We start from the raw sequence: 72089 nt of genomic DNA, 5'->3' as shown, positions 1-72089 counted from the left end.
CGATGTTAGTACATAAAGTGTACAATAAAACCTAGACAGTCCCCCCCCCCTCCTTCCGAAACATTGCACACTGATCAGTTCAGTACTATGATTATACGCGTACAGCTTGAAAATGTATGATGTTACCGGGGTGTTCCTTTTTTTATTTCACTCCTAACAATATTGTAAACCAGTGGTGCCCAACCTAAGGCCCAGGTGCCGTTTCCGGCCCGCGAAGCTGATCCGTGTTGCCCGTTGTTTTGTGAAAAGTTACAACTCAAAGAGCACGATTAATGACAATGCTACAAATTTTTAGCCAAATATTTAGAAATTGGTTTCTGAAAACACTATTGGGGAACACTGTTATACACAAATTATGAAACATACACTTTTTATTTAGATAGCTCAGTTTCACCATTTTACCAACTTAATAATATGCAGAAATCTCACAACAAAAACCAAAAAGTAACTTCAATAAATTAATAGCTTTTTATCATTACGTCTTGGAAAGAAATGTTTGAACAAAATTTTTAGATAATAATATGATAATAGTCATTTTCTTGAAATGGATCAACAATGTAATGACGTTCACTTAAAGTATTTACTACCATAATGGAATTATTTGTTACAAAAGCTTATAATTCGTTTGTGTCGGCGATAGTCTACAAAATAATGTTAATGCTTGGCTAACTATTTAAGCTTTAAATAAATCAGGAATAGTATATTTGAACTGATTATTTTCTCGCAGCGGATATTATTAACGCTTAATATTTTTGGTTTTTATTTTTAAGTTTTATATAAAGGTTCATCTTCTAATATTTCGTTGGTTTGGTCCGAAATATTGTTACAGTGCATTCCACTACAGTGTCCACACATAGACGTGCAATCGAACCTAGCTTTACGACAGATACTGTTTGAAACACATAATCTTTTCAATTGCAAGATACTAATTGGAGAAATTCACTTGAAGCAGAGGTAATCTTCATGAACTTAGGAATCAGTCTGTTGCAGGAAGTATAATGCCAACCCCACTTTTCTGGGGGAAGTTTAAAACCTAACCGAGTTTGAATCTGGTGTTGACCCTAAAAACTCTGGTGGAAACCTTAAAAAGATGTTGACGAGTGACGTCTGAAGTTGGTGGAAGTTTTGATAAATCAAAAGTGGACTTTAGAGACATTTTTGTGATTACTTGCTTTTCACAAACTTTTATTGAAATTTGGTTAGGTTTTAAACTTCCAGCAGAAGAATGGGTTTCAAAACATATTTCAAGCAACAGACTGATTCCTAAGATCATGACAATTACCTCTCTGCTCCAAATGAAATTATTTTACTAATATCTTGCAACTGTAAAAAAAATTGTGTTACAAACTGTTGCTGTCGTAAAACTGGGTTCGATTTTACGTCTATGTGTGGACACTGTAGTAGAATGCATTGTAACAATATTTTAGACCAAGCCAACAAACTGTTAAATGACCCCTTATAAAAGAAAAATTGTAGTTATAATAACTTGATGTTTTTTTTTTTTTTTTGTTGAATGCAACCTGTTTTTCAGAAACCAGTTGCTACATAGTCCTCGAATTGAACATTTCGCAAAACAACGGTTCACACTGATTAGTTTCATGGACCGGGTGTGACCCGTTGGACGTAGGTTGGGCACCACTGGTTTATAATATTGTAAGAAGTGAAATAAAAAAAGGAATACTCCGGTATCATCATTAGTTTTCGAGCAGTAAGCGTATAATCACAATACTGAAAACTGCAATGTTTCGGACGGGGAGGGGGGAAGCAATAGGGATAGGGACTTCTGTGTTTTTTTAGTGTATACTTAGTATACCAACATCTTGGAAAAAAAATCAACTTTCCACTATTTAATTGGGACACGAAAAGCGTATAATCATAGTACTGCTCTTGCAATGTTTCGGAAGGGGGGGGGGTGAGAAAGAGGGGTGCGGATCGGGACTTTGTCTTATTTTAGTGTATACTTTTTACATATGAAATATCCCAAAAGGATTTTGCAAGAAATTTTTTTTTTCTTCAATACAGCCTATTAATATTCTGAACAAAATCTGCCATTTTGGAGAAAACCGGCAAAACACTCCATTTGAAATGGACACTCTATTTCAAAAGTATTTAACCTATTTCAATAATTCTTTTTTCTAAAAATAAAAACGGACCCCCTCTAGACATCGTTTTTGAAACGATAGTTTTTGTAAAACCATATCCAAAGCTTTAGACATCGCTTCAATTGATAAAACATTTGAGTCCGTAAATGTTTTTTTTTAATTTATTTTTTTTAATGTAAAGTCTCTATAGATTAGAATTTCTGTTGTAATTTTTAACTTTTAGATAGTTCAGTTTTTAGTCGTGCTGAGTTTATTTTTAAATGTGCTGTAAATTGTTTATTAGTTTAAACCAATGTTTAGGATTTATTCTCGTGCAAGAAATGTAAAATTTGAGTTCGTGTTAGCGCAAAACCTCATTGTACATAGGTTCTCGCGTGGGTGCCTACCTAATCAGTGGCGGATACAAGGGGAGGGTCATAGGGGTCATGACGCTTCCTAAAACGTCGACAATATTATCCGTTCGCATTGTATTCAAACACTTTATGGATAAAATGTAAATGATTTCAGTTTTTGAATTATTTTTAAAAGTAAATACTTGAAATCCTACTTCTTTTAATTGTTTATAAAATTTATTCGTGAGTTTTTTGTCCTATTAGGTGCCATATTCCTGACCGATGTGGTATTTTTTAAACACCTAAGCAGTTTCAGAAATTTTTCATAGCAAAAACTATATATTTATTCATGAAGGAGGGGGAAGGGTCACTCTTTAGCATGAACCCCCTAAAATGTTAGTCTGTATCCGCCCCAGGGTAGACGATAAGTAACCTCCAATATTTAGTATTTTAGCGCATTTCTCTTTTCGCCGACTGTTCCACCACCACCAGGCAGTGAAAAAACTTTTCCCTATGAAACAAAAGTCGCCATCACTATCAAATACTTCGACACAACTTTTAACAATTCTGAATTTTTACAGTTATAATATTCACCGTAGTAATATATAGGATTCTCCTTTAGTTTAAGATTCGGAGCCTTAGAATCGACTGTAAGTTCTGGCAACAGACTACTAGTGTCGAGTTCTTCCCATAGCTTTGACCTCTTCCTCACCCTCCAGTTATCTTTTACCATCTTGTAGCGATCTTCCTAAAAATCATCCTTTACACAGAAAAATCGATCTTTTTAAATGTGCGCAAATAAATGAAATTTTTGGAGCAATTTCATAAGTAAACTTAATTACCTAGCGAGAAAATTGGAGAATTTTACTATAATTTTCAATTATAATACAAAAACATCAACATCGAAAAAACATCGAAACCAAAACATGGATGTTCCGAAAACATCGAAATTAAAACATCGACATCGATGTCGCACCACTACTTTGTGCCCCAACCCATCCCCTAAAGTCATCAAAGATAACTTCTTCAATTCCGTTTTTTGGGCTTAATTTTGAAAATAAACCGTGGCTGTCTCTTAAACCTTATCTAGTCCCCTAATATCTTCAAACGAGCCTTCAATTACGTTTTTTGAACTTAGACTTCGAAGAAATTCAGCAGGAGTACCTATTGTCCCCCTCCACAGAATTAAATCGGCTTAAAATTTCTTTTTTAGGACCTCAATTTCGAAACAACCGGACGACGAGTGCCAGAACTTTCCCCATTGTCAACGAAGCTAACTTACTATTGAACATCTTAATTGAGTCACTCATCCACTAATGTTGTTTCCCACCCAGTCAACTGATGAGTCTTTTAGCTTCTAGTCACCTCACCATTTTTTCTTAAGTTTAAGCAATTGTTTCCGTCATTAAGGACTACTTGTATCAACCTATTTTTTTCTATGCTTCTAGTATCCATAACTAACTACAACAGCAAAAAAAAAAGCATCCTGTTAAAAGCCCCTCATCGACTTTTTTAGGCTCAAAATGACGAAAACGGCACTTTTTCAACCATGATTTGACAACCGAAATTTCTAAACAGGCTGAACTTAAATCTTTTCTTTTTATGCACAAACAAAATTTCATTCTTTCACCTTTAAAATAAGACGTGTTTGATTTTCTAACTAATTTAAATAAATTTACTAAAGCTTTTTGAAAAAGGATCAAAAATGTCAAATTTTACCAAGGTTCATACTCTATTTGGATGAAAAAAATTCCATGACTTTTCCAAGACATTTTCATGACTTCATAAAATGTTTCATGACCTTGTTACAAGAAGGGAATAGTACTATTTAATATCAAATTTGCCAATTTTTTCATAAAAAAGCATTAGCAAAACTCCTACGTGAGTGCCACTACCTCATCGAAGCACTTGTAATTGCAAAATTATCAGTGTACACCTAAAAATCTATTCTTATTTGTCTTCATCACATAAATTTAAAATCTCAGAGCAAAGTAAAAATACAGTGAATGGAATGTAATGATTCTTAAATACTCTTCATTTTATTAACAGGCAGAATGATAATGAATGGGACAAATGTTGAATAAGTTATTACTGAGTTTCAATAGATTTGCTCAAAAGATGCCTTTTAATGTCAACTGCGCATTTAACCATAAACATAATCTGACAGTATTTTTGTTTTTTAAAGTAAAGCCACATTCTTTAGTGAATTCATGAAAAAAAAAAAAAAAAAAAGCTGTTAGTGGAGTGAATGGGTACTACTGTTTTAGAGTACTAGAATTCCCCTATTTCTGTATCCCAATGCCTGACTAAAGATCTTCATTTTCTAAAGCCTTTAACAATTTAAGATAAACTATGATAAGTTTAATGATAAAATTTTTACAAGTGATGGAAAACTCGGATGCAATTGATTGGTATTTTTTGAGTGAGCGAAATCAAAAATTTGAAAGCTTGGTTCTACAGAATATATAAGAAGTGCTGAAAATAATGGTAAATTAAAAATGAGTAATGGTCCAAGTAGAAAAATTGCATTGCAAAAAAAGACGAGTGGCTGCTACAGAAGTGGATGCAATGAGATTTCAAAATTCAGACTTGTTTTTGGGATCGTTCAATTTTCCAGTTTTAATAGCTTTTATGTGCAATGCTGTTAAATCACTCAAGATTTCCAATGCTCTTTTAGCTACCGTTACTTTCTCTTAGGTCAGGACATTTTTCCATGACATCAAATAAATTTCCATAATAAAAATTTCAATTTTCCATGACTTTCCAGGATTTCCATGACCCGTACGAACCCTGTTTTACTCATCTGCGGAGCAAAAAAATAGCTATATCTCAGGAATAAAATTTTTCCAGGAAAAAAAATAATAACAGTTCGGGGGTACAGAATATTGGTACAAATTACCTACCAAATTTCATCAAAATCAAAAATGGTGCGGCACGGCCCTTTTGTTGATTTAATATGGAATGACCCACCTACTAGTTACAGTAAAACCCCTCCTAAACGGACACCCCCTCTTATACGGACATTTTTTAATTCCCCGATTCCAATGCAAATAACATCATTAAGCCCCTATACTACGGACACCCCTCAATTGTGGACAAAAAAATTTGTTGCGTTAGTGTCCGCATTAGAGCGGTTTTAGTGTAAACATTTTTTTTTTTTTTGGATCAGATGGATTGTAGATAGAAGCACAAAATGACGCACATATAAAGAAGTAAGAAGAAGAAGTTTTTTTACCACTTTATCGTTGAGAAGGAAAGTAATAACAATAACATACTGAGAAATGAATGTAACATTAAACAAGAAGTTCCGTCTAGAACTAAACGAGACTACTTTCCCGTATACCCATACTACTATCTAGTACCTGATCAATATTCTCAAAAATAGCTAAAATCGCAAATTGTTTCAAACATATTTTTTAAATATTTTAAGCTGATTTCTAGAAATAAAATATTCCTTACTCATCTAAAAAAAAAAAACGAACAAATAAAATAGCAGCACCTTTTAAGCAAAGCAGCTAATACACTTTTTCCATTAAAAAAAATTCTTTAACAGCTTTTAAAACGAAAAACTAATAATTAAATTTAATAAGCTCATTAAATCATCATATCAAAAAAAAAAAAAAAAAAAAAAGCCAAAGATACGAAGTCAGAGAGTCGGAGTCCGATTAACTATCGGGCACATGAGTCGGAGTCAGGTGACTCTAAATTCTTGGAGTCGGAGTCTGGAACTTGGCGTCAAGAGCTATTTCCAACAAAATTTGTTTGAAATAAATCCGCCTTCAAGTACGGAATCTACATTGACTTTCAGTTTCCCCGTAGGCGCTAATGTTAAGGGACTTGAACTGTTCAAAATTGAACGGAAAATTGTTCAAATCAAAAAGATATTTCATATATACGTTTTTCATCAAAAGCTTTTTCCTACAAAGTTTGTTTGAAGCAAATTCGCCTCACTGTTCGGAATTGCCTTGAATTTCCCTTAGGCGCTAATGTTAAGTTTTTTTGAACTGTTCAAAATTGAACAAAAAATAGTTCAAATCAAAAAGTGAAATATGGGAATGAGGTGTCCTCGCCGAGATCTTTCGAACAAAAAAAAGTTTGTTCGAATTAGTGATGTGGATCGGGTAAATACCCAGCGGGTAGGTAAATATTTTTTGGGTATTTACCCAAGGCCTGGGTAAATACCCAAAAACTGGGTATTTTACAAAAAAATTGCAAAAAGTGAAAAGGATTTTTTTTAAAAAATCTAAATATAAAATAATTGGTAAAGCTGACACATACATATGTATTACACAGTTTATAATATTTTTTATTGAAAGACTTGATGAAATTATGAAAGAAACATGTTGTGAAACAAAGAATCTTTCTTTTCAATGTCATAATTGGAGAAGTATAAGCAATTCAATGATGAACTTCAGAATTTCAAAATCACAATCTAGGTTAGTCATATCCAAAATGAAAAAAAAAAGGGGGGGGGGGGAGCATGAGGGATGTTTGGAAGAATAAACTGAGAAATTATTAAGACACTGTGATGTTATTTATTTATTTTATTGCTGTTTAAGTGATAACGTGGCAAATATAGAAATAGTTTTCACATTAGTAAGCAAAAAAAAAAAAAAAAATCAAATTATCGTTTTCTGTTGCCTTGCTCATTTGCATTTGCTCCCCGGTACTTCATGATGAAGATTTATTCAAACTATTTTTAATACACGCAATTAGTGATGTAGGGCGGGAAGGTAACTATTTTTTTATGTATTCATCCGAAGGCAGGGTAAATCCCCTTGTAATTGCACATTTTGCAAAAAAATTTTGGGTGGTATCAAAAGGTGAGGATTTTCTTTTTAAAACATAAACCGAAAAATGAGAGATTAAAAATATAAAAATTTATGTATTATAATTTTTTTAATTAAAGGCTTCATGAAATCTTATCAAAAAAAAAAAAAAAAAACTGCCAGAATTTAGAATGAACTATTCTAAAACGTAAATGGGATGTTTTCTTTTTTTGTAACAAGTTAAGCTTTTTACTTATTTGTAGAATGACTTTTTATATCTAAAATTTGGCTATCAACATTGAGTAGGCATATCCAACACATATAATGTGAATATATATTAGATTGCTAAGTTTTTTCACACAATATTTCTTTAAATATGTGATCAAAATACAATTTTTGGGCAAAAGTTTATTGTTTTGTATATGGTTGGTTATATGCATAGTGGAATACATACAGAAAAGTATTTCAGTTGAATATAAATTTTTAAAATAAATACCCGGGTAAATACCCATTTTGGGTATTTACCCAGGTATATACCCTGGGTATTTACCCCTAAAAATAAATACCCGGGTATTTTACATCACTAGTTCGAATCGGACTATTCATTCAAAAGTTATTAGGGGGAGGGGGACAGACATTTCCCCCCATCTCAATACCCTACTTTCCAATTTTTAATTTTTCGATATTTATTTATTTATTTTTGACTTTTTTCTTTGTTTTTCGCGATATTTTTAAGATGCATTAAGCCTTTCATGCTTTTTTCTTCTTTTTCTGACTTTTAATGGGAAAGTAGGCTAAAAAATGGTTCTTTACATTTCGTATTACAATAGTATCGGTTGAATTAGATGAATAGTTGTAGTTTTAGTCAAAGAATTAGATGAATAGTTGTAGTTGTTCACTTTATTTCAACTATCATTCAACAGTATACAACAGCATTTTAACAAAACAACTGATCACATTATGTACAATACTTGAAAAATGCGATTGTTACACAACTTAATTTAAAAAATGTTTCATTTAAAAACTTCGGTGTGATAGCAACAAAAATTATGACAGTAATAATAATAATAAATCATTAATTCTAAAGCTTACAGCTATAATAAGTGACAAAACACGGAGAAAGAGAGAATAAACTTTGGTATTACTATGATAAGGTCCACGTTACCACGTTATTTCTTTTTACGAAAGGAAGTCACCTATTGTCAACTCAATTAACTTGTAGAAAAATACTTTTTGACAATTTCCTGCACACTTTGAGCATTGAATTAAATATATAAAACATGAAAAAGAGTAACATTAATTGTAGTAATGGGTCAAAACTTCGCGTGGTCAAAACTTGTGTGGTGCGTAAAATACTTTGCAAAGAAAAAACTTTGTGCGAACAAAAATTGTGCGGGTATTACTTCTCGCAAATAAATTAAAATTTATTGAAATTGAAATATTTTAATTTAGTGTTAAATTTTTTTAAAAAAATTATATTTATTTTTTAAATTTACAATTTCGATTAAAAAAAAAAAAAACTAAAACCTGTGGGGTGATTTGCCAGTAGTTGACCATTTAGAGTGGAAATTTCTACAAGTTCTATTTAATTTCACAGGAGAGAAAACTGGAAAAAAAATCGAAAATTTTTTTGTCTTGAAGCTTTATCTGTGACCAAAATTTTGAATGCAAAAAAATATGTAAAAACACTTCCCCGGAATGGAAACAGTCCAAATATGAGCAAAATAGACTATTGTAAAGAAAAAATTAAAGAAATAGAACTTCAGAAGCAAGAATTGTCTCACAGAAGAATTCATTCAAATTTGGCACCATGACGAGAAAATAAATTAATTGCCAAAAACCTATAAAAAGAATGCCAAGATGGATCGAATCTTTTTTTAAAAAATAAGAGGATGCCCCCTCAATATTAAATGTATCAACATTTTAAAAATAAAGTATTTTTTCTTTGATATAACAAGGATTGACTATGAATTTCACAAATATTCTAACAGTTTTCACACCTCTGTTGCACTATAGCTCTGTACTGGCAGGTGGTCAACCACTGGCGAATCACCCTATTTAAAAATTATTATAATAGCAAATTTTAAGTTATTTGCTCTCCTAACCAAAGAACATTTTTTAAAATGGGAGGAGGGGGGGGGGAGCAATTAGAATTAAGTTCAGCAGCAATTTTTTTAACTTTTGATTTTACGGTAGAAACATACGATTACTCTTAAGCTGAAAAACTATAACAAATATTCCTGATATTTAACAATTTAATGTAAGTAGCGAATTAAATAGGGTTAAAAGAGGAGTAGGAATAAATGATGAAAATAATATTATGAAAACATTTTTTTCGATATTTAAAATATCAAAATTGTTTAATCATCGAAAAATGTTCAATTTTAGTTGGATATTAGAACATTAAAATTATTATAAAAAACCCAATAAATTTCTCTGTTCTTCTATCTTTTTTCGAAAGTTAATCAATTAATTTTAATTTAGTCTTAAGTAAATTTATATCAATTTATTATTTATTCAAGTTAATATACTATAATTCATTAAAGAATAAATTTGCTTTCAAGTAATTCATTATTGAAAGTTAGTTGAGTGTGCCTAATACGATCCTTGGAATCAAACAATAACACCACTCCAATCCCCCCCCCCTCCCCCAACACTTTTTACTTGCTTGCTAAGTGCTAGGATCATGGGTGTGCACAGGGGGAGGGGAGAAAGGACACCTGTTGGCCCGGGCCTGAGCTGAAGGGGGCCCGAGATTTTCAAAACGAGGAGTGAAATATATGTGAGACTAGAATTTCCCGTACCCGGCATTGCTTGGGTAATGGAATTAGCAAAAAGGTTAACAGTGCTTGGTGCAACTAGTTTCCAAAATCCCCTATAACAATTACTTATTACCTATAATTTTTTCTAATTTTGGGAGGATCCCGGGGCCCCTGGACTCCTTAAATATATGCCCTTCTCCTTAATCGATCTTTAACTATTATTAACGATCTTTTTAAAGTATTGATTATCTTTGCAACTACAGGCCATCCACATTTTATTGTTATACCTATGTTTAAGCAAGAACTTCTTTGTATACCCAACAGTTTTAGTTTTTTTTCTGGTGCTAAAATTATTAAGCTGCTTTATGAACTGACTTTGGAGCAAGATACCTAAAATTGGCCGTGTTGAAAAAAAGTCTTCTCTTAAATTGATCCCTGCTACTTTTAATGTAACCGGGATCAATTTAAGCAATTCAACCTTGTGACTTATTAACGGTTATTGCAAAGGTTATTAACGGTTATTGTTTTTACAGGAAACTGCACTCTTCTAAATTCAAAAGTATAGTCCGCCTGTGATGATGTTCTTAAAAACTTCGTTTCTAGTTTTGAAAAAATGAAAGCAAAAGGCAGAAACATTATTATTTGACTTGAGAAAAGCCTCGAAAAATCAAGTGAGAAACATAAACAATATCAAATTTAAAATTCGCTATCGACCAAAAGTTGAGATGAAGTACTGAATAATGATTTGAATGGAGGAAAGCCTCTGAAAATAAGGGATTTAAATTTCAATGACAGGTTTTAATTTCACAGAAACTAAGGGGTTTTAATTAATTTCTCTCGAACTAATTGATGTTTTGAAAAATCCTTTCTTAGTGGATACTTTCGTAATCATGTGGACATGCCTGCCAAATTTCAAGTCTGAGGCTTTAGCCGTATTGGCTGTGCGTTGATATATATATATATATATATATATATATATATATATATATATATATATATATATATATATATATATATATGTGTGTGTGTGTGTGTTATCTCAGGACATTGATTTTTATATATTAAGATGTAGGGGTAAACAATATGGAGGAGGGCCCGTAAGTCATTTGTGACACACCCCAAAATTTCTGTGCAGGCTCTTGGTTAGGATGGCAAAGTTATGGACCAGAGAAGTCATGCACCTGCGAAGTTTTGTCCCCGCAAAGTCTTGGGAGTTTTGTCCTGGCAAAGTTTTTACCAAGCGAAGTTTCGTCCAGATGAAGTTTTGTCTGCGAAGGTTGGACGCCAAACCTTATATGACTATTTTTCTCCATTTTACTACTAATAATAAAAAAAGAAAATTTACACTACAGTAATCAGTAGAAAGACCCCCCCCCCCATATGATATTAAATGTAGATCATATTAAGTTAACATTGAACATAACATCATCGTAGTGTACAATATTAGACACATTACAAATAAAGGAATTATTTGAAACACAAAAAGCAGCCAAATTAATATTAAAATAAAATAAATGCTTCAAACAAATATGCACGTAATAGAATCACAGACAAAAGCATTATGCGTAAAATACACCGCCAGTTCAGTTATTCCATCCAAGGACTGCAGTTTCGTGCTTTTTAGCACTCATCAGCCTAGAATAGGTGTGTTGGAGGCGGAAAACCTCTTAAGGAAGCCAAGAGAGCCTGTTTAAGTTGACCACTAAAGTAGTGCACCGCAAGAGGTCAACTTACACAGGTTTCACTGTACTTGTCCAACTTTATTGAAAAAATTTAATAGTGAAAGTTACTGTTGTTGCACTCTATTGACAAAGTACTTTTTGCACTCGGAATGCAAAACTGAAGTTGTCAAGAGAAAATATAAATGTATCTTTGAATCGGGGACAGTAGAATTTTAATAGGATGCAAGTCCTATGGCTCTACTGCTGCGCACTATAGTTCTGCAGTTTGGATGTAGTTTCAGACACATGATTTAATAATTAAAGTTATTTAGAAGCATATTAGTCAATTTTTCATTTAAAAACAAAGGATGGGCAATTTATAATTCTAGGGCATGAGATTACAAAAAATAAAAGTAAAATAAAATAAATGAACATCTATAGCACACACAATATCACAATATATTTCACTGACCAAAATATTTTATAAAGATAAATCAGATATTTATTACGGTAAATTTATATTTTAAATGTTTTCATTTTTTTTTAAAGTAATCATTTGGTTTACTAGTAAAGCTCTAGACTAGAAATTCTGAATGGTAGCCTCTGGCTACCAGTCACAAAAAAATGATAGCCACTTTTTAAAAAAATATAATCAGCGCAAAAAACTAAGGGAATTTACTCTGAGTTACATTACCAAGGTGGAGTTGACTGATGCGCTAAACATCTCAGGACTGGAAGAATGTTGTCTTAGCATGATATGCGATTTGATTTTTAACAATTAAAGAAACATATAGTCGCCACTTTTGGTGACTAAGACTAGCCATTCGCAATGAAATGGTCGCCTGTTGCCGATCGCTAATCTAGAGCTTTATTTACAGGGGAAAATAAAATAGATGGCATAAATCCATTATGCTTCTAAAACATAGGAAAAACAGCAATTGCTCCTCTGGATTGCTAAATGATAGCAAGTCTTGCTCTTGTTTCATCTAAAAGATTATTATATATGAGACCAACCACTGTAGAAGGTGTACATAAATAGTTATCCTAAATTTGAAGGGATATTAAAAGAAAAAGAAATTATTTTCATTGGAAATTAAAATTAACACTTGAAAACGTTAGGCCAATTCTTTTACTGGGCCATTCCAAGGAAAACAGTAATTTTGTCCTGCACGTGACACTTCATACCTTTCATAAAAAATAATAATTTAAAGGGATGATGAACAAAATTTTGTTGCTTAAGAAATCACAAATGCATGTGTGACTTCTCAAGCAAAAACTTTCTTCAAAAATTATTTATTTTTTATGAAATATAGGAATTGTCACGTGCGGGACAAAATGACAATTTTCAATGGAATGGGCATATACATATTTTTTTTCAATGGTTTAAATAATTATTTCTAAACTAATGAGACATGTTTCCCTTACGTTGGAACCATAGCTTTCAAAATCTAAATTTGTTTTGTCATTGCTTTATTAATAGAGCAAAAATATGAGCTTATTCATAAGCAAGTTACTAGTGGTTGACTTTGGATGTCCCGCACGTGACGCATGTAAATAAATTTCATTCTAAATATCAAAATTGTTTCATAAAAATATAATTATGTCAGGAGTTTCTTTGTATCAAGTGTAAAGATTAAAAAAATTACTTACCCCTGTTTCATTAAAATATTAAGAGATATGACAAAATGTTAATGAAATTTAAGCGTATTTTTGTCCCGCACGTGACGGTGGAATACTATGAGAAGACTATTAATGGAGTTATAGATTTGGATGTTACCAGTTAGATTAAAAAAAAAAAATCTGGTAATTTAATTCTAAGGAAGATAGTTAAAAACTCACAGTTACATTAACGGGTTCTTAAATGATAAAAATGCTGCTTCCGTGGATTGATCACTGAACGCCCCAAGTCTTCATCAATGGCCTCCTTGTCCTTGTAGGTAATGCATGCAAAAAAAAGGGGGGGGGGAGTGTGGAATGAAATATCACAGACCCTTGTGTATGTATGGGACCTCTGTATGGGGGGGGGGGGGGGCGCTCATGGCACAAGGTGCACCATTTAAAATTTTAGTGGAGTTTACTTGGCCTCTTTTTAGGGTTGTCTTGTTCTTGGTGCTTTAGCATTTGAGGAGGGTGCCATTGCTCTAGAGGGGATGGACAGCGCTGAGTATAATTTTGTTTGAATATCAGCTCTGTTTTTGAAAAGGCACATATAAGACACTTATAACTATTTTGAATGTAAACATTATTTTCAATGAGCAGCAAAAGCACCTTTTCTTTTGAAAGTCCTGCAAACTTGGGATATTCATTTATGTACACTATGTATTTTAAAAGAAAAGCTAGACAATCCAAATGAATAGAACTTTCAGATCTGTGGAAGACCATCATGTCTGTACATTTCAAGACATCTTATAATGATTTGACAGACAATTTAGTATTTTGAAGAACTATCAATAGTTTTCAGTTTTTAACAAAACAATACTAATTTATTTTTAGTTCTTTAAACATTTGGGCTTAAGCCCAAAATGTATCGGTAATTCATATTACCTCAGTCAGTGGAAGCAGATTCAAGCAGTTGTTGCCTTTTATACCTACGAGCACATTTTGGGCAGAACTTGTTGGCATCCATACAAGTGGCATGATACACTGCAAGACATTTCTCACAATGGTACGTGGAATCGACGTCAAACGGATAAATGGGCTTAGGATTGTTACATACTTCACAAATAAAACCTTTCAAAAGGCACAACTGACATTTTGAGACATGATTCTTAGCAAAAACAATAATTTTCTGCAGAGTGTTAGCTAAAGTTCCATTAGGAATTTCTAAAAGATCATCAATAGCATATAAATGCACATGCTCAAACAGGTATTCTCGAGGCCACAACCTTGTTCTTAATTCCTCCACAATGGATTCTTTACAGGTGAAGATGTAAGAGCGCAAGAATGTCAACTGGGTCCTCAATAACTGCATCTGAGCCATTTCTTCAACAGCGTTATACAGACAAGGATTTATGATCTTTATGTCTAAGATAGGATCTTTGACCATTCTTAACAAAAAAGCATGAGACCTTTTTGATACAGGATACTGTTTAAAATCCCAACTGTGAACCATTCGAGCTGGAATGTAAAACTCGTCATTCTCATGGCAATCGTAACAATAATTGTAGCCATCGAAATTGCATACACGTGCTTTACCATAAATCATTCCAACTGGACGTCCACAGGCGCAACATTTGAAATTTTGACTGTCTAAGCCTTGCTCTGGGCAAATTTTATCAATAATGGAGAGCATTCTTTTGGTTTCTACATCAGCCCCTTCTGTTGTCAAGTACTTGGGAACAATTTCAAAATCAAAATCAGGAGACTTTGTACTTGAGGAAAAATCCTACAAAAAGAAAAAAGACAAAAAACATAAGACTACAACAGTGGTTCCGAACCTTTTCTGTAGATTCGGCCCACCAGTTTGGTAAAAGGAAAACTGGAGGCTCAGTAACTACCAAATAACTACTATACAAGTAATATAACTTCATAATGGAATGATACCAATGAAGTTGTTTAAAAAAGTGGTTTAAGAATTTATTTACGCAATATTTTAACTAACGAGTATTCGTCATTTGAAGTTAATTTCAATTTCTTATATAATTTTCTTCAAATGGAATCCAATTCAGTAGATTTCATCTTCAATTTATGTGATGTTCTCTTTGAAACGTATTCTTTATTGGCAAACAGCCATGGAGAGCTTTTGAGTAAAAACACACCTCAGTAGTGAATTGTCAGGAAAAAATATTAGACCCCAGGATTTATTTTGGCTTTTACAATCTAGACCGATGTCCACGGCCCAGTACTAAGCTACCCACGGCCCCAGAGTCGGGCTTAGGCCAAATGGGCCCTCTTTAGAGAGAGCCCAATAGTTTTTTTTATCTCTTTAGATAAAAAGGAAAAAAATCATGAAACTAAAAATGCTCAAACATAATAACACTACTGATGTTTGATCTGAGGTTGAGGAGCTACATTCCATATTTAATCCAGGGTCAAGCCACCTGTACCTCTTGGTCAGGTGAAATGAACTGGATTTCCAAACTTTTTCAATTTGTGGTACCCTTTGACTAATTAAGAGTTTCTCGCGGTATCCAAGACTATCTCTATGATCAACAAACTACCTAGTTGTACCATAGTCACTTTGCGCCATCTCTCGTCTCTTATTGCCCTGGGCCCAAGGCACATTGGTCAACTTCACAAAGTTCTGTTAAAAAATTAATGTAAGAAGAAGTTAACTCGACACTGTCAAAAAATCTGTGATGATGAAAAATATTTAGCAATACTTAAGACTGTAGAAAATTGAACTGATCATTAAATTTTTTGATGAAATAAAATACCAAGTAGAAAAGTAGACCAAAATGCCCCATCTCCCTCTACGGTATAATCTTGAATACCACTTACCCAAATTGTACTAATCTACCACCATCATTATTTTGGAGCAATTATGGATAAAAAACCCGTCAATCCCAGCATAATGTTAGAGCCCCCCCAAAGATAAATTTTGATAGAAATAAATTTGTCATCGGACCAACGCAAAAAGTTAAATTGTAGCTCTTGAATTTTGCAACTAAGATTAAATGTGTGCAGTTGTGAATTAATGTTTAGAAAGTGCCTGAGGGAGAAACCTTTAAGTCCCTTTCATCCCAGGGCTCCTTTTTGTCATTGACCAAAACCTGCCCCATCCCTCTCCTTGTGAAGAAGAGAAACTATTAAAATCATGATACAGCCCCACTTAGAACATTGCTATATTACAAGTTATCACTTTTTAGGTCTTCAATTTCTGGGAAAATAGGGACTGAGAAATAGGGTTTCAAAACAGCCATTCTTCCCCAAGTATCTTAATACATAACCTAAATTTAGTTTTAAAACTCAAGTGCTAAAAACTTCTTGGGAGAACCGTCACCAAACCCAGACCTTTCCCACAATTTGATTTAAGATAAGATGCGTTAGACTTTGATTTGAAAAAAAATTTCAGGGGGAGGGTCCTCAAACGCTCACTCTTATCATAACATTTGGAGCAAAGATGGCTGAAATATTGTCTGTAAATTTTCCACTTAAAAAAAATTCCGGCAAAGATTCCTAAAATCCCCTGCCCCTTAAATTGGCTTCTTCTACAAAATAGGTAAAGTGTCAATTATCAGTCCATTTTTGCCAAAAGCGGAGGACAACCTCTATTAAGTTCCTTTACCTGTCGCTGTCCATCTAGGTTGTGCCAGTTATGGTACTGTTTTCTTCCAAAAATATCAAAAACAGCAGTTCTAATAAGATTTTTTGAAATCCCAATTGCTGGCTCAGGGCCAACAAAAGGGGTATCAGAACCTTTCCAATCAAGGTAATCAGCTTTATCATTTCCCTTCATCCCAGTTGGTCCAGGTACCCTGCAAAGAGTCAGCTTTGCAAGAGTGCAGAGCAAATTACAGCAATAAATTTTGAACTTACTTCACTCTCGTCTTCGTCAGATTTTCCCATTATGGAAGAAAATGTTTCTGCCAGTTCCGGGGTGCCAATGACAACTTTGCTCAGATTTTTATTGTAACTCTGCAAGAGAGAATCATAGCTCTGATCAATATCGGCTTCTTTCTGCTCCCGGTCCTGCTCAAACTCTGATGACCAGCCACATTTCTCGTTGAGCTTGTTTCCCAGCGATCCAGTCCTTGTAGAGTGATCAGGAGAATCATCGCTTATTTCCCTGACAAAGTCTGGAACAGAATCGGAAGAGGAAATTTTTGAGCAAGTCTCGTCGTGCTGATGAACATTAGGCTGCATGGTTGGAAGTTTTGTGTAGTCCGAAACATTATTTGTTTCGTTGCTTTGAGTAAGTTCTGTCATGGGAGGGGTTGAGACAGCCCCATTTGGACTACTTATGTCATGAGGCTCTGCTAAAGTTTCTGTTATTTCATGATGTCTACCTGATTCAGATGTGTCTTTACTTTCAGAGGATGATGCTTCTCCTGTGGCATCTGATTGTGTTGCAACGGAGGACCTATCAGCCTTGTGCTTGAGTGCCTCAGTTTTGATGTACACTTCAGCTTGAGTTTTTTGCTCTGTGAAAAAGTCGATCACTTCAACTGCAGGCATTACAGGCTGTGGTGTGATTGGTGGAGTCCATAAATTTGCCAGAGTTAATGGCAAATTATTCCAAACGTTTAAAGAACTATTGTTACAAGAAAACTCAAAATGAAACACACTAGTTCCTTCTAAAAGTTGTTTCATGATGTCGGATTGCTCTTCGTCCAGCATATACGCTGAGGAACTGTAATACTTTTGCAGGCTGCCCTTATCATTCAACATTGTTCCTATGTAACTAACTATTAACCCATCGTTGAGAGCAACTCTCAACCAAGCCCGACAACGTCCAATGTCGGTAGTGATTTGATTGAAATTGTTCACTTCCAAAATCACATTTTTGTGACAATATTTTGCAACTACGCTCCAAAACTGTGGCTCAGGTATTTTCTCACTATTGGAACCAAATACAGAAGACACTTTTGCGGATATTTTATCCTTGAGGCCATGGATAAATACAGCCTCTAAAACGTAGCACAATGCGTTCGCTCTCTCGTCGCTATCAGGAATGTCAGGATTTTCTAAATTGCCCTCTTGTAAAGCACGGATCGAACGACGTAGTTCTGTTGTCAAATTTTTCTTTATAATAAGATCTTTAGCAAAGTCTTCAATACTAGGAAGAGCAGCCTTTTTCCATAATAAATCCATTTTTACTCTATAATCAAATACATAACTCTCATTCATAAACAAAGCGGAGATTGTTCTTGGTTGAAATGTGATCAATGCCAAAGTGTAAACAAACCATGGCCACTCTCGATTCCAAACGAACTTTCGATACAAATTGGTCTCGTAATATTCTCAAGAAATGCTATCTATGCTAATAGATACTTTTCTAAAAATCTTAACGATATCAAAGGGTGAATAAATGTAGTTTGATTACACAGAAAGGGTTCATGGATAATGCTAGTCAACAAGCCTTATCAGGATGAGGTCATACTCAACTCCAGCTGATTGGTTTTTCCAGTTTGACACCGGTATGTAAACAAACAAATCACAATGTGACCTGATATTTGGAAAGGCCAGATTTCTAGAAATTAGAATGAGTAAATTAGTTTTAAAACGTTTTCATCTAAAATTTGTAGGCACTACATCCAGAAAATTTTCATCCTGTGCTGCGCTGGTAAGAGATTGACTTCTTAGAACTTAATCGTTTTCTCTTTATTAATTTTTGCTTTGTTGGCGGCTCCTTTCGTTTGGGGGGGGGGGGGAGGAGGGGGTGTAAAATTACTGAACTAACATGTACGTATGCGTGTTTTTTTCTGTGTGAAATTTACATTGAATTTTTTCCCTTTGCTCCCACCCTTCCGTAATGGAGGGGAGTCTCGGGGGACCAAACTCGTCCCTATGCCGGTCCCAAGCTCGTGTAAATGGGGGAGGGTTTTGCGATGGTGTAGCATCCATGCATGTAGCCACTCTTTACTTACGTGTGAGAATATCTATATCTGTTCAGTGGCTAACTGAGTGAGACAGTGAGTAGGCAATGGATGCCACCGGGATCTGGTTTGTACCTGGGTCCATGGTGCCTAGAGTCATAAGTGGATTGGGCTGTTTCTGAAAGGCAAAAGGGGCCCGGGCTTAACACTGTACCACGAGAAACTCGAAAAAGGTCGCAAGGTTCCTCGTTGTGTACCCTTGCTCCCCCCCCCCCCAAAAAAAAATATTCGAAATGATACAGCTGTTTGTTGTTAAATGCCTATTTTAAATTTTCAGTATTTTTTAAATGCCAGTTGCGAAAGCCACAAAGATGTGAGCTACATAATAATTGAGACACCTATTTTTTTTTTTTTTTGCCTTTATAGGTTAAGTGATTGTATGTAAGCTGCCCGATTATTTGTTTACGTTTCGGGCCAAGGTCAATAAATAGTCGGGAGAGCGGGACGACTGACATCATGCCCAAAAACTAGAGGAGAAAATTTCTACTTTTGAAATTCTTTCTGCCAATATTTTGCTTTGTCCTTTGATTTTACATTCTAGTGAAAGTTCTAGTTTTTAATGATCAGGGGTAAGTTCGGAAAGATCAATCCTAGGGTTTTTCAAAAAAACTTTTTTTCAGCTACAGTCCAGGACACCCCCAATTTTTTTAGACTCACTAATAGCATTATGCTGTAAAAGTTTGAGCTTCTTACTCAAATTTTAAGAGGGTGCTCAATGCCCCTTAATTTAACATTAGCCGTAGCATACAAAATATCACAAATTTAGAAACATATAATTTCCTCAGCTGTTTTTTGTAAATAAATATTTTTTTCAACGTATATGCATATTACTCTTGTATATTATAATATGTAGCATTGTTTTTTCAGTTCTATGAACTGAGTAGAGATTATTATCTTTTAGTATGGCTTGATGTATATTTTTATTTATATTTTCATTTATTTATTTTTCATGTTTGCAGGCTGCTGTTAGCAAAGATGTTATTGAAAGTTTGGAAAGACTTGCCTTAGTAGATTTTAGCACAGAAGCTAGTATTGAAAGGCTTGAAAAGGCTATTAAGTTTGCGGATCAGTTGATGGAAGTAGATGTTTCAGGTGTTGAGCCAATTATTAGTACTGTTTATGAAAGGTAACTATCATAATACTGTTCATATCAATGGTGTCTAGTGACTTAATTTAGCGGGTGGGCCGGCTGTGTAAAGTATTCACAATAATATTTATACATATAAAATGAAGAGATTTATAGTTAGTAATGCTAAACAATAAAATATAGTCCTTTCGCAGTTTCTTTATTTTGAGTTTCTCTTCAAGCGTCAAAGTTGAAATTGGTAGTTTTAAAAAATAATCCACTTGATATTTTTCTAAATTTTAAGGTAAACAATCTAAATTTAAAGACACCCAACCCATGCAACTAGTAATACACAATGAGTGCAGCATTAATCAAACAATTATTACACTCTTGATACCAACATGATCAGTTGATCACGCAGGAGCATTAATTTCAACAGTGGCGTAGCAATATCAAAACTGAATGTGAGCAGCTGAATTTTGCGAGGCCCCTCATTATAACTAAAAATCACATTTGAAGCATATAAAAGCTTATGTTGCATTTACTGGTACAGTACCCGCCAGGGTTGGCAAGATTTTGGACACTACAATAAAAATCCTAGTTTTTACTGTCCTGTCCTAAACCTTTGTGTCCAAAACTGTCTGAAAGTGTCCAAAACTATTTTTTTTAGAGAAATTGTATTTTGTGAGAAAAGTTCAAGAACAAAATAAAATGTATCAAAATAATGCTTAATATTGAATATATTGAACAATTTGACACAAAATTATTCAATGTGAATTTTCAACTTTTTTATGCAAGTGATTTTAATCTAGTTACAAAGAGTTGAATTCTTGATTAAAATTTCTGTTTGTATGCATGAGTTTATTTATTTATTTATTTTTATTTTTGATAATGGTAATCAAATTTCCCTATATTTATGCATGTGTGCAGATGAAAGCAGGGCTGACAACGTTTTTTTACAGTCCTGTTCAAAATCCGTTTGTCCAAAACTGTGCATAAACTATTTTTTGAGAAAATATATTTTGTAAGAAAATATCAAAACAAAACAAAACGTGTCAATTTTTTTTTTTTTTTTTGCATATTTATTGAGTGTTAACAATGACATGAACACAAATGTTCATGTTCACAAATGTTAACAATGAATTCAAGTATAAATATATATGTAACTTATTTATACAGCTGATTTTAATCTAGTTATGTAGAAGTTCAATTCTTTGTTAACAATTTCAATTTGCATGCATAAGTTTTTTTTCCTTAATACAGTCAAACCTGTCTAGAACAATACTCTGGGGACTGTGAAAAAATATCATTATAGACAAATTATCGTTGTAGACAGTTTGAATAAAAAATTTCAAATTCAAAAAGTAGTTTTATTGCCTTAGATAGAGATTAAAATGAAAGTTTTGCGAAGTAAAAAGTATAAAACTGTATCAAAGATATTATGAACATCAGTTTATTTTGTAAGAAATTTACAGATTTTTTTTTTTCAAAAAAATGTGTTGATTAATTTTTTCGAACTTTTTAATGCAAATTACGTCAAAAACGAATTTTGCTTAAAACGTCGCCTTTCCAAATCACATGTGGAATCTGTCCTTTACAAATGAAAAATGGTTCGAAACTGAAGGGGAAACAAAACTCCCTCATTCCTAGTTGGGCGCCCTTTCCAAAAGATATAAAAAGCTGTACACACTTCAATAGTTGCGTCTTCCCCCTCCGTTTTACCTCTAAGCTACAAAATGGTAGGCTAACATAAGAAATAATCAGTTCTTTTCTTATCTCGCATTCCAGACATTATGTAGTCGTGTTTTGAGACAGAAGAAAAAAAAATCAGGTTCTTCAACCAGCTTATTAGAGAGAAAAAAATATTATTGTAGACAGGTTTTGTTAGAAAATAAATACAAATAATACAAATACAAATTTGACGACCAGCAACAGGTTTTGGGCCCAGCTAGGTTGGTCCTAGTCAATTAATTAGTCCTTAATGAAGATCAATGGCCCTCTTAAAGCTATCCACCCCCTTGCTCATTACCACCTCTTCTGGTAAGCTATTCCAAGTGCCCACGACCCTACTAAAGTAGTAGTTTTTCATAATTTCCAAGTTAGCCTGAGATTTAAATAGCTTAAAACAATGACCTCTCGTCCTGCTATCCCTTCTAAAATTTAATCCATTTACATCTTTCATTTTAATAAATTTAAATAACTGAATCATGTCCCCTCTGACTCTCCTTTGCTCCAGGCTATACATGTTAAGCCTATTAAGTTCGGTATCATAATCTAAATCTGAAAGTCCCCTTACTAATCTAGTTACCCTTCTTTGAACCCTTTCCAATACAAAAATATCTTTCTTCAGATAAGGCGACCAAAACTGAACAGCGTACTCCAAATGAGGTCTTACTAAACTCCTACATAAAGGCAGAAGAACTTCTTTAGATTTGTTTGAAATAGATCTATTGATAAACCAAAGCATTTTGTTGGCTTTGTTACTAGCAATACTGTACTGTTGACTAAACTTGAAGTCCTGATTTATTAAAATACCCAGATCCATAACATTTTCTGCTTGATTAATGACTGAACCCTTTAAATGATATCTCGTATGCTTATTTCCATGACCTAAGTGTAGCACTTGACATTTCCTTACATTATTAACTGCCGTACCCCATTTATCTGCCCACTTAGTAATATGATCTAAATCCTCTTGAAGCTGTTTTACTTGTTCTTCATTTTCGACAATCCCCATAACTTTTACATCATCAGCAAAACAATTCATGCTTTCAGAAATCTCTTCATTGACGTCATTCATAAAGATCATAAACAAAAGAGGCCCTAAAACTGATCCCTGAGAAATCCCGCTTAAAACATCACTCCATTTAAAATGACTTCCTCTCACAACTACTCTTTGCTTCCTACTAGTGAGCCAATTTCTAACCCAAAGTAAAGTTTTTCCTACTATTCCTATGTCAGCTAATTTGCTGAGAAGAGCAACATGTGGTACCTTGTCAAAAGCTTTTTGAAAATCAATATAAACAACATACACACATTTTTTGTTATCTAAAGCTGAGGTAACCTTGTCGTAGAAATGCAATAAATTAATAGCACAGGATTTAACTTTCCTGAAACCATACTGGGTCATGGATTTTGAGTTCTAAAACATATATACTTACCAAAATGATTGGGTACAAATTTTACCCATTTTAGCTGTTTTTCACGCTTTTATGCATTATAGCCCCAATTTTTAATGCTTATCCAAAACTGATTGCATCTGCTTCTATAAAACTCACTGGTTTTTGTTTACTATGTGATTCTATTGCTTGGACATTAACAATTCCCTTCTTTTACTTCATATTGTGTGGTTGAAAGGTTGCACACGCGTCATTTTGCCATGCCCACTCGAAACTTTGCATCCAATTTGATTCAAGCCAATATCACCTGTGAAAATTATTATTAAGTTTCACCAGTGTTTACTTTAAACTTATAATGATTTTTGAAAATAAAATTGGTCTAATTAGTTTAGGAAGTTTAAAATGGCGATAAAATATGAATACGTATCATGTAATTTTTTCTTTTTTCCCCTTTATGATTATTATGATTTTTTTTCGTCAAGATATGTTATGATTTAAGCAAATTTGAGATTTTTTAAAAATTATATTTATGTATCTTTCGTAATATTTTGGTGATCAGGTCTTGTAAGTTAATTACTGATTTTAGATCTAACTTTTTCAAATTACTGTTGAGATTTCAATCTTTTTACATCTTGCTCATGTTTCAATCATTTGAGAGGAAGGAAATTATTTTGATGTATGCAGGCTTAGGATGACAAAATGAGGAAGAAAATTATTTGTATAACTTGTTCTACTTTCATTTTCATTTCAGGAACAAAAATTTGCGTGATGATGTTGTTTTAGAAGCTTCAAATAGAGAAAAATTGATGAAAATAGCTCCAGTTAAAGAAGAATTTTATTATGTTGCACCACCAGGTAATACTAAAGAGTGTATTTCACAATTGAACATTTTGGTTGACTTTTCATTCTAACAATTTTTCTGTCTATTTCTCATGCTAACTTAGTAAGCCTAGATTCATGACAAAAAAAAAAAAAAAAATGTAGATTTTTTTTTCACGAAACTCCAAACTTGTAATTTAAATGCTCCTCTTTTTTTGCACAGTGCCCCGAAACGTTCTTATCCTCATATACAGTAGAATACCATTGTAATGCATCTCTTCGGACCAGAGGTTGTGCGTTAAACAGGTTTTTGCGTTAGATCATTTCACAGATTTTGAAAATGAAGAATATTTGCTCAGTAGAATAAGTTTTTACTGTAATGAGTATTAACCCGTTAGGGACTGCAGCTCGCCGAAGCCAGCGCTCCCTCAGGACAGCAACTGATACATGCAGACTGTGCGTACAGGCCGGGGCAATTTCTCCCGCTAAGCCTAATTCGCAGTTTCGGAAAGTACGCATTACATAACAATGAATACAATGTACACTTCGCCTAGAAACGAAACCGTTTTTTAATACATGACAAAATACGTATGTCATAATTTCAATCATAACAAAAAAGTTGAGTGAACTATAAAAAATACAAAATATATTGTTTTTTACTGTAACTAAGATTATTAAAATTAGACAATATATTTTGCACAAAACAGGAAAAATATTTGCGCTTAATTTTTGTAATTGAAGAATATTGTAACAATTCATATTTTAAAGCCTCATGAAAAATTTCAAAGCACTGAGCAATGTGCATTGCGCATTTTACACTCATAGGTAGTGTTTAGTCTTTTATTCTGCTTCGAGCAAACGACACATCTCCGTCTAAATTCTTTGCCTTTTTTTAGGGTATAATTTTAGAAAGTATCTACTGTATGAAGAACTAAAATAAAAATAATTCATAGTTGTTTCAATGTCGTCCGAAAGATCCATAGATGGATCAGCTATAAATTTAGATATTTCCTCCTCGTAAAGATGACGTGTTCACCATGGCTACACAAATGAATCTAAAAGTAAAACCCCTTTCTAGAATATCTCTCATGAAATCCCATTATAAATGGAATTGAAACTAGAAACATCCATTTCAAAATGAGTATGCGTTTCCCTTTTTATTTGCTAGCACATGCTCTATCAACCATTTTCGTAAGGGTTCCCAATCGTGACAGTCAGCACCTCTAAGATTCGAAGCCAAAACGTGTACAGGCTCTCACACCTGCGCGGGGTAGCTACATTCGATATTAATTTACGTCTGTTATTTTCATTTCACTGATCTGTAATTTTGATCATTTATTTGTAGCACTATGCACTATATGTGCAATAAATTTTATTCATTTCCAATGAGTCCTTCATGTTGTTTAAATTTTCACAAACATGAGTGTATTTAAATAGCTATTTCTTAGTTCTGTTAAATTCAATGTTTTTCTTGTTAAGTATCTGTTCAAAATAGCATCCAATAGTTTTGAATTTTTTCTACAGGTGCATTTTCAAGGAATCAAGATGAAAAGTAGAAACCTATGTTCTGTTCGTGTTTTTTTTTACCAGATAGTTATTTATAGTGTATCTTCCTTTTTAAATAAATATTTATAACTTTACAATTGTTACAAAACTTACAAGAAACATATTTATGTTTCCAGAATCTATTTCATATCTAATGCTAAAACAGTACAGTGAACTCTTTCTACCTATCTGAACACTCCCTAATGTGAATACCCCGATATTCTGACACATTTTGATAGTCCAGGTGAAACTCCAAAGACTTAACATAGGTTGGCCTCTCTGTATTCTGAACACCCTAAAATATGAACACCCCAGTATTATGAATGCTATTTTTAACCCCGTTCAATGATTACCTCTCTTTATACTGAACATATTCACAATCGGTACTCGAAAACTCCTATGAATCAAGATGTAAAACCTGAAATACCTTCTCAATTTTATCACAACGGGAGAAGAAATGTTTCCCTGTGTATTGCTGCATCACACAAAAGCATTCAGCTGAGCAATATGAGCCATGAAGCAATTTCAGTGTGGTAAATTTCTATTTAAGGAGGGGGGAGGGCATCCCCTTACGCAAGTATCTCTGCAATAGTGAACAGGCATCTGCCATCTGGATAAAAAAAAAAGAAGCATTTTATTCCAAAAAGACAAAAAGCAGTGTCGCCTACGGGGGAGGGGAGGTTAGAGGAGCGGGTGGTGCCATAGATCTTTAAAGGGATAGATGGGCCTTTCTCCTACAGCGCAATATATTTCGCCCGAAAAAGTGGGGTCATCATATTACTCTTCCGCGAATCACGTGATCATGGGACATCGACGAGACTCCCTTCTCCCGGGCAAGAATAATATGACAATGCAAAGCGTCGTTTAAATGCTAGTGTTGTCTGATGTCTGAAGATGTTCATACACTACTGTAAGTAATCTCCTACCTTTGGGAATCTGAGCTTTTCTAGGCCTTGTATTTGACTTTTCCCCATAGGCGGATTTAGGACTGAGTTCCTGGGGGGGCAGGATTTTTTTTCTTTATTAGCAACATTTTTATTGCACCCCACTCTCATGTTTTTGTCTGCTTCCTGTCATGCATAAGTCCATGCTTTACTTTTTTGTGTGTCGTTTTCATTAATGCGTGTTTTCATGCTGTCCTTTTTGAATTGACCGTAAGAGAGGGAGCTGGTATTAAGAGAGTGACGCAGGGCTCCAATTTTAGGGGGCCGGGGGTTTCTCCCCCAGAGGAAATTTTGTACAATGGATATAAAATTCTGCATTTTGAAGCCTTATAAAGGTTGATTGCATAGACATTGAAATTGATAACTAGATTATACAGTTGTACAGTATTGTCCAAACTTTGTAAGAAACAGCCATTTTAAGTTTGAAAGAAAAAATAAACTATAGATTTCTCATTACAACAACTTTTTTAAATTATAAGTAGTGCAGACAACGAAAAGGAATAGAGGTAGTGTATATATTTTTTTTCCTGGCTAAACAGATTAACAATATGCAGTAGAAGTAATTGAAGCCCACTTAGCTTAGGATTTTCAAAGAGTTATCTAATTATTTTCAAGGACTCTAGAATAAATAAAATTATTTAACGCACTTCATTTGTACTTTCCAGTCTCTGATATTTTAGTACTTGATTGTAAATTTTTACAGTCCTGTTCGAACTTTATGAGAAATAGCTATTTTAAATTTAAAAGAAACCATAGATTTCTCATGACAACAACTTTTCTTTAGTTTCAAGTGGGGCAGAAAACGAAAAAAATTAGAAGTAGTGTGTATTTTTTTCCATGCTAAACAGATAGACAATATGCAGAAGAAGTAAGATAAAAACAATCAATACAAAAGAATTTCTAAAATACTGAATTCGGGATTGAATAAAGAGCAAGATATGAAACATGTGAGTCACAAAAATTTATTTCAAATAATATGTTACAAACGTGAGAACCATGATTTTTACATTTTTAATACGGGATGTGGCAAGGAGCTGAATTTAACATATTTTGGCATTCCTCCCCTTCAACCATTTGTTAGAAATTTTAAACTTTAAGGTTTGTAGCCACACATTTCCAAATATTCAAGGTTTTCAAGCACTTAAAAATGAAATTAGTTTTTTCAAGCAATTTCCATTTTTTAAAGAACGAATCATGTTTTTTTTTTTTTTTTGGAGTTAGGGACCAACTTCAAAGCAGGGGCCCTAAGCAATAGTTTGTTTACCTTATAGGCAAATTCAGCCCTATTTGTAATTCACTCTTACCTGCAAATTTGTGCTTGATTTGTTTGTAATTTTTACAAAAATTCGTCAGTTTTTACTTTTAAAGGACTTTTACGATTTTACCAAGCTTTGTTAGGTTTTTATAGAATTTTATAAAATTTCAGCAAATTTTTCCGAAACTTTTGATGACTCAATTATTTAGTTTTCAATAATGACAAGGTCTGACTCACTTAGACTTAGATAATTATGACTTACCTTACTTTTTAAACAGTATTTATAAAGTAAGTAAAATTGTACTCTCCCTCTAAGTAAAAAAATTCATTTAATCAGAATGCTCAGATAACTGAAATTTATTCAGTTTGCGGTAGTATTTATTTTCTCTCTCTCTCTCTCTCTTAAAAAAAAGAAAAGAAAAAGAGAGAGAGAAGGGAAAAAAAACTATGTCTTTTGTTTTTTAGAATTTCTCAAATTGCCAATTAATATACTAAGAACATAAATATTTATTGTGCATAAATATACTTGAAATGTGGACACAAATCATAACGAGTAGATCGGTCTGTTAGCGCTAATGGGGGGGGGGGAGTTTTTTCCCTTTTGCTTCAGGTTCTAATTTGTTAAAATAATCGTCAATGATTATAAGTGTTGCAGCTTAATGTATGGCTTGTTTAGTTTATATTTTCATTCATATACTTGCCCAAATGGTTTTCAGTCCAAAATAGTGAATTTAGACACATTTTCAGCATCCCAGTGACAGTTGTACTATTCGTATTTAATGTTCGTCCCCCCCCCCCCCCTTTTTCTTTTCTCCCATCAGAAAAGGACATTCGCTTTTCTCTTCATTTTCATTGCACTATTCAAAAAAGAAAAAATCATGATTTTTTTGTTTTAAGATTTTGGAAGATGTGTAGTTACTACATAAAGTCGTCCTAAACCTGGGGGAGCACTGCCCCCTATAAATCTACCCATGCCCTTCTAAACTATTCAAAAAAGAAAAAAATAATAATATTTTTTTTTTTAATTTTTGGAAGATGTGTTGTTACTACATAATGTCCTCCCAAAACTGGGGGGGGGGGCATTGCCCCCTCTGACCCCCCATAAATCCGCCCATGCTTTTCCCCCCAAGATGGTGACTTGCTGTTCTGCCTATGGATTATGAAAAGAAAAAAAAAATTGAACGAAAATGGCAGTCTGACTCCTTTATGAGGTAGTTTCATAGCCTACTTTCTTGTACAAATGCCTACAGCTGGAGAAATCAAATGAAAAATTAAGGAAATTTTCAAAAATTAGTAATTTTTGAAGTGAGACAAAAAGCCCGTTTTTAAAAAATCTAACAATTTGCTCATCTGAACCCCTTTTAATGCTATTAGTAGATATTTGTTTTTGCTCAGAAGAAATTTTATAATTTTTCGAAAATGATCTTATTGCACATAACGTGCGTATAAAATGATGTTTTTTTCTAATAATTTCATTAATTGAAATTCTGATATGCTCATGCCTAGCGCCTCCTCTACACGTCTCGCCTCGTGTTGTCTCCATTTCTGGCGGTAAACTACACACGAGTCAAAGGAATGTCCTGCGCCATGATGGCGCCGCCATCTGTTCGCTCGCGGAATATTCTGTTTTGTTTTTAACTATGAAATGCTAGCGTTGTTTTATTTTAGTACATTTATATGAAATATTTAAGGTTGCAAAACTAAAAATATTAGAAATTCTTAATTGGGCTTTATAATTATTTATAAAACTTAATTCTCAGGTTTTATCTTAATTTCCCCTGTACTTTTAATAATTCACCTGCACTTGAAATAGCAGTATTAAAACAGGGTTGCCACGCCACAGGCAAACCTGAAGAAACAGGGAAAACACAGGGAATTCAAAAATCAACAAAAAAACAGGGAAAATCCAGGGAATTTCGAAAATTTCCTCAAAAACCTGGAAAATACAGGGAATTTTTTTTCCTTCTTAAATTAAAGTTACAAAAATCAATTCCCAAATATATAAACTACCAAAAATTAAATAAATAGTAATAATTATAATGAGAATATTAATAAAGTTCAGAAATAAAATAAAAAATGGTAATTTTGCTTGAAAGTTTTTTTTAAAGTAAATATTAAAATATTTATCATAAAAATAGAATCTTGAATTTCATGATACTTTAGAGTGTATGAAATTAGTCGTCAATAATCATTGTTCTGGGTCACTTATACACTTGTAGGTTCATGGGTATGAGAAGTTTTTTTTTGAATAAAAAGTTGAATATATTCAACCACCATGCTATTATTTCAGTTATTATGAATTCTTATTTATTTTCCCTTATTTATTTAGAAATTTGTGTTTCGTTTTTTTACCCTGTGGTGAAATTATTAAGATATTAATGTTCTTTTCCAAATAATCAGTGCTCGCTCGTTTGTAATGTTTTTTTTTTTTTCATACAGATAAAACACGTAATTTTTTTTCCAAAATTGGACTTTTTTTTTCCTTTAACTTTCAGACTCTCCTTTCATTTTTCAAAAAAAAAAAAAACGTACTACCAATTGGTTCGATTACATATGTATAAAGGCCTACTAATAAGAAAATAATTGTCATTGGCAACCAGCTGGCTTGATTGTTTATCGAACTTTTGGTATTAGCTATCTACGTTGTCCCTTAGTAATACCCACCCAAGGCCGTATCCAGAAATTTTTTTCGGGAGGGGCCCGGATTAGCACATTGCCATAACACACACACACATATAGTATATATAGACACATCAAACGCATAAAAATGTTAACATAGAAGACTTCTTGTCTCTATTTTTAATGATTCCACTGTTTGGACTGTTGTTATTTTAATTTCTTATTATTTTTCTTATTCACCTTATAGTGGTAAGGATAACAGGAGAGTGTCCCTTTAAGTCGGATGTAGAACATCCATAATTTCAGGGGATCCGGGGTTTTTTCCCCCCGAGAAATTTTCGAAAAAAAAAATCTGTATTTTGAGGTCTTATATTAGGTAATTGAGACTACAAAAATATGAAAAAAAAAAAAAAAAATAGGCAAGCAAAGTCTTTTAAAAGTTATACATTCTTTTGCAAATCAAGATCAAACAAAATAAAAATTGCTCGCTCGACAAATCATGGAACTTAATGGACAGAGAGGAAAACCAGAGAGGAGAAAAGAGAAGCACTTCGTCATCTGCTCATATCGACTTTTAGTGAAGTTCGTTTTTGATCACTCCCCTTACCCCCATTTTTTTTTTTTTTTTCATTAAATGCCCTATAGTATGAAAATTGTACAAAATAGTTTAAAAGAAATGGTGTAGACATTCAGAAAATAAGAACGGAAGAGTAATATTCTGGCCATTTGGACAATTCATACTTTATTTTCTTGATAAGATACAAAATTGAAGAAGTTTTCAAGGAATTTCAAAAACTTAAATAATTTTCAAAGACTCTCGAACAGTTGAAATTATTTGAAGCTCTATATTTACACTTTTCAGAAGTTGATTGCAGTCTTACAAAATGATTATAACTTTGTAAGACACACCCGTTTTAAGTTAAAAATAAATGCTTGAAAAGTAATCTACACTCACCACCTCAAAAAATAAATTAATATTCTTAAAGGCTTACTTTATTAAAATGTACAAAATTAAGCATGTAATCAAAAGTATGACAGGATTAAAATGATAGTTTTGATCATGTAAATATGTTACGTCTCTTGTTGAAGTGTATATCAAAAATGTTTTTAAAATGCTATCCGTAACAAGAGTCATTAGCAATCAGTAATGGACCAAGGTGTGAAAAAATGAGGACTTTTTGGATTTTTTTTTTTTTTTTAAATTTGTATAGTGGTGTGGAGGGAAGGGCGAAAAGAAGAGGAGGTCTGAATGAAAGAAGATTTGTATAACAAGGTCAAGTGATAGTGAAGGAGGAATCAAAGGAAGAGTTTTGATTAGATAGTTCTCGTTTCTTTATTTTTTGGAGATAACTTGAAATTTCGGGGGAGGATTTGTCCCGACGGTTCCTGCCCTGTCTACGGCCCTGGTATGCAGTAGAAGTAAGAAAAAAAAAACAAGCAATAACAAAAGAACTTCTATGATAATGAATTCGGCATTAAATGAATCAAGACAAGAAACATATCAGTTACAAAAATGATCTTGAAAATTATGCTACAAAAAGGCGAGAATCGTGATTTTTGCATTTTTTACTCAGGATGGATCAAGGAGCTGAATTTGGCACATCTTGATAACAAGATACTCGCCTAATCGGAAACTAGGGGCCCAGCCTTTGGGGAGTCCCCGGCTCGAAATCAGTACAGTGTAAGTTTTATAAGAGTTTTAGGGGGAGGAGGGCAGGGTCGTGCACAGAGGGGAGTAGGGACACCTGTTGGCCCGGGCCCGAGCTTAAATGGGGCCCAACATTTTTAAGCCTGGGGTTGAAAATATGGGTAAACAATATGGAGGGGGCCAAAAAAAAGCATTTGTGACAGCCCCAAAATTTCTGTGCACGCCCCTGGAGGAGGAAGTGCACAGAAGTCAGTTCGGTAGACTTGAAAAGTTTACGGAACTGACAAAGGGCCTGCCTTAACCCTGGACTGCCCTGAATTGAATTGGGAAAGAGAGCAGGAAGTTCTAATTAAAGGTCTAAATTTCAAGTGTGCCTTGCAGCTAATGAGAACTAGAACTGCTTTTTCTGTATTTCTTCAAAATACAGTGACCTCTCACTTATACGCGACCAAAGGGGACAACGAAATTTTCGCGCACAAGTGAGATTCGCGCATAAGTGAAAACCCCCCCAAAAAAGCTTAAATACAGTAAGTTATCAACAGTTATAGTAATACTAATAGTACACTACTGATACTTATGAATAAATACGCACATAATTTCCATTTATGCATTGTAATTCAATAAAAATGTAAAATTCGAAGTTGCACGTTTTGTCATTTTTTATACACTGTACAGTATGTAAGCGAATTCCACAAAACCTAAAAACTGTAGCGTGATTAGTATCATAGTCTGTGAGGATACAAAAGATCCTCGATAGGCTATGTCAATGCTTTCCGCTTCACCACAACTTTTAGGAAGGTCAACCTTTTCGCATGTAACCCGTTCTCCCCTCTCGATGTCAATCACAAGACTAACTGCACCCCCAATCGCACACTTGCGCGAAAAAAAAAAACGCTTTCTTGGAAACATTTTGTACATTGGAATAAAGGTGTGTGAAAGCATTCCAAGAGACATCAAGAAGGGTACAAATCTTCCGGTAAGCAAAGCGTGAATAGGCGATTTAACTAAAACTTGAAAAAATTTTATTGCGCATAAGTGAAAGGTGCATTTTAGGTTTCGCGTATAAATGAACAAGAGTTAACATTGTTTTTTCTATATCGCTGGCCGGGCCCGTGAGAAAAACGCGCATAAGTCAAAAACGCGTATAACAGAGGTCGCGTATAAGCGAGAGATCACTGTATTATAAATTTTGAATAGTAGCAAAACTAAGAATTAAAAAAAACTTTGTCATTTTCCTTTTCTGACATTAGGAATTTAAAAAAAAAAAAAAAAACCTTCTTCTATTTTACGGTACAAAACATTTCATGTTTCGGGGGGGGGGGGCCCGGACCCGTCAGGCCCCCCCTCTGGATACGGCCCTGTACCCACCAGATAGGTATGACCCCGGGTGGACTGCGGACCGCCCCTACTCAAAAAGGTTTTTCGACTTGGCAAAAAAAACCTCTCATTTTTTAATAGAAGGAAGTGTTTATATGCCGCACAAATTCCTAAAACAAACAGATGCCGTAACTTGCTTTGAAGCTTAATGAATTACAGTAATATTTTATCGTGTTTGTGGGAAACTTTCTTTTCTATTCCTCTGAAATTACATTACACCACAAACTCTCTGAAGCCTGGAATTTTCTCCAAAGAAAACACATGGAACGGAATGTTTTACCCTTTTCTTTAGTATTGTTAATCACCGCAAGGTAGCGTATTCGAGCTCTGGAGTTGCGAATACTGTCCATATCTGGACTAATAAATATGCGTATTGGAGAGTAGGGACTCTTTCTTCCAGTCTCTCATCTAAGTATTGCGCTTAGGCGTCGAAAAAACAAAAGTAAAGCGGCATTTCCAAATAGAATTGCATTTTCGAATTGTTGTTAGCGTTCTGTGGAGCAGTATAAAATGAGTTCTGAGTCGAAAACTTTTTTCAAAAATTTGAAGCAAGTAACCCGAAAAATTAGTAATGACGTGGGGGAAATTAAAGAAACTTTAGATTGCGTTGCGTCAGATAAACAGCCAGCTGCCAGAAAATTTCAGCAGCTACAAGATCGAGTGGAAAGCCTCAAGGTCAGATTATAAATTCTTATGAAGGTCTCTTTTCATTTAACTTCAAGCAACTTATGCATCTAAAACAAAAGCTGAAAATCTGTTTTGAGTAGGACCATACGAGGGAATTTTGGGTCACTCTTATTTCGGGGCAATAAATGTTCATCAACTTTTCACTGTTAACAACTGTTAATTGTTTCATAAAACAACTAAATAATGCTAAGGCATCCTCATGCATTCACTATTCCAATATCAAGGTCAAAAACATTTTGCTGTGGATGCAGGTGCTGCGTGCGTAGCGTTAACCTTGCGCACCTTTAAACATTTGCGTTCGGAAGTGGAGTAACATACGGTTGGCTGGTGTGGAGGTTTTCGGCATGGTTTCATTTTCTTTTGTAATTCAAGCCGGTAAGTCCCGTTTTTCTTTTTGTTATGACAATTGAGTATGCAAAATTCAGGCAAAAGAGAAGTTGAAAATGAGGATTCTGCAAATGGCAGAGAGAAAAAGATAAAAAAAGATAGCAATGTGTATGAACCAGCTATAAATATTGTAGAAAAGGCAGAAATTGCTTTCAAAAAGGCTGTGAGTATATTAAATCCATAACAGATATCCCTTAGCAAAGTTCTTAAACAATTACAAAAGTGTTCAATGAGCATTGATAGAATTATTTCCATAGAAGACACAAGTTACAACTGTGTAAACTTGGGTCTCAAAATAGAGACTGTAAAGGAAAAACAAAATGCTTCACATGTGGGTTCTGATAAATTTTACGTAACCTAATGACTTTAAATAACATATTAAGGTTATGTATCTACTTCACACAGTAAACTATGAACCATAAATGCTTCGTATGGGTCATGGAAATCCTGGAAAGTCATAGAAAGAAAAATAAGCAAATTTCAGACCTGGAAAAGTCATGGAAAATTGAAATTTTCATTCAAAGTCATGGAAATTTATTTAAAGTCATGGAAAAATATCCTGGGTAAAAGGAAAGTGACAGTAGCTAAAAGAGCATTAGAAATCTTGAGTGATTTAACAGTATTGCACATAACAGCTATTAAAACTGGAAAATTGAACTATCCCAAAAAGAAATCTGAATTTTCAATTCTCATTGCATCCACTTCTGTAGCAGCCACTCTTCTTTTTTTGCACTGCGATTTTACTGCGTGGACATCACTCATTTTGAATTTACTATTATTTTCAACACTTTTTATACTTTATATTCCGTAGTAGCGAACTTGCAGGTTCTTGATTTAGCAACACCCACCCAAAAAACGCAATTCAGTTGCATCAGAGTTCCTTTCCATCACTTGTATAAAATTTATTTTAATTTGTTGAAGGTTGAAAAAAATAACGATATGATTCAGGTGGTAGAGTACAGAAAAAGGGGAATTCTAATTCCTTGCAAAACTGATCCATTCGACCCACTGCTATGTTCAATGTCAAGAATCAATCACTATGTTCCACAATTTCTGAACCTAATAAATTTTTATGCATTTGAAAATGTGCAAATGAATAAACAAGTAGATTTGCATCAGAAGATTTATTCACTACTGAATAGGTTTTTTAAATAAATATCTGGTTTAGAAACATGAATTTAGTAAAGAATGTTTCTTTACTTTCAAGAGCCAAAGTACTGTCAAGTTATTTGGATGATTAAATGCACTGTTGACCAGCATTCGTTGATTTAAATCAAGTGATTTTTTTGAAAAAATCATTGATATAAATCAAGTGTATTTTTTCACAAAATCATCAATTAAAATCAGTTGATTTTATTTTTATAAATGAATATTGCATTTTTAGAATGTGTTGCTCTAAATTTAACTACGCTGCATTATCTTAACTTCAACAGGCAAAACTACAGTCGAACCTCCATATATCAAACTTCCACATATCAAAATTTTCTATATATCGAAATCCCAGCAAATTTCCATGTTCATTACATAGAAAAATTGTTTCTATATATCGAAATAATCTCTATTAATCGAAAAAATTTCGAGACATTTGTAGATTTTTTTCCACTTTAGACTGTTTGTCTCATGAAAAATGAAGGTAAGGGGAGAAATTTAAGTTCTCTAAAGGTTGCTATGAAACTAGGGGAATGAAACTAGGAATCTAGGGTTGAGGGGTGTGTAGATAGGTTGCTGTTCTGTTCTTAAAGTACCTCAAGTTTATTTCAAATCTTAGTTGTAACCAGTAACACTAAAATCAATTTCAAGTTATCTCTTTTGTCTGTTGATTAACATTCCTAGTCTTTTTAGCTTCAGTAAAAATCATTCAAGTTAAATAGATTGATTTTTTACTTTTCTCTGGCTTACATTGTCAAAACAGAAATCCCCTAATGTTGCGGATCAAGTTGAATTGAAGAAGAATGAAGATGTATGAAAGCGCAACAATTTATTTTCTGTTAATTTTTCAATTATTAACTTTCATTCAATGTGATACTGGTATAAATTAGAAATTGGGTTTCATGCACGAAAATTAGCTTCCATTTTAATGTTTTAGAAGATTCTTATGATAAAATAAGATTATTCCTATATATCGAAATATCTATGTATCGAATTTTTTTCTGGCAATTTGCTACTTCGATATATGGAGGTCCGACTGTACATAGATCCCTCTTTCTATGGTGTATAACTGATTTTCCCTCTTACACTATTGCTTTTACTTCAAAATTACAGTTCAAAACAAAATTTTTCTTATACACCATGACTAATATATAGTTTAGAAAAGTTCTACAACAAAATAATTTTCTTGAACAAAAGAAAATTTTCAACATGTTATTTTATGCTAAAAACGCACGTGACGATGGAAACCTTATCGTTAAGCAAAGCATAAAAACAAAATCACATCTTGTTTAAGCATTATAGCGTACTTAGAAATCTTTAAAATTTTATTGAATAATTAGAGAATTTTTCTTAATTTTAAAAGTAAGCTGAATGGATTCATCTATTGTATGAAATATACAATGTTTATAATCGTAAAGTAATTAATATCTACACATTTTTGAAGATTAAAAAAAAATCTGATTTAAATTTTAAAAAAAATCCGACTTTTTTTATTTTTATTATTCTTTTTAAATAAAAATAATCATGAACCCTGCCGTTGACATTAAAAGCCTTTTGAAGCAAATTTATTAAAATGTAGTAATACCTACTATTAAAAAAAAGCTGTACTGCTATGAAATGAAAATAGCTAGTTGCTTTTTCTTCTATTGTACGAAAAATATTGTGTTTATAAATGTAAAGTTATTAATATTTACACATTTTTGAAATTAAAAAAAAAATCTGAATTAAATTAAAAAAATCAATTCAATTTAGATTAATTTTTTTTTTTAATTTTAAAAAAAGTGAATAAAAATCACAAATTTTAGTTAAAGTACAATCATTATGTTTCTACTAAATGATTAATTTAAAAGAATTTCTTTTTCAATAAATTATGTAATCTAATAAAAAAATATTACATCAATCATAATAATTGTACATTAAATTATACGGAAAATCTGCATTTTCATTCCATTGCTCAATTCATCCACTTTATCCAATTTCTTCGGCCAACCCGAACTTTTTATATATAAAAAAAAACCCCTACAAAGTAGCGACCCTGATTTTAGTCTCCATATTTTATTTCCTGCCCCGGATATCTAACACTTATTTTCACTCAAAGTAATGTAGTACCTTGGTCAGATTTTTTTTATTTTTAATTCAGAAAAGAAAAGAATTATATAAATAAGCAAATTCATGTATTGCTCATCAAGACGAGCTATTGTTATACTCGACTAGCAATAAATTATGTCATATCTCTTGACATTGATCAATTCATTTATTTTGAACATGAGTGTAGATTAAAATATTATAGTGTTTCATTCCAATAGAGAAATTTTATTAATGCATTTTGTTTCTTTAGGAAGAGGCATGTGCTTTTAAAGAGGATATTGGACCAAAATTTTTTCAGATGAAAAACTTTGTTAATGATTATAAGGAACTCGCTTTAGAAATAGATTTTCTAGTTTCCAAGCAAGAAAATTACTTGAAGAAATTTGGATACGTGCCTCGTAAGTATGTTTTAGGTTTCGTGCTAATGTGCTACTTATTCTTAAACCATATGTTAGTGATAATATGGTCAGAATCTGCAGCGCCTGTAGTCAAGCCTGTTAGTAAACCTAAAACTTCACTTTCAAGCCTTATAATTTTTTTAAATCAAAATACTACAACTTACACATGGTAAAAATTTAGGACTCTCACTTCTACCAATTGCTTTTAAATTTTTATTTTATTTTTGCAAGCTTAACTTTTTGAACTCTTTATTCCGAAATGGGAACATCAAGTAAAAAATTATTTTTCAAAAAATGTTTTGCTTATGAAGATTTATACTTACAAACAGGGCCTGATTACCGCACAGGCCTGGGCCTGGGGCCCCCTCTTCTTAAGGATCCCCAAATTACTTCAAGAATTATGCATAGCATTATAACTATACGAGAAATGCACACGTTTTCAAAACAATAACTTGTTAATTGGAAAAAATCTTTCGTCAGTGAGAATTTTTATTCACTCTGCCAGTAAAAAATTTACCATGTCATAATTAGGAGAGGCCCCAAAGGAGATTCATAAATGCACATGATAAATGATTTAACATAATTCTGGGATAGGCGAAATGGCCTCCCAAAATGCATTTTGACGGACCCCCAAACCTGTAAATTAACCACTGCATTCCGTTATAGATTTCTGGGGAGATTATCAGGGGGCCTCCAAATTATTGTGGGCCTAAGGCCTCACTTTTGGTTAGTCGGGCCTTGCTTACAAATGAAGATATTTATTAGGCTGGTTCAAAAAAACTTTTTTTCAGCTTGAGTCCAGGACACCGCCTATTTTTTTAGACATATTAATAATACTATGCTGTAAAAGTTTTAGCTTTTTACTCAAATTTTAAGAGGGTGCTCAATGACCCCTTAATTTAACATTATCTGTAGCATAAAAAATGCCACAAATTTAGAATCATTTAATTTCCCATGCTGTTTCTTGGTAAAAAATTACTTTATTGCAATGTATATGCATATTACTAGCGTATATTATAATATGTAGCACCGATTTTTCAGTTTAATGTATTTTTTTATCCCCCTCCCCATACTTATGAAGTTTGGGGGAGGGGGTTGAGCACCTTCTTTCAATTGAAATAGGAATCTAAAATTCTTCCAGTAAATTACTATCCACAAGTCTAAAAATATTGAGGGGTGTCCTATTAACATCATTAACTCTCTTAAGAGTAATAACTTTTTTAAAGAATTCACTGATGTTAACAATTAAGGAAAAAATTTTTAACAAAAAGGAAAAAACCTTCGATTAATTTTCAAAATTTAATTTCTGTTGGATATTTTATTTAATGTTGTTTTCAATGAATGTGAAGTCGAAAGAGAACCATTTCAAGTCAAGTATCAAGGAAATAGTCAAACATCTTCTTCTCAGTACTTTAAAAGTTCGAATTAACTAATGCGTAATAAGTTGCGGAATGCTGAATAAAAAGTGTATACTTTCTATTCATAGATATTTTTGTGCAGTTGCTTATTAGGGATTTTAGATAAAGTGCTGTTTTTTCTCACCCCGATATTATGAGTAGGTATAAAAGCTTCGGTCCTGATGAATCCGTTAAATTGGGATCTGACTGTATAGTGGAAAAAAATGCTTTTTTTGATGACAGGAATACAGAAAAGCGTCAAAAAGCTGGGTTATTTCCAAAGTTTGTAATTTTTCAAAAGACCATTATCCATTACTTAATGCTTCTTAAGTTTGGCCTTTAAATTAATTTTTTTAATTTTTAAAAAATTAACGCTATACTTGCTGTTTATCATTATCGTTTTTGGCAATAGTTAAAAAGCTTGTGATGTTTCAAAAGCCCATTATCTATAATTCTATGCCTGCTTAAGTCCTTTTCTTGAACCTTATTTGTTAACTTAACTAACAAATTTAACTTCATAATAACTATTATTAATTTTTGTTTTCGGCAATAATTTTAAAACTTTGCCCACCCACTAAACTATGAAGAAGTATATTATATTAACAGGTTCGTATGCCCCTACACTCTAATACAGGGTTAGATTCTTCCTCAGGTAAAATAATTTTCTGGTTTTTACAATCAAAAGTAAAAAATGAAAGCTTTCATGACCGATGTCAATAAAATTAAAAGATATCAGGCTGTTGTTCTGGCACACATACGGACCACCGCACAGCAGCCCGGCATCTTAATTTTAATAAAAAGTGAAATTCAGAATTTTCCGAAATTTCATAAATGGATCATAATTGCTTCTAAATAAGCCCTAGGTGTATATTTTTGTACTTATATGTATTTGGATATTGTTTTCTCTTATAGAATTATTTTTTTTCCTTTTAGTTCAGGAAGAAATACCTGCTGTCAGTGAAGCAGTGCCTGAAAATGAAAATGAACATGTAAATGCAGAAAAGTATCCTTTATTTTAAGATTTTATTATGGCAAAGCGAATGTTATTGTTGTCATATCCCTTTACACTACTAGCTGTGGTAAAGTGTTCAAATTTTCATAAAAAATTAAAAATTGTTGTAAATTTCCTAAAATTTTGAACTTAATACCAAATTTCCTTTAATTTTCTTTATTTTATGCCATAATTTTCAGAAAAAGAGGAAGTTCTGGTTAAATCCGTTCAAATTTGTTCGATCATGATCTGTCTGTCAAGTCGCAAACTATGATGTCACTCCTGTGCACTGTTGGGTTTTTGATGTCTAACACCTGTTTTTAACATGACATGTCTAAAACCTGCCTTATGAATGATATTCCATTCAAATTTGGAAGAAAAAAAAATCTCCAAAGAAATGTAATTTCTAATAACTTGCTTAAGAAGTTGAGTTGACCTAAAAAAAGTATATAATACTCCAGTTAATTATAATTATGATTTTATTTTGTTTGTTTGTTCATTTATTTATATATTTTACATGTAAGATAGGTACTGGCTAGTTAAAAATATGAAAGGAAGTTTTTCATGAAAAATATTGTTCAATTACTTTTTAATTGTTTTGAGAACTTACTATTTTTGCATTAAAATACTGGTTTACATTTCCCTACTTTTTTGTAAAAGTGTCCCACTTTTCCTACTTTTTCTGCGAAAATATCCTACTTTTCCTACTTTTTGACCATCAAAATTCGCTATGACCCCTGTTTTTGTTATTTTCCTTAAAGTATGTTAAGAGAAAAAGGTCAAGAAGGAGATAGCCATCTAACTCCTGTCCTATCTGATTTTGGTTTAAGTTCTCCTAAGTCAAAACAAGTGAGGTAAGCTTTTTATCTATTAAGATTTTGCATTATTATAATTGGTTGAAGACCATCTTTCTCCAATCAACTTACTGTTATGAACTTGTGCTTAGTGAATTACTATATAAGATTATTTCTTCATATACAAGTTGCATGAAATTTGAAGAACAGACCAATCCAATTAAAATATTTCATTGAACTGCAATACTGTAGTTTTAGATATTTAAAAAAAAAAGTCTTAAAATGTTTGCTAGTCCTTTCTTACCTCCTTTTAAGGAGACTTAAATAGAACTAAGTAGAAATAAAGCACTTTAAAGGCTTTTAAATTAGATCTACATCAATTTTTTTTTTGGTTTTAACATTGTTAAAATTTTACACTATCAAATTTTGAATTTTTTCAACACCTTAGTTTTACACTTTTAACATTTAAAATAATTTAGCTAATGAAAATCAAAGAACACTGTATTACGTGTTGGATGTATTCCCCTCCCCCCCCCCAAAAAAAGGATTTTGTAATGACTAATTTATAATTTTCTTCTGTGCAATAGTTCTTCAACATTTGCAGTTTTTACGTTCAAGGTTGAATTAAGTACCTAGTATCATTTTATTTGAATCTTAATGTTAACATGAAAAGTAAATAAATTTATTGTAAAAGTATCTTGAATTAATTAGACAACATTTTCTTCTTCCTTTGTGTTGACCATTTTTCTTCTTCTTTGGAAAAAAAGCTTTTTATAGGTAATACTTTTAGCAATTTGTTCTTTATAGTTAAAGAAAAAAATAAATTAAGCTATCAATATTTAAGAAGAATTATTCTTTAACTAATAAATCTTGTTTTACTTTTTATACTTTTAAACACATATTAGGCTTCTTTATTCGTAAGTACATTATTTCTTATTTGATGTTTTTTTTTTGTTTTAATTAAGCTTGAATGGAAACTAATTACCAGCAGGAAGATAATCAAACTTAAATTGCTTAGTTTTTCAAGAATGCAACTTGCTTTACAAATGTCAAGGGATTTCTACGACTTTATTTTGTATTTGCTGTTTTGAGGGGAGAAAACCTATGTAATGCAAGCTAATTTACGATATAAATTTCTGAGCTAGCAAATCTTTGCTTGCATGAATGGAGATCTGTTGTTATGGAAGTACATTTTAGGTCCTGTGCTTCTCTCTGGATTTTGGGTTAGCCATTTTTTCCATTAGAAATAAAATGACTTCGCCATCTTCACATTTTGCTAAATTTTTTGAAAAATTTCTAAATTCTGATTTTAAGTAACTGCCAGGTAATGCAATTTGCATGCTTACTTGATTTTATTTGTGAATTTATCTTTTTTCCTTAAATTGCACCCCCAAATAATAAAAAGGAGGTCATAGTCGGGAGCAGGTCTTGTTTGAAACTATACAGTGTCACGGCATTAATGTATAAAACAAAACTGTTAAACATTTCCTTTTTAAATGCGTCGTTTTTGATTTCATTTAAATCTGTTTAGAGAGAAAGAGGAAGAGAGTCAACAAACTCCCGTTCTAAATCTCAGAACAAAAGCAAATATTGTGCATGGATTACCACTTAGGTAAGCTTTTTAAAAAAAATTATTTTTGATAATGCAATATTATAAGAGTGATTGCGGAAGTTTATACTTCTCATATCAGGGCCTGTGCTAGTGATTTTACACTGTTAGCCTGTAAATTAACCAAAGTTTTAAAATGTTTGTCAAGTTTCAAAACTTTTACCCAAAAACTATTTTCAACAAATCAGAGAACAAAGTATAATTTTATAAAGTACAGTGCTCAAGCATTTGCATTAATGTTTTAAAGATGCAGCATGCAATCACACATCTCAGATAAATAAGTCACTTGTTGTTTATTTTCTCAAGCGGGATTTTTAACGATCTTATGACATAATTTTAAGAATCAAGTTTTTTTTTTATATTTTCGGTGGTTGTAGAATTTCATTTTTTGCCAAATCAGTTTTTTTTTGCCGAATTTATGATTTTATTGATTCTGGTGCAGTTGCAAATGTTTAGCACAGACCCTGATGTATAATGGTATAATTTTTGATCTTCACAACAGTCACCCAACATACAAGAAAGTTAAAACAGCAATCAATGTATATTTATATTAATATATTGGAAAGGGTTCAAAGGCAGGCTACAAGGCTAATAAATGGACTTTCTCATTTAGACTATGATTCCAGGCTTAGAAAGCTAAAAATGTACAGTCTTGAGCGAAGGAGAGACCGAGGGGACGTGATTCAGTTGTTTAAATTTATTAAAATGAAACATGTTACGGGGCTGAAATTTAGCACTGAAAACAGGACAAGGGGTCATTGTTTTAAGCTATTTAAATCTCAGGCTAACATGGATATTAGGAAAAATTATTATTATAGCAGGGTAGTGGAACCTTGGAACAGCTTACCGGAAGAGGTGGTGATGAGCAAGGGAGTAAATAGTTTTAAGAGGACCATTGATCTTCATTGGGGATTGTAAATTGACTAGGACCAGTCTAGCTGGGCCCAGAGCCTGTTGCTGGTCGTCACATTTGTATTTGTATAATGGTAAAGTTATTTTATGACTGCTGGAAGTTTTTACTATAGCAAAAAATATCATCAAGACTAATTTGGAACTGGTATTGAAAATTAAGTAGTTCTGTATTGAACAGGTAGCTGATTTAGGGAGGGAGGTCATCCAATGATTGGCTGGGGCCCTCTTTAAAAGGGCATTTTGCAATCAAGTTGTCCAAATGTTAAGAATTCGCTAAATTTGTTTCAATATTTATATGATTTTCCCCATCAAGTCTGAGATAAAGCATTTGATACATTTTTGAACTTTGTTCTTTAATAAACTGAACTAATTTTTAAAAATCTGCATTTTTATTGTTTACATTATAAGCTATAAAATAGGCTAAGTAGCATCTAAGCATTTTGTTTTCATATTAAATATGTTTAGTATGCAATATTTATTACTATGTAATTTGTGCATCTTGTAACTAATACAGAAAAACCGTGTTTATCTGGATCAAATTTGTAGCCTTTAAAAAACTAAGTATGCATAGGTGATTTCAAATTATGATAGTAATAATGTAACTATATGTACATTAAAAATTCTGTTTTTTGTCTATTAAAGTTGGTTTGTTTTTATCTATTAAAGATAAAACATCTGCATTGCTGTGCTTTATTCAACCGTCACTTGTGATTGAACTAGAACATAGTGAACTGATTCTGTTTTTAAAGAAATGCTGTGAAAAATTATTTTAATATTTTTTATTTCCTTGAAGGGGTTTAGCTTGGAATCGGAGTAGTATAAATTTGGCAAGTTTTAGGGGTAGAGAGGGGCCCAGTGACCAAATTGACAAGGAGCCCTTCTTTGTTGTTTGCGGCTCTGAATATGTTGTTTTTTCATAATGAACAATAAGTCTTTAAGGATTTGCTTTGCCCTTATTACCCATACTATCCAGATTTTCAACTATCCAGATTGGCTTTCGTCCCAATTAGTCCACATCGATGGCTCTAGTACTTTAGCCGCCCTGGTTGATATTGACAAGTGCCGCCCCCCATTGAATAATAATAATAACTATGAGCCATTCCATTTCAGATCAGGCAGGGTCTGTCACATGACCATCACCGATTTTTTTGAAAAAATTACAATAGTTACAACTAAGGGACATATGAAATATCCCAAAAGGATTTTGCAAGAAAATTTTTTTTTTCTTCAGTTACAGCCTATTCGGTTTACCCGCCAATGTTCCAAAAATGGAACATCATATTTAACTGAAAAATTTCCCAAGAAATAACGTTAAAATTAACAAGTTTTTTGTAACACAGTTAAGCCTTATTTCAAAGTATTTTTTGATTTCCTGCTTGATTGTTTATATATTTTCAATTATTTATTGCGATTTTTCAAAGATGAGTGTTTTTTTAGCTTTTTGCAACTTTTTCTTATAAAATTTACCAAAAATTGGCTTTTTCAGAAAATGTGATGATATTTATTATAGTTGTGAAAAATACTTCAATGTATGATTTTAAAATGCTTGTAGAAATGTACAATGATATTTCCAAAAGGTGTAGCCCTTCAAAATAGCATGTTCCAATTTTGGAACATTGGCGCTTTTAGGGAGTCAAATTTCCAAGAAGTAAATAATTCGACTTCACAGGGGAAATTTCATTTTTCGTAATATGTTTCTTTTTTCTTCTCATTTTGAATGTACTCTGATGTAGACGTTGGCAAAACCAAGTAAGTTTATATTTTGAAATGATATGACGTTTCGCTAGCAAAGAAAATAATAACAGTCTACTGTTTGACGGACTATATGGCTCCGAATCCACACCTGCTCGGACAGCTGCATTGTCACGTGATAATAAAAAATAATATTAGTGAGCGTTTTATTCTTCTTATTTTAATTGCAGTTCAATAATTTGCTAGCTTTGTTTTCGAGCGAAACGAAATTCTGTTTGACGTATACCAACTGTTCATAAATGTTAAAAAATGTCTACAAGATTTCTTACTGTAGAACAAGCTGTCGCTTATTTAGAGACATTGTCAGATTCGGATTTGTCAGATGTAGATATATGCCAATTACCACCTGATGAACCAGGCAATATCACTGAGGAAGAAGACATTCTAGAAGACGAGTTACAACCTATTACACCAATTGATGTATGTGGACAGGTGGACTTTTTTCCCCCAACTCTCGTGAAAATTTAACAAAAAAATCGGAGAAAGAACAAAGTCTGAAATCATTAGATAATGAAAGTAAAAAACGAATGAAAACGGAAAAAAAGAAAAAGTTGGAATTATCAGGAAATAAAAGTAGAAAAAGAATGAAAATGGATTTAACTTGGAGAAGAAAGCTAATTTTCAGAAACTGATTTCGTCAGAAAGTATTGAACGCTTCGACACGCATTTCCGAATATAGTGGATTTATCTCCAATTGAATTACTTTTTAGAATTTTACATTTGCAGTATGTTGAACACTTAGCAAGTATGACGAACTTGTATGCATTGCAAAAAGGAGAATCAATAGATGTTGACCGAGATGAAATCCTACAATTGTTTGGTTTGCTGCTATTGAGTGGGTACTATTCCGTTCCTTCTGAAGATATGTATTGGAGCAGTGCAGAAGATACATCTGTGCCAATTGCACCAACAGTTATGCCTCGAAATCGTTTTCGAAAAATAAAAAACAACTTTCATTTGATGGACAACCATGAATTAAAACAAAATGACAAACTTTGAAAAGTATACCCTATTTACGAAGAATTGTGTAAAAACCTTCAACAATTTGGTGTATTTCATGAAAAATGGAGCATAGATGAATCTATGGTTCCCTACTACGGTCGGCATTCATGTAAAATGTTTATTAGAGGAAAACCAATAAGATTCGGCTTCAAAATTTGGATGCTGTGCTCTTCAAGTAGATACCCATATTCCATGGAGATTTATTCAGGCAAAAAAGAAGGATCCCCTGATGTGCAATTAGAATCCAGAGTTGTAAATGATCTATTATCAGTTTTGACTGACACGTCTAAGCATGAAGTATACCTTGATAACATTTTTACATCATATGACTTAATTTCTCAGCTATCAAAAAAAAGGTGTACGAGTAACAGGAACAATGTGAAAATCGAACTGGCCATTGTCCACTGAAATCTAAAAAAGCATCAAGGAAATTTTGACTATCGATCTGATGGATCAGTGTACATGTGCTTGTGCAGCTGGAATGATAATTCAGTGGTTACAGTAGCATCTAATTGTTATACACATGAGCCACTTGCATCTGTAAAACGTTACTCAAATGCGCAGAAATGCAAGATAGATGTGCCACAACCTCATCTTATCAAGAGATACAATAAAGGAATGGGGGGTGTGGACGTCTTGGATAAACTTTTAGGGAGCTACAGACCTCATCTGAGGAGTAAAAAATGGTGGTGGAATCTTTTTAGTAATGCTCTGAATATTTCAGTTGTAGCTAGTTAGTTACTTCATTGTGAGTTACACGAAGTCAAGATGAAGCATTTAGAGTTCCGAAGAGAAATAACAACTCACCTCATAAGAAGAAAAGTACGAGTGGAAAATCATCCAGTGCCTCGTTGTCATTTACATAAACAATCAAGATTGTCTAACGGACATTATATTGTATCTGCATCCCAAGGACGTTGTGCGGTGTGCAAAAAAAATACGACTAAGAAATGTTTCCATTGCGACAAACGAATTCACCAGCATTGCTTCCTTTCATATCATGGGCATTAGATATTTCTGCATTGAATTTTCAAAATTCTGGTATGTACATAAATGCAATTTAAAATATTATTTTTTCCGTAATAAAGTATGTTAAGATGAAAACCGCATTCAAAACCTGTTAGTTAAAAAAAAAAAAAAATTATCTGAAAAAAAAACTTCATGCAAAGCGCCAATGTTCCAAAAATGGAACACACTGAAAAACATAGTAAAAAATTTTTTCTGGAAATTTTATTTTATTTCTGTATTTACTAGACATAAATAGACATAATTTCAAAAAATTACTCAAATTTGATCTTCCGTCAATAGTTCGGCGGTTAAACGGTTTTAAAATTCTGCACAAAATCCGCCATTTTGGAAAAAAACCGGCAAAACACTCCATTTGAAATGGACACTAGTTCAAAAGTATTTAGCCTATTTGAATAATTTTTTTTCTAAAAATAAATAATGACCCATATATCCTCTAGACATCGTTTTTGAAAGTTTAGTTAGGTTTTTTGATAAAGAAAAAAATTCATTTTTGGCGCGAAAAAACTGCATTTTTACCGATTTTATGATTTTTTTTCTCCTCGAAAAAATGTTTTTTTTACTAAACGGAGATGGCAGTCTAAAGCCCTTATATGATAGTTTCATAACATATTTTATTATAATCCTTGGATGCATAAAACCTCGGAAATAAAATTTGAAATTTTGATAATTTTCAAAAATTAGCGATTTTTGAAGTGATTTTACTCAAAAAACCCATTTTTTAAAAATCTAAAAATTGGCTCATTTGAACCCCATATAATGCTTAACAAGTGGATAGACACCGCATCCCGTATTTTTTTCCATAAAATGTTTTATGATTTTTTGAAAGTGACCTTATCACCCATGGAATGCATGTAAAATAAAAATTTCTAATAATTTCAGTCACTGAAAATCTGATTATATTAATGCCTAATAGCTACAATAATGGTTCACTTTATCAGAAACAAGTAAAATTTTACTGACTTTTAATAAAATAGCAGTATCAAACCGCTTCTGATGACCCAGTCAATTCGTCTTTTTGTACTTCGTTATATAAATATATTTTTCTGCTGATCAGCGCCTAATTGTTATGGGAGCTGAGCTCCCATACTTCCTTATTTGTTTCACTCAAATTTTTGTCAGGCCACCTAAGCATTAAAATAAGTTCTGAAGACTATAGGGATCCTGCACTTCTTTTGTTAGAAATTGGATCCCTGGCTACCTTTGATGATATGTTTGATTACCTCAACTTACAACCATGTTCAATTGATTACTTCTCTCATAAAACAGGTGAGTTTTTTTAATTCTTAAACTACAAGTGAGTTTTGTGGTTTGAATTTAGTATACATATTCTTACGCATAAAAGTAATCATACGAGGTAGGATCCAAAAATTATGTGACAACATTCGCCAATGACAACCAAAGCACGAAATTAAAATTAATCATTTTAAATGCATTGTATTGTTCTTCCCTTTGATGGTTTCCCCTGTCGCGTAATTGAGTTCAAGAGAAAGAAAATTGAAAGAGAAAAAATATGATTCGTTGCTGCATATGAAAGTAACGATGAATGCATAGCTTTGCAGACAAAATAAACTAATATTTATATAAAAAAGGAAATATTTTAACTGTTAGTGATAAAGTACATCATTATCGTAGCTATTAGTCATTAATATAATCACCAAAGGCTCTTCTATCTAAAGACTACACACAGAGTCTTACAAAAAGACGAATTGACTGGGTCATCAAAAACGGTTTGTTAGTGATATATTATTAAAAGTCAGTAAGATTTTAGTTGTTCCTGATAAAGTGCACTGTTATTGTAGCTATTAGGCATTAATATAATCAGAATTTCAGTTACTGAAATTATTAGAAATTTTTATTTTTCATCCATGCCATGGACGATAAGGTCACTTTCAAAAAATCATAAAACATTTTATGGAAAAAAATACGGGATGCGGTGTCTATCCACTTGTTAAACATTATATGGGGTTCAAATGAGCCAATTTTTAGATTTTTAAAAAATGAGTTTTTTGAGTAAAATTACTTCAAAAATCGCTAATTTTTGAAAATTATCAAAATTTCAAATTTTATTTCCGAGACTGTATGCATCCAAGGATTATAATAAAATATGTTGTGAAACTATCATATAAGGGCTTTAGACTGCCATCTCCGTTTAGTAAAAAAAACTTTTTTTTCATGGAGAAAAAAAATCATAAAATCGGTAAAAATGCAGTTTTTTCGCGGCAAAAATGAATTTTTTTCTTTATCAAAAAACCTAACTAAACTTTCAAAAACGATGTCTAGAGGGTATATGGTTCCTTATTCATTTTTAGAAAAAAAATTATTCAAATAGGTTTAATACTTTTGAAATAGTGTCCATTTCAAATGGAGTGTTTTGCCGTTTTTTTCCAAAATGGCAGATTTTGTGCAGAATTTTAATAGGCTGTAACTGAAGAAAAAAATTTTTCTTGCAAAATCCTTTTGAGATATTTCATATGTCCCTTAGTTGTAACTACTGTATTTTTTTCAAAAAAATCGGTGATGGTCATATGACACTTTTCATACCTGCCTGCCTGATTTGAAATGGAATGACTCTTATATAAAATAATAATATATCAATAAAATAAAAATAATAGTAAAGTGCTTAAAATTAAAGTGACTTTTTAGTTAAATTCCAAACTGAGTTTTGCATATCCAAGCACTGGTAAAAACTCAAGCACTACTTTTTTTTTCTTTTCTTTTTTTAAAGCATTGAAGCAGTGAATCTTATGGTGCTGAAACAGAAATTCATACTTTTAAAGAATGTTTCAATTTCAAAATTCCCCCCCCTAAAATCTGTCGCCTAGGCGGCCGCCTAGTTTTCCTACCCCAGGAGCCGGGCCTTTTTGTCCATGTACCAGGTTGTACTGTACTATATCTTAGCGTTACTCAAATGTTCAATTTTAACTGGAATGTGTCGTTGCAGTGTGCATGATGTCATTATACATTATATAGTTAACCGTCAAATAACAATCTGAAAGATAGCAGACTCTGTGGTAGCTAAAGCAAAAATGCATGGCTTCGGGGAACTTCAAAAAATGAATAATAAAACTTTTACTTTTGATTAAAATTAATGATGTCTTTTCAGTAGGGGCCAAAGTTGGGGCCTGGGCTTGTGTAAATCGGTCCCTGGTACCAAGTACTTGGGACAAACCTAACCTGTCATAATGCTATGACTAGGATCTGCGTAGCCTTCACAATGCTTACAGGTTAGGTTTGCCTCTGCTATAGCATATCTATATTGTATTTTGCCAGTTTACTGAGTTATTAGCTTTTGCCAGAATTGACCTTATGGAGGAGGTATTGGTCACAGCAATCCTTACACAGGGGTTCCCTCCCTGAAAGTTGATAACACACCCTCTCAATTGCTATGTAGCACTCTTCAGAACAAAAGCTTCTCAAAATGAGATCAAACACCCTCTCTAACCACCCTACTAAATGTCTCGGTTGCACAGTCTGCAACTTTGAACCCCCTGCCCCGGTTAAAAAAACTATATATCTGAAATAAATATTATAAAGGTACTTTGAATTTTGAAAACTTAGAGTAAGCAATATTTTTTTTTGTTTTGCTTTCATGAAGTTTGAAACAAATTGACTAACCTCATTTCCAGATCAAGAGAGAGAAACATATAATTCCCACTGAACAATACAATAATCCCGTCTGTAACGTTGCACTACGTATCTTATAGTTGTACGTTTGATGATGGTGATGGCATAAGAAATTTTCATTTGTAATTGTAATCACTTAAATTGTAAAAGGAAATATACAGGACCATGGGGGGTGCAAGGATTATAAGCCCACTGATATGCTGCTGGTGCTGTAAGAACAATATGCGAAATCATACTATTCCATTGTGAACTTCATTGGAGTTGAATTCCCTTAGACAAACTAAAGTTGCGCAATAAAATTATTGGGATATTGCATTTAATTTTAGAAGCATGAAAGGGAGTCCAGAACCTTTGAAGGAGTACCCTATTGAAGAAATTCTCCTAATTGCCCATTTTTTCTTCTCAAACATACGGAGTCTTTCTGGAGGAGATATTCAAAGTAGTTTAAGTTTGGAATGGTCAGTTTTTATACCTCCAAGTCCCTGAAGATCCATGCAAAAACATCGCAAAAGCCTGTTGGTTGATTTTTGATTGTGTTGAATTTATTATTTTTTCCCCGTTCCACCGGGTATGCCTATCAACATTAATTTACGTTTCTGGTTCTCATGTACCGATCATGTCTTAATAGAATTTTTTCATTGATTCTTTCCAGTGGTGGCAAACCCAAGTCCCCTGTTGAGTGTCCAATTCATTCACAAATTTTACCTTTAATTTTTATATTGTTTGGCATTGAATGACAATCATAGTATTTCTGCTGACGCTCTCCTTGCAATATACCATCAAAGAGATCATTTTTAAATGTTTGCCATAAAGCAATAGGGTTTAAAACTTAGCATGAAAGTTAAAATAGTTGTAAACAATTATCTGAGTTTAGGAGCGAGTCAGAAAGTTATATGTATTCACAAGGTTAGTTTTCAAGGTATGTCGCCGTTTATAAGACAGAGTTTTTTTATACGCTGTTTGATAAGTTGGCAGGATCTTTAACTGTTAATCGACTTTGTAAATATGTAGGACCATGAAAATGCTCCAAGTGAATTCTAATGTGATCGAATTCAGATTAGCTATTGGAATGAATATTGCATGTTCTACTAACAGGTGAGTATTTTTCAATCCCAGGATGCCTTTTAACGTATTGTACTCGTTTTCTTCGAGAAACTTGTGTTTTTCATAAGCCTCTTTTTTTTTGCAATTTCCTTCTGATAGGATATTTGTGAGCTATATTAGTTTATTACATCTTTTTAAATGCTTAAATACCGTCATCATAAGGAATAGTTCCACAATAAGAATTTTATAAACTAAATGTGCTTAATTGAATGCATACGAAGTTATAACTTTCAGAAACACGAATTATTATCGTCTATTTACTCTACTTGAATTCAAAAATGAATTTTCCCGAAGCGATTCGCATTTACATTTCATTTAACTTGATTTTGAAGTGCAAACGTTATCTGACTCTATATGGTTTTCAATGTCCTAGCAGAAAGCTACATACCCTATCTTCTGCAGCCTAACATACATAAGAAATTGTTGGCGATTCTCCTGATGGCATCAAGATATTTTTATCCTTTACATGTGCCCATCCCTTGGCATTTAGTTCAAAAGAGAACCTTTATTCAATCTGTTATGGCAGATGTGGAGTAATCGCGGTTTGTTTTTACGCATATAGAAACAAACAGTATGAAACATAAACTGGTTGCGAAGAGAAGTTATTAGTTTTAAAAATAGCATTAATATGCATAATTTATAGCCTATATCACTCAGTAAGAGAACACCTTTCATGTAGTGAAAGAATTTTTCAAATAGGTGCAGTGGTTCGGGAGATTACCTTGAACATATAAACACACAAAAATCCGCCCTCTCTCTTTATAATATTAGTATAGATGTTGTTTAGAGAGAGGGGAGAGTATAGAAAGAATTTCCAAAGCCAATGTTATAATTTTGTATGCCATTTCTCTTAAAATATACACACATGGTAAAGTTAACTGTAGAGACATACCGAGTACTCGGTAACTACTCGGTACTCGGTCTACTCGGCCAATTTGCCGAGTACTCGGTACTCGGCCTACTCGGCCAATTTGCCGAGTACTCGGTACTCGGCCAAATTCTGATCAGATACTCGGCCAATACCGAGTAGTTGCAAAAAATTGAATATTGTCCAAGGCAGATACTAAAATTTATAGAAAAAAGAGCAAACATTATATTCTGTAAACATTTACAATTAAAATTTATAAGTCAAATTTCAAATTTTGAGAATAATGAAGTTTGTAATGCTTCAATGGAATAAATCTTTATTTTAATGTCCCCAAAGTTGATAAAAATTATTTATGTAAAATTATGCAAAAAAAAAGTATAAAAAATATGGAATTTTTATGTTAAAATGGATTTTTGTTACAAATAAAAATTAATTATAAAAAATTATGAAAATACCTTTGCTTAAAAAATAAAAGGAAATAAAACAACGTTAAAAGCACAGTGCAGGAACACTGCAGACATGTGTTTTGGCATTGCAAGGAATTCCTTTTTCAATGCACAACATGGGAGCTCGTGTATTTAAAGGCATCCGACAAAAGTCAGATTTTTTTGTCGAATGTCTTAACATTCTTTAGCTCACATGTTATGCACTGAAAAAGACGTTCCTTGTAACGGGGGGGGGGGGGCAGAAACACATGGTCTGCAGTGTTCCTGCACATTTGTTGTATTAAAATTATTTATGTTTTGTGGACTAAAATTATAATTGATTGGTATAAATTTCTTTTAATTCCAACTTGATTAATGATACTTTTTATTTATTTATTTTTAATTATAAAAATAATTTTTTTGTAAAATTTTTGACACAAACAAAATTGTTTATATAATGCGTAAGTTGAATTTTAGCAGGAATTTAGTTTTAAAAACTATTATATGGACAAGGAGTTCTATATTACTATTCCAATAAGTTCAAAATTCATCACATGTGTGTCAGTGGTTCTTCATAAAACATAATTGGTACTTGGTAACTCGGCCGAGTAGTGAAAGGTCGAGTACTCGGTAACTCGGTACTCGGCCGAGTAGTAAAAGGCCGAGTACTCGGTACTCGGCTATTCGGCGAAAGTGCTACTCGGTACGTCTCTAGTTAACTGCTTTTTAGTGAACTTTCGCATAAAAGTAAAGGAAAAAAGAAAGATATATAAAAAAAAGTTTAAACCATTTTCTAAATGCAGCCAATAAATAAATAAATAAATAAATATAAAAAAAATAAATAAAAATGTCTAAAAATAATGAAATTAATATTGAAAAAATTAACAATTGGAAAGGTTTTTTTTTTTTTTTTCTGGGAGAAGAAAAACTTCGTTTTCTTTCATAAATTTAGGCTTTTGGAGGGTCACATTTTCCAGAGGTAAGGAATACATTTTATGGCATGTTCATAGCATTTTGTTGTACCACATTGATTTTAAATATCCTAACAAAACATAATTTTAATAAAGTCATGTATTTTATAGTACTTCTACATTTGAAGATATGATTGATCCTGAGAAACACGCCATAAGTTCAAGAGACATTCCGCAGGAAGATGAAGTAAATGAAGGTAGGCTGCTGAATTCACTATGTTTATTATTCTGCATTATAAGAACATGTTGAGCATTTTGATACCTTTTAATGTTTTATACATTTTTGAAAATATTAAGAATCTAATATGCTATGTGAGTCGGTAAACAATAATCACTCTAGTAATATGCCTTGCAAATTTCGCAATCCTGAAGTGAATTGAGTGAGTTTCACCCTGCCCCTGGAAGGGATTCGTTCAAATATTTGCTGAATTGTTCAGAACATTACAGAACTTATCCTGTTCCCATTTAATGACATAATGCTATAATATGCTTGAATATAAAGTGCCCACTGTCCTGATTTAAGTAGGATTTTCCTGATTTTTTGAAGCTCATCCTGATTCTGTATGTCCTGATTTTCTCCCGAAATTAGAATTATCATCCTGATTTGTCCTGAACCATTGTAAAATTTTCAAATAATCAAATTAAACTGCTTTTGATGGGACATTTCATTGTCTGATTAAAAGCCACAGTTTATTGCAGCATCAATATATACAGGATGTTCTGGTTTAACCTGTAAGACCTTTATTTTCACAACCGTTAGTCCTAGATGCATTCTTCCAATTCCAAAAATGTTCAAAATCAGATGCGGGCTTAAGATATTGAAAGTTTGAAGCAAAAATAAAAATGAGTCAAAAAATACAAAATTTAACTTTTTATATAGGCCCTAGGTCCCCTAACTTATATTTAGGGAAATAATCTCCATTGGAATATAATTCTAACACAAAATTTTTACATTAGTACGATCAATATTCATAGAGATATGAAACTTGGCGTTTTTTGATTTACACCACTTTACACTCGCCATCAGTTACACCTTTTGGGGGAAAATATAGCGGTTAACAAGTGTTTTTAAAATTATATGTGTACATAGAGGGTGGTTTTTCAAATTGTTCAAAGTTTTGTAATGTGTTTTTGGGTATCATGGCAAAACATTTGCATTTACAGTGAAGCACCATTTATACGTTTTTGAAGGGACTGTATGAAAAAAGCGTACAAATGGAAAAAACGTATAATAGGTATAGGTTAATGTGTATTAGATTTTGCAGGGATCAATTTTGAAAACGTATAATTGATAAAAACGTATAAAAGAGAAATGTATAAACGATGCTTCACTATTTAAATGGAAATAAAAAAATATAAATACTTTTTTTTTACTTGGACAACCTGTCATTTTCTGAAAGGGCAATAAGTTCCAATCTCATCTTCTGTATCGTCCCTTAAAACTTTGAACTCGAATATCTCCTTGAGTTTTGGTCGCACAAAAATAAATTTTTTTTATGTTAGTAACACTTTTCGATGAGAATTATTTCTCTAAATATACGTTAGGGGATCTAGGGCCTGTATAAAAAGTTAAATTTTGTAATTTTTGATTCATATTTATTTTTGCTTCAAACTTCCAGTATCTTAACTCCACATCTGATTTTGAACATTTTTGCAATTGGAAGTATGCATCTAGGACTGACAGTTGCTGTAAATTCGATGGCTCGCAAAGGAATAAGCGTGGACTGTATATAACTTTAAGTAACTATTTTATTTTAAGTCAGCAGAAGACTATTAGCACTGTTAACATGAAAACAGAAGACACAGCTAAATTTCACATAACATAATGGTTGAATGACAAAACACATGGCTTGCAATGCTGAAAAAGTTCTTACAGTTTGTTGCCAATCAGTAATAAGAAAAACAATAAATAAATGCAAAGGCTTTGCACAACTATCGGGAGGAAAGTTGGATATTTCATTTAGATCATCAGCATCCCGGGCAGCCTTGAAATATTCAATTTCAAAACACATAAATTTTAATTTGAAGCAGTTATTTGAACATTATCTTGAATAGGAAGTATACAAATATTAGAAATTGATCTTTTAAATAAACCATTGCATGTACACACTATAACCACTCGTACCTTACCATCTTTTCCCGGTATAACATCAGTCACCCGGCCTGTTAACGATTTTAATGGAGGCAAATCAGGATCTTTCAAAAGTACCATCATTCCGACAGTTATGTTGGTTTTATTGAATAACCATTTAGATCGTTGTTGCATATGGCTTAGAAAATTATTTGACCAATTTTTCCAGATACTTTGCGTCATTTTCTGTAATTTTTCCCATTTTTTAAGCGAATTTTCATTCACATCAGTAAGCTGTGGTTCAGGAAGGGCAGTCAATGGCCTATCAATTAAAAAATGGGCTGGGGTTAATATTTCAAAATTTTCAGGATCGGAAGAAAGAGGTGATAGTGGGCTTGAATTTAAGATGGCTTCAATTTGTATAGTAACGGTTAAAAATTCTTCAAAGGTTAATTTAGATGTACCTATGGTTCGTTTCAAGTGGTACTTAAAACTCTGAACTCCTCTTTCCCACATTCCACCAAATGAGGGAGAACGTGGAGGAATGAATTCCCATCTAATTTCTTCACTTGTCAGAAAGTTAGTTAAGCATGGATTATTTTTTGCAAGTTTAATTAAATGTTTAATTTCCGAAGATGTACCCTTGAAATTTGTGGCATTGTCACTGAAAATGGCTGAGCTTTTTCCACGGCGAGAGAAAAAACCGCTTCAAAGTAGCCATAAGAGCATCAGCTGTCAAGTCTGTTACAATTTCAAAGTGAACCGCTTTAGTTACCAAACAGATGAATATTGCAACATGGATTTTTTGATAAGTTCCCTTTCTTTGCCCTTTAAATTTTATTTGAAAGGGGCCACAAAAATCAAGACCCACATTCGTAAATGGGGGACTAGGCTTTATTCTTTCACCTGGAAGTTCTCCCATGATTTGACTCACACTAGAGGGTTTTACTTTAAAGCATCTTACACATTCATGTACAATTTTTCGTGCAGTGTTACGTCCATTTAATGGCCAATAATGTTGTCTAACGGCATTTAGTAGACCCTGCGGACCAACATGTAAATTACATAAATGAAAGTGCAAAAATATGATCTTAGTAAAATTTTCATTTTTAGGCAAAATGAGAGGGTGTTTCTGATCATAGGCAAGATCAGAATTGGACAATCATCCTCCAACTCTTAATAAACCATTTTGGTCTAGAAAAGGGTTAAGAAACCTTAATGGACAATTTGGCTGTACTGGAAGTGATTTCTTTAAAGCTTTAATTTCTGCAGGAAAATTCTTACCTTGAAAATGTTTGATTAAAGCATATTTAGCATCTTTAAATTCTTTAGTAGACAGAGCTCCACTTAACTTACTTACATTTCTACAATTATTTACAAACCTAAAAATAAATGCTACAATACGAATTATTCTTACAAAATTATTGGACAAATTTACAATATTATCAAAGAAATCACATTCATTACTTGAAATTAAACTAGGAGAAGTGTTAACCTTAAACTCTTGTTTGAATGGTTTTTCAAAATTTTCATCGAAACTGATGTCATCATTTTTGAGCATTGATGAAACATCCGGACCATTAAACCACAGTTGACAGTCAAGTAAAGATGAAGCGTCTAAACCACGTGACAAAACATCAGCGGGATTAAGTTCAGATCGAATGAATTTCCACTTGCAGTTTGCAGATAGCTCTTGAATTTTACTTACTCTATTTGCAACAAAAGTTTTGAGCAAGTGCGGTGATGTCTTTATCCAGTTTAGAGCGATCATTGAATCCGACCAGAGATTTATTTCGGCTATTTGGATCTTGAAAGACTGGATTACTTTGCGCATAAGTTTCACTAAGAGCAGACAGGCGGATAATTCTAACCTAGGAATGGTTAGAGTTTTGATAGGAGCAACTCTCGATTTGCTACAAAGAAGTCGGCTGGAAATTTCACCGGTTTCTGAGTAAACTTGTGTGTATATCACTGCACCAAATCCTTTTTCAGATGCATCACAAAAACCATTGAGGGCAATTATTTTATAATTTGGAGTTGATACGAATCTTGGTATTTTCAAAAATCCAATAGTAGGGAGCTGTTCAATAAATGAGAGCCATTCTTGCAGAGCAAGAGTTGGCAAAGGATCCTGCCAGTCTAGCTGAAGGAACCAAAGCTTTTGCATAAAAAACTTGGCTTTGCTGATGAGGGGTCCCAATAATCCAAGTGGGTCGAAAAGACGAGGTATTTGTGAAAGAACATCACGCTTTGTAGGCTTTGTTTTTGTTGCTATAGAAACCTTGAAACAAAAGGCATCACTAGAATTGTTCCGTAACACTCCTAGAGTTTTCACTGTTGCTTCAGACTCCTTGTCGAATGAGAAAACTTCCAAGCCATAAGGTACGTTGGAGCTGCACCACTTATGAAGCGTCATGCCTCCCCGTTGAAGTAGCTCAACTAAATCATTTTGAAGTGTCCTAAGCTCTTGTTCGTTAGAAGCGCCAGACAAGCAGTCGTCCATGTAAAAGTCGTGCAAAAGGACGTCAGACGCAAGAGGAAATTCCTTTTGCTCGTCTAATGCTAATTGCTTTAGCATTCGTGTTGCTAAGAAGCTTGCAGGAGCAGTTCCATACGTAACAGTTTTTAAACTAAAAACTGATACAGGTTCACTAATATCTTGCTTCCAGAGTATTTTTTGAAAGTGAGTTTGATCAGGGTTGATTTCAATTTGACGAAATATTTTGTTAATATCAGCGGTAAATGCAAACCGGTGCTTCCGAAAGCGTAGCATTATAGCTAAGAGATCATCTTGAATAACACCTCCTTTATAAAGAACATCGTTCAAAGAGATATTTAAATTGCTTTTCTGACTTGCACTGAAGACTACGCGAAGTTTAGTTGAAACACTTTCAGGACGCAGTACCCCATGATGAGTAAGAAAATATTCTGAATCGTAGATATCCTGAGAATCAACAATTTTTTCCATGTGACCCAAAGTTTGATATTCGTCTAGAAATTCAGTATACATGGCTTTTAATTGAGGATCGCATTCGAGAGTTCGCCATAATTTATCGAGTCTCTTGGAAGCAATTTGCTTTGAGTTGCCTAAATTTATTGTGTTTATATCCGATTTGAAGGGTAACGAAACCACATAACGACCATCGGGTTTTCTGTAATGAGTTTTCGTGAAGTAATCTTCACAATACTTAAGCTCATCACTTATAGGCTTTTCACTATCTGGAACATGTTCTATATTCCAAAATGATTTTAAAGTGTTATCTAAAGAGACCATACTTTTAGTTAGAAAACAGTGATTGTCTTGATTGGGGTTTTCATTTGAATTTGGAATGGAACCACTAACAATGTGACCAAAAACTGTTTCTTGCAAAAGTAAATTACTTCCCTGAATTTTAACTTTATTTGGCATTAAAATATCAAAGAAAAATTCACAGCCTATCAAGCAATCAATTTCCGAGCAATTACACCAGTTAGGATCAGCAAGTGTAATATTAGAAGGAATATTTAAATAACGAATGTCAATTCTTTTCGAAGGATGACATTTAATAATTTCTGAAGTAATTAAAAAATCAACATTTTGTTTGAAACTGCCTAGGAGGTTAGAAACTTGAGCAGTAACGAAATGTGACACTTTAGAAAATGAATTATTAATACCAGTAATTTGAACATTTATTTTTTTCTTGACTAATCCTAGACCGTCGGCAATCTTTTTAGATATTGAGTTTTCAGAAGCTGAGTCTAAAGTACATCTAACTGGAATTTTCTCGCCATGTTTATCAGCAATGAATATTACGCACGAGTTAATTAAACCACTACTTTTTGTTTTCGTAGTTGAAATAAGCGAGTTCGTAACTGAAGGTTCATTGACGGAATTTTTTTTCCACAGCTGAAGTAAACGAGTTCGTAACTGCAGATTCATTGAATGAATTTCTTTCGTCTTCCCTTGGCGCAAACATTTTTCGATTCTCATTTGAAAACCAGCAAAGAAGTGACGAATGTAACGCGTTTTTATTTTGCGAAAGGCACTTTGAGCAGCGAAATTCAGATCTATAATTTGAATCAGTGGTATGATTCAAGCATCGATGACATATATTATGCTCGTTCACAAATTCAATACGCTCCGATAAAGACTTAGATTTGAATTTAGAACAGCGGTATAATTTGTGGATTTGTGCATACTCACAAGGATTATTTTTTCCTTTTGTTACAAGCGATTTGGATTTGCTATCGAAATTCGGTTTTTTCTTGTTGGGAAATGGTTGTTTACTAGTTGAAGAACAATTTTTTATCCCATCTAAAATTCTAGCTCGTTCTTCTAAAAATTCTAGAAATTTATCAAAAGTGGGAATTTCCGTAGATTTGTTTGACATTTCAAATATTTTCTTGGATTCTCGATCTAATTTCTGACTTCATACGTTCAATAAAAATGCATCAAATAAATTATTTCTATCGAAGCCCAAATTTTGAAGTGAGCGAAGATGTCTTTTTACATTGTCAACAAGCAATCTTAATTGGTAGGAGTTCTCATGAACATTTTCAAAATTAATTAAACTAGTTATATGTGCATCAACAATAGCACGTTTGTTCTCATAACGACTATCTAGAGCTTTAAATAGCGAATCGTAGGTATCTTGGGGACTTTCAATAAGCTTAGCATCGGCTTTTAAAGAAGCCCTCAAATAACACAATTTTTGAGTATCGTTTAAAGCATTATTTTCTCCTATAACGGTAGTGAATTGAGTTTTAAACTTCTGATAATCTTCATATTTACCATGAAATGTTGGTAAAGGAAGGTCAGGAATTTTCATATTAGCTTCAATGTTTCCATTTTTAACTTCTTCATTATTCAATTTAGAAAGTAAAATTTTATATTTTACCTCCAGTTCTTCAAGTTCTTCAGCGATAGCTTCCGCTAAAGTTAGGTTATCTTTGATATCCACGGAATCAGGAAGGTTGCAATATCTGTCGATTAATTCTGTAGCAACGGTTTTTTGCAGAATACACAGCTCCCAATTTAGTTCCAATAATAACCAAGTCTTGGTATTTGTCTTCTGTTGGCTCAAAGCTTTGAATAAATGAGGCAATTTTGCCGATTTTGGTTCTAAGTACACCTCGTTTGCGATTGAGTGTGTACAGTTCCATTTTGAAAACGAGCAAGTATCCGGCTGCGAAGGACCATGTAAATTCGATGGCTCGCAAAGGAATAAGCGTGGAGTGTATAATTTTAAGTAACTATTTTATTTTAAGTCAGCAGAAGACTATTAGCACTGTGAACATGAAAACAGAAGACACAGCTAAATTTCACATAATATAATGGTTGAATGACGAAACACATGGCTTGCAATGCTGAAAAAGTTCTTACAGTTCGTTGCCAATCAGTAATAAGAAAAACAATAAATAAATGCAAAGGCTTTGCACAATTATCGGGAGGAAAGTTGGATATTTCATTTAGATCATCAACAGTTGCGAAAATAGAAGTCTTGCAGGTTAAACCGGAACACCCTGTATATTTTTCTGGCACTTGGCTTAAGACTGCAACCAATATTAATGTATATTTGAATCTTTTCTGATAGTTTTATTAATCTTTCCATGTGCTGTCAAAGTATGTCTTAATTATTTTATGTCTGGGTAATAAGGCTGGGCAATATCAGAATTTTGAATACCGCGATATATTGCTCTCCAAATACCGATATTATCAATATATTTAGGTGGTTAAATTCAACATTTTATTGCTGCAAAGCACATAAAAATGCAATGTCTATTACATATGTTGGTATCTGCAACAGAGGAAAGCTAGAGGCCATCTTGGTGAATAAATATTTCAGCAATTTATTAATATAATAATAGCTGCAACAAGGATGCTCATGTGCTCAACCCCTGTGTGTGCAGGGGTGGGGGATCTTAGGCCGATTATACCACAGAAACTTTTGGAGAAACTACTTTAGAAGTCTTTTATTAGTCTTTTTATTAGTGGGTTGCAATTCTTGAGGGAAAAGGAGGGCTTGTTTAGATTGAGGGGTGCAATTGCAGTTGGGGCAAATGAGCAACCCTAGTTACATCATCTGCATTTTAAGATCTGCAACAGAGAAACGCCATCGGACATTTTGATGAGTAAATATTCATTTGATTTATTCGAATAATAATAAATAGCTAAAGCAAATGTGCCCATTGGGGGGAGGGGGGTCTTGATGCTGAGTATACCATTGAAATTATCAGAGAAGTTGCTTTGAAAGAAGTTTAGTCTCTTCAATAGAAAGTCGCATTTTGGGGAAAGTGAGATAAATTTGAGGATGCCATCACACTTGGCGAGGGGGGGAGGACAATTCTAGCTATATTGTCAGTTTATTAACATCTACACCAGAAAAAAGTCATTGAACATCTTGGAAGGTAAATATTTCAGCTATTTATGCGAGGAATAATTCCAAAAGCATTATATAAGAACAATAATAGCCCTAGTAATGCAGTAAAGTCATCAAACATCTTGATAAGCAAATATTCCAGCAATTTAGTGGAATAATAATTTCTAGAGCAGGGTACACATTCACACATTCGGTGGCCGGGGGGGGGGGGGGAGGTTGAAGTTGGACTACACCATTGAAATTATCAGAGAACTTAGTTCAAAAGAATTTTAGTCTCAAACGTAGGCAGTCTAGTTTTTTTTTTTTTTTTGGGGGGGGGGGCATGTTCGGTAAAATTAAAAATAAGGGGGGGGGGCATCACACTTATTGGGGATTGGCAACCCTAGCATTATTATTTATACATTAAGATTAGCAATAGATAAAAGCCTGCGGAAATCTTGAAATGTAAATATTCCAGCAATTTGTTCTAATAATAGCTAAAACTAGGTCCATTTGAAAAGGGGGGGGGGCATTAGGCTGAGTATACCACTGAAACTATCAGAGAAATTATTTTTAAAGGATTTTAGCCTCTTCTATAGGGAGCCTGTGTTTTTTTGGGGGGGGGAGGAGACGCTTGGGGGGGGGAGATTGAGGGGTGCCATCGCACTTGGAGGGATGGGCTTCCCTAACTTTTTTTTGTATGTTGAGATCTGCAATAGAGGAAGCCCATGAGCTGGGGGGCATGAGGCAGACTATATAATTGAAATATCAGAGACGTTATTGTAAAAGGATTTAGTCCCTTTAATGCAGAATCCATTTTTTGGCGGGGGGCTGGTAAAATTGAGAGGGTGAAACACATTTAGGAAGAATTGGTACCCCTAGCTATATGATCAGCAGTATAGAAAAATCATCAGAAAACTTGATCCGTAAATATTTCACTAATTTATTCTAATAATAATAATTGCTAAAGTAGGGGTGCCCGTACGGGGGGGGGGGGGGGGGGGGGAATGAAACAAACTTTACCACTGAATATTTTAAACGAATTTTAGTCCCTTTAATGAGAGGTTGCGCTTCTTTTTTTTTGGGTGGAGGGGGGACTTGGACATCAATTGATCTGCAATTGATAAAAGCCCTCGGTAAGTAATATTCCAGTAATTTTTTATGATAATATTCGCTACAACAACTCTCCCCTTGATCATGTGGTGAGGGGGGGCCGTAGCACAGACCAAATTGTTGAAATTATGCAAAGGGAATTTGAAAAATTTCAAGTTTTTTTGAAACAGACCTCATTATTAGGGAATCACATTTTTAGGGGAGAGAGAGGTGCCTTGAAAATTTTTGAGAGGGGGGGAGGGGAATCGCACCCATATTTAATAAATCATCTGCACATTTAAATTTTCTTCCTTTACACAATTTGCAAAATCCAAGTTCAGAAATGCAAGTTTAGTTTTGGCTTTGTACAAAAAAATCGATGTTTCCCAGAAAAACAAATACTAATATATGCTACACCAATACTGCAACCTATGTTTAATAAGTCATATCAAATAAAATATTGAATCTTGAATGGAAAAGATACAACTCCGGTAGTGCTGATACCATTTCAAAAGAAAACACAATCGGTATTTCATTGAAAGCAAACCCGCAACTGTCAATATTGAAAGACATGCAAGTGGTTTTACTTCTCTAAGACCAAAACAAATATTCGGAGTTCTCAGTCTGTCAGAGTAGTCATATAATCAAACAAACGTCACTTGAATTATATCCAAATGCAACAAGTATGTTCTCTTATGGCAACCCTAGCTTCAAATGGCGTGGTGAAGCGTTCCACAAAGCGTTCATAGCGCCAAAATTGGCGAGATACAATTTTTTTGTTCTGCAAAGCATGAAAATACCCAATCTTTGCTCATAATCAGAACAACGGAAAAAGAGATGAAAAATCAGTCAAACTTCTGGGAAATCTGGAAGAGTTAGCAGATGTGATCCACGCATTAAGCATAAAGAAATTATGAATAAATTTGCATTTTCAAGTCATCTTTTCAATTAGTTCTTAGTTAGCTCCGGTCCGACGATATATCAAACAGATTGAATCCTGACTATTGTTGCTGCGGTAATAAATATATATCGATAGATTACAGTATATCGCCCAGCCCTACTGGGTAACCATTAGTTATCCTTTAATATTTTAGATTATATTTATTTGGAAAGATGAAGATATTTTTGTAGTGGTTGTATTTTATTTTGATGTCTTCATTTTTAACAAAGTTTTCTCTAGTCTGTGCACACCTTTAATTTTCTTGTTTCAGTTTGTTAGTACAGTGAAACTTCTGTGAGTGATCACCTCCCTTAACAACCAATTTCCTAAGGCACCAGTCCCCCCCCCCCCCCCCCCCACCTAACTGCTCAATGTTAAAAATCATCTATAAGAGACCATCAAAATTCTTCACAAGAACTTGTACAACTCAATACCAATGAATGTCATTTTTTCTTAAGAAAGTGGAAAGAAACCAGAATAAAGGGATAAATCTATTATTCTGAGAGATTTCTTTTGAGCTCAGTGCCTTGTCTGTTTAGAGCCTCAGTAGAGCACCAAAAATCCTCCAAACTAAAATCTGCAGAAGTCAAAAATTCACCAATATATTTTATTTTCTTTTTTTTAACCGATAAAAATTAAATATCTAGCATTTTGAGAGAAACAAAGCTATGTCACTGAACAAGACTAAATAGCTATTTGGGTCATTCCAAGAATGAGCAGACATTTTGTCTCGCACTTGACATATCTATATTTTGTTTAAAAAGTGTAATAAGCCAATTTTTTTCCTAAAAAATCACACGTGTATGTGTGGTTTCTTTGGCAAAAAATCTTAGTTTGTTAACTTTAAAAATATTCATTTGGGGTAAAATATAGAGTTTTCATGTGTGGAGCAAAATATCTGATTTCCTTTGTAAATGGCCCGCTACTTGTATCTTTTTGAAATTGTCACTAGAAAGTAATTAGTAGGAAAGCAAAGTATATCTGAAAAAGAATTTCAACAACAGAATCAAAAGATATCACTTGCTTGGAATAAGAGTGAATATAAAATTTTTATTCTTATTTTTTTTTCGCTTAAAGGCCTTCAAAGGACATTATCTTCTCTGGAAAATAATGACAGATTTGTTCTAATATGGAGAGCACTATAATTCACTGGAGAGCAGAGCAAACTTATTTTTCTTAATGCAAATTGCCTGAAGAGTTTAACTTCAAACGCTTCTCCTGTAAAATTTCATTTCTTCTTATTATGGCACTCTTCTTCCAAATGAGCGATATATTGTTAGAATCAAGAACTCTGAAGCAAATGTCCAAAAGTATGTCTCACACATGACAGGTAAACTTCATTAAAAAAAAAAACCCATTAAAAATTAAATTAGAAAAAAAATTTTGCTTAGCGAATCACATAAGTCAAGTATTTTCATTGGTCAACAAACTTTTAACTGCCAGCCCTTATTAATTTGTGTATAGATGAAATAAAATTGAGTCCAAATTGTCCTATACTTGATTGTGAGCAACTACACTTTGTGGAAATTTTGCCAACAAAGTCGAAATATTCCTTAATATAGATCCATTCCTTAATGTAGATCATTATATAATGGTCTATATTAAGGAACTGTGACTGTGTCTATTGTGGAGGGTTAACTAAAGGAAACAACGCTTTTTGTACGGGACTGACTGAAAACTTGATTCTACCCTAACAAATTTTTAGTTGTATATTATTATTATTATTATTTTTTTTATTACTAGTGTAGTGTTCGAATTTCAAACATTTCCCCAATAGTAGAAATAAAGGGTTCACTTTTCCTAAAATATGAAAAGCTATTTTGTACGTATTTTATATATGTTTTATTCATACAATTGTAGTTTTTAATAAATATTTTTAGAACTTGCAACTTTTAAATGTTTTATATTGTATGATAAGGTCTTTCTTATCGTAACTTTCTTTCAGCAACAACGCCCGTGACACCTGTCCTTAACATACGAAAGCCAGATGAAGTAAGTGAATAAATTTCAGCTGTATACTCATAGCTGGCTAACAGCCAGGGATGGTGGGTATATTGGGAGACAGAAACATAATGTTTTTTTTTGAGCAATCACGATTGCTTATTGCTCTCACTTGACTGTTTTGATGTGCTATCATTTTATTTTCCCGCCAACACCCTCTGCAGCCTCACTGTTGACCGACCGCCTCACGATGCTGCTCCTATAGCGAAAACCGTCTCCAGGTTGCATCCATATGCTACACACAAGCGCATACATACACAACTACACATACATGCATGCACACACAAACACACACATATATATGTTGCATCTTATAGCAACTCAACCATTGGGCGGATTTATGGGGGGTCAGAAGGGAGCAATGCCCCCCCCCCCAGTTTTGGGAGGACCTTATGTATTAACAACACATCTTCCAAAAATTTAAAAAAAAAAAATCATTATTTTTTCGTTTATTGAATAGTTCAGAAGAGCATGGGTGGATTTATAGGGAGGGGGGCAAAGGGGACAATGCTCCCCAGTTTTGGGAGGAGTTTATATAGTAACAACTTATCTTCCAAAATCTTTATAACAAAAAAAAAAAAAAAAAAAATCATGATTTTTTCTTTTTTGAATAGGAAATTAAAGTTTATTTTTTCTTTTAAACTTAAAATAGCCGTTTCTTACAAAGTTTGAACAATACTGTACAAGTGTATAATCTACTACTCAATTTCAGAGGCTGGAAAGTGCAAATTATTGATAGGTTCTAAAATCCCTGAAAAGAATTGGCACAGTATAGCTTACAAGGACTCTTGAACCAAAAACCCAATCTAACCAACCAAACCTTGAAAATAATTAGACAAGTCTTTGAAACTCCCAAGCAAAGTGGGCTTCAATTTTATTTCTTATCAAATGTATAAATTAAGAATTGTTCAAATGGGTAGTATGTTGCTCTCTTGATACCTATTCTCTAAATCAGTGCACCATTTCTTTTAAAGTATTAACTTGCATCACAAAGCACTTTTAAAGCGTAAAACTTAGAAAAAAATTATTTGCCTATTATTTCCAATTAACCCTTATAAGACTTCAAAATGCAGAATTTTATATCCATTTTAGATAATTTCCTCCGGGAGAGTAACCCCCCGGACCCCCTAAAACAGGAGATATTCTATATCCCACTTAAAAGGGAGCACTGCGTTACTCTCTTAATACCAGCCCCCCTCTCTTTTAAGGTCAATTTAAAAAGGACAGCTTGATTACACACAGTAATGAAAACGACACATAAAAAAGTAATGAATGGCCTTAGGCATCACAGAAAACAGACAAAAACATGGGAGGGGGAGGGAGGGCAATTAAAAATGTTGCTCCAAAAAAAAAAAAATCCTGCCCCCCCCCCCCCCAGGAACTCAGTCCTAAATCCGCCTATGAACTCAACTCAGTCACTCTTTTAACTGTTGCTATTTTAAATTATCGTCTACACTGCTTTCAGCAGAAAGATCCTCAACCCTTGAGGCCTGACGTCACGTCCGCCGATGGGCGAAATACGTGATTGACTGTTGGGGTGTTTAGTCACTGGGGATTTCTACACCCTCACCGGGTATTTACATCTTTTAAAACCGGGAATCTATTTCTCTGGGATAGTTTGAATTCACAGGTAAGTTTTAAACAATTTAAAATACAATCAAGCTTTTACAAATCTCTCCAAGAACCAAAATAATGGCTTTTGCCAACACTTTCTTGCTGAAAAACTTATTATCACTGCTTTATTATCTATTTATTTTAAATTTTATTTAAAAATTAATTCCTTATTATTGACAAATTGTACAAACTCAGTGCTTTATCTGCAGTATGTGTTTTTATTGCAGCGTTTCTATTGGATTTTAAATGTTGGCTGGGTAACAAAAACATCAAAATTCTTTAAATTTGCAAGTGTCACTCTATGTGTAACGTATTTTGTAAGTGTCAAAAAATATGAATTTCACGCATATGAATATCTATATGGGGTGAAGTTATGTAATGTACAGACCAGATTTTTTTTCCCCTTCATTTAATAGAGACATCACCTTCTACATTTGTTCATGTTACATCCTTAAAGTAGCATTCCCTCATATGAACAACCTATATTGTAACAAAAATATATGGATGTATGAATGAAATCAAATTTGATTGATCATATAGATTTCACAAATGTTGGTAAAACCCTCTCCGAAACAAAATTCTGCTAACGGCCTTGATACACATACAGTAAGAAAACATCAAGACTTGTTTGCTTGATAAATTAAGATTGTTTGCTTGTAAGTCTATTTCAATTTGTGACTGGCTAATACCTTCATTATACCAGGGGTCTTCAACCTTTTCCACTCAAGGGCCACACTGTACATTTTGGGCAGAGAGGCGGACTAACTAGTGGCACAATTTGAAAATAGTTTTAGTTAAGGGGGGGGGGGGGAGCACTCTAAGAAAACTTTTTCTCATTTGATAAAGAAGGGGATCGGAGGCTTCTACCCTGGAAATTTTTTGAAACTGTTGTTTTAAAAACGCAGCTTTAGATAGTGTTTTGTGATCTTAGGGGGTAAGAAAGATAATGAGGGCTCAGCGGGGAAATTGAAGTCTTAAAAAGTGAGTATAAGCCATTTTTGGCATTAGGGTGAGAGATGAAGCTTAGAGACTGTCTTCAATCAATGTTTTGAAAAAGAAATCGGAAATCAATTCCTCCTCCCCACTCAAATTTTTTGAAAATTTTTAAGCTTTGAAAACACAATCCTAGACAAACTTTGGAGGATGTTACGGGAAGTGGGTTCTGAAGATCTCCCCTGGAAAGTTTTTGTAATTAAAGTCCTAAAAACTTAATCAAATATTCTAAGATATTGGAAAAAGAGGTTCAGAGGCTATCCCACTTGGATGTTTTGTAATTAGTTTTAAGACCCTTATTTTTCAATGATTTGAAAGGGAGGCACTTGCTCATTTTTTTTTATTTATTTTTTTTTAATGGAAGTGTCAAACACACGCTTGTTAGAACAAATTTGGTATTGTTAAAGGCTCGGAATTTGTTTTGTTTTTGAAGCTCCAAAAACGAAATTTTAAACAATTTTATATGTTTTTAGATGTTTAGGGGTCTCTCTCTTGAAAATTTTGGGAAAGTGAAGCTCTGGAAACAAAATTTGACACGGTCTGTTATGAATTGGGAGGAGGGAGGGTGCTTCAGAGACGCATTTGAAGACTTTCTTATAATCAAACAAACTAGAAAAAAGAAAAAGAAAGAGGACAAAATGTAAAAAAATAGGATGCAGGGAGGGGGGGATTAGCTGACCAATAAGCTTGTAACTATTGAACATTTTTAATTTAAAGATTTCTTTTCAAAAGAAATTAAGATTTTTCCTTAACATTATTTTTCTTATTAAAATTGTTTTGCTTTCCCAAGATGCGGTCTTCTCCATTCTTCAATAATAAAGTATGTTTTTGAAAAATATTCAATTTAGCATTTTGTGGAGGGGCCAGAGACCCTGTGGACCTCGCCTCTGTATCAGTGAGGCCATCAATCCAACAATATTTCAGTTCATGTCGTATAAATTAGCACGTCCTCCACACATATTTTTTTTCTTATATTAAGCATTCAGTGTTGGTTTTCGAGATTTCCTGGGCTTAGTTCTCTTTAATAACGCCTAAAAAAGAAATATTATTTGCAATTTTTAAAATTGTCTTTTTTTTCAGTTTGTAAGCTTTCCACCGGCCAGACGAAATCTGTTCGCTGGCCGGAGGTGACCTGTGGGATGCGGGCCATAGGTTGGAGACCCCTGCATTACAACAAACTGCTTAAGGTTTTTAGGATAAGTGGGTCTCTCCTCATTGGTATGGAGATCCTCTAAGATATTTTGTGGGGAAACACTAGTATAGATAAAATTGACTATTTCATTTGGATGTTTTCATATTGGAATATAAAGTCTAATTTTGATGTTTTTTCCCTCCCATAGGATTATGTTTGTTCTGCAAGAAAGGATTACTTTTTTACAACTCCAATTTTGTGAAATGTTTTCATTTTTATTATGTTTGCAATTTTGTGTTTATGCTGTTAATAATAGTGTTTTGTAAATAAAAGTTTATTACCATTCAGTTAACTTGTTTTATGAACGTATTTAAAAAGTTGATGGCATACTGAGCATTTACAGGGAAAATCTTCGACTAACAAAACAGGTTAGAGTAAAAAAAAATCTCAAATCTATTTTACCTTTCATGATTTTGCTACCATAACTCTTTTACAGTAAAAGTGCTCTAGAACTTTTGTAATGGTTTGTGACCTGAGTTATTGCAAAAGCAACAGAGATGTAACAAATAGGTATCATTCAATAAGAAAGTAAAAGACAAAAATATGTGATAGATTAAAAAAACTGATTATATCCTACATAACCTCAGCTATCAGAAAATTTTGATACACAGTTCAACCTTCTTTTTTTTTTTTTTTCATTTTCAGAAGCTTCATTACCAAGTAAAAATTTCATAAAAGGAAAACGAAAAACAAAAAAAAAAAAAAACCTTGCTAAAATGATACTGTATTTTAAATGTTTTGTTGAAAACATGATCACAGAGTTATGTTAAATGTAACCTGAGTCTGAGTATCTTGAATAATCCGCTAATCAGAGGATAATCCACAGCAATTATTAATCATCCTGGCAAGGAAAAAAACTGGTAAGACTGGGAAAAAAATATATTGTATGCAAAACTATCAAACTTAAAGCATAAATCATCCTTGGCTCCTGAATTGAATAATCAAAATTTCAGCTAATAATTCGGTGGAAAGTGCTCCTCTGTCAGTATTTTTTGTTTACTTTTTTCATTTAGGTCGCTTATTTTTTATGACATCAATAAATAATGAAAACAGAAGTGCAAAAATAATTCTGTACATACATATAAGCCTCAGAGCAACAGTAGGA

The 72089-nt window shown here is 33.1% G+C and overlaps 3 protein-coding genes across 4 annotated transcripts; 2 read left to right on the top strand and 1 right to left on the bottom strand.

Annotated features, from left to right (window-relative positions):
• Window positions 1-14171: 14171 nt before the first annotated feature.
• On the bottom strand, window positions 14172-18379 carry LOC129234409 (pleckstrin homology domain-containing family M member 1-like). Its single transcript, XM_054868406.1, has 2 exons — window positions 17105-18379; window positions 14172-15011 (listed from the first exon to the last, which is right to left on the bottom strand). The coding sequence occupies exons 1-2, from the start codon at window positions 18377-18379 to the stop codon at window positions 14172-14174; spliced, it is 2115 nt and encodes a 704-aa protein (XP_054724381.1).
• Window positions 18380-18682: 303 nt separating this feature from the next.
• On the top strand, window positions 18683-25827 carry LOC129234408 (glutamyl-tRNA(Gln) amidotransferase subunit C, mitochondrial-like). The gene is made up of 4 exons (XM_054868405.1): window positions 18683-18851; window positions 20124-20290; window positions 24101-24204; window positions 25693-25827. The coding sequence occupies exons 1-4, from the start codon at window positions 18771-18773 to the stop codon at window positions 25722-25724; spliced, it is 384 nt and encodes a 127-aa protein (XP_054724380.1). The 5' UTR covers window positions 18683-18770; the 3' UTR covers window positions 25725-25827.
• An 8145-nt stretch (window positions 25828-33972) lies between these two features.
• On the top strand, window positions 33973-71266 carry LOC129234407 (uncharacterized). Of its 2 annotated transcripts, none has more exons than XM_054868403.1 (8): window positions 33973-34231; window positions 38118-38265; window positions 40596-40665; window positions 41424-41507; window positions 42979-43059; window positions 54855-54940; window positions 67130-67176; window positions 71133-71266. In XM_054868403.1, the coding sequence occupies exons 1-8, from the start codon at window positions 34067-34069 to the stop codon at window positions 71184-71186; spliced, it is 735 nt and encodes a 244-aa protein (XP_054724378.1). In that variant the 5' UTR covers window positions 33973-34066; the 3' UTR covers window positions 71187-71266. The 2 variants fall into 2 exon arrangements, with proteins under 2 accessions (XP_054724378.1, XP_054724379.1); XM_054868404.1 differs by lacking the exon at window positions 33973-34231 and adding an exon at window positions 34543-34618.
• The last annotated feature ends 823 nt before the right edge of the window (window positions 71267-72089 follow it).

This window comes from Uloborus diversus, chromosome 1 (genome assembly GCF_026930045.1).
Source record: "Uloborus diversus isolate 005 chromosome 1, Udiv.v.3.1, whole genome shotgun sequence".
Classification (NCBI taxonomy): Eukaryota; Metazoa; Arthropoda; class Arachnida; order Araneae; family Uloboridae; genus Uloborus; species Uloborus diversus.
Note: the sequence above shows the minus strand (reverse complement) of the source record. Positions and strands in the feature narration are given on the sequence as shown.

Excerpts from the sequence above, each read along its gene's own strand:
- LOC129234407 (XM_054868403.1), top strand. The coding sequence starts at position 34,067 with ATGAGTTCTGAGTCGAAAACTTTTTTCAAAAATTTGAAGCAAGTAACC. Across the intron at positions 40,666-41,423 it reads GAACATGTAAATGCAGAAAA|AGAAAAAGGTCAAGAAGGAG; the intron begins GTATCCTTTATT and ends AAGTATGTTAAG. Across the intron at positions 67,177-71,132 it reads ACATACGAAAGCCAGATGAA|GATTATGTTTGTTCTGCAAG; the intron begins GTAAGTGAATAA and ends TCCCTCCCATAG.
- LOC129234408 (XM_054868405.1), top strand. The coding sequence starts at position 18,771 with ATGAGTAAATTAGTTTTAAAACGTTTTCATCTAAAATTTGTAGGCACT. Across the intron at positions 18,852-20,123 it reads TTTCATCCTGTGCTGCGCTG|GCTGCTGTTAGCAAAGATGT; the intron begins GTAAGAGATTGA and ends TCATGTTTGCAG. Across the intron at positions 20,291-24,100 it reads ATTAGTACTGTTTATGAAAG|GAACAAAAATTTGCGTGATG; the intron begins GTAACTATCATA and ends TTTTCATTTCAG.
- LOC129234409 (XM_054868406.1), bottom strand. The coding sequence starts at position 18,379 with ATGGATTTATTATGGAAAAAGGCTGCTCTTCCTAGTATTGAAGACTTT. Across the intron at positions 15,012-17,104 it reads CTGACGAAGACGAGAGTGAA|GATTTTTCCTCAAGTACAAA; the intron begins GTAAGTTCAAAA and ends TTCTTTTTGTAG.